The sequence below is a fragment of the Pseudorca crassidens genome, chromosome 4 (assembly GCF_039906515.1).
Source record: "Pseudorca crassidens isolate mPseCra1 chromosome 4, mPseCra1.hap1, whole genome shotgun sequence".
Taxonomy (NCBI): domain Eukaryota; kingdom Metazoa; phylum Chordata; class Mammalia; order Artiodactyla; family Delphinidae; genus Pseudorca; species Pseudorca crassidens.
In genome coordinates, this window is record NC_090299.1 from 111,654,291 (window position 1) to 111,715,480 (window position 61,190).

General features: G+C 37.7%; 1 long non-coding RNA gene across 1 annotated transcript; it reads left to right on the forward strand.

Annotated features, from left to right (window-relative positions):
* The first annotated feature begins 27,313 nt into the window (after window positions 1–27,313).
* On the forward strand, window positions 27,314–60,456 carry LOC137223219 (uncharacterized). The gene is made up of 2 exons (XR_010942756.1): window positions 27,314–27,492; window positions 60,109–60,456. It is a non-coding gene; the product is annotated as an uncharacterized lncRNA (long non-coding RNA).
* The last annotated feature ends 734 nt before the right edge of the window (window positions 60,457–61,190 follow it).

Genomic DNA, 61,190 nt, shown 5'->3' on the forward strand with positions numbered 1-61,190 from the left:
TCCGACTCTTGTTGTTTCCTGGGCGAGTCGAAACTCCTAGGAGACCGCGCAGGTCTAACATTTGGGGGCTCGTCCGGGATTCCACTCGCCCCGGACCACAAGAACATCGGGAGTTGGAGGTACCAGGTAAGCTCGAGCTTGATTGTCTGTTTGTCCCTTGTTCTTTGTGGGCCATTATCGGAGGAAAGCCGTAAGAATCGGCTTATTATGGAATCTGTATCGGACCTCTGGCTAGGCAGACGTGCTAATAGCCGGCGTCCATGAGCCCTAGGGGACGCCCTAGTGGCTCATCTGGAAGGAGAGGCAAACTCTGTCTCCCCTTCACTCGGTTTCGGCAGTTCCCTTGGTGATAACTGCCATCTGAAGAAGTTTCGGTTTTGAAGCGAGCTCGCGGTGGCCCATACGTATATGTGTTTCGTGGAGTTTTAACTGTTTCTGTATTGTGGTCTATTCTTCTTCTCTGATGGACGACAATGGGACAAACTATGACGACTCCTCTTTCCCTTACCCTAAGCTATTGGACCGAAGTTCGGGCCAGAGCCCATAATTTTTCGGTAGAGGTAAAGAAAGGAAAGTGGCAGACTTTGTGTGCCTCTGAATGGCCAACATTTCAGATAGGATGGCCCCCCGAAGGATCCTTTTTATTAGACAAGATTAAGCTGCTGAAGTCTAAGATATTTAATATAGATCCCCACGGACATCCAGACCAAGTACCATATGTCTTGGTCTGGGAAGATTTAATTCTCTCCCCACCTCCATGGGTCCGGCCCTTTGTTTCCTCAACAGGTACGTCCGCGCATACATCAGCAGCGTCGGAGATATTAGCCTTAAAGAAAAACCCCAACACGGAGAAGCTACCCGACGCCCCGGATCTACCGAAGGCGATTTATCCTGACCCGCAGTCCGATTTGCTGCTTTTGGATTCCCCACCCCCTTATCCTCCGGCCCCGAATCCCCTACCACCTAGAGGACCCCCAGCTCCACTGCCCTCGGCACCAAGGGAACCATCCATGATGGAAGAAGAAAGGGGTCCCTCAGTGGGCACTAGGAGCCAGAGGGCTATCTCCCCGGACTCCACTGCCCTACCTCTTAGAGAATATGGCCCCCCCGATGGCCAAGGGAATAGACCTCTCCAATATTGGCCCTTTTCCTCTGCAGATCTTTATAATTGGAAAATGCATAACCCAACTTTTTCCGAAAATCCACAGGCCCTTACCGCTTTAATAGAATCTCTTGTTTTCTCCCACCAGCCCACATGGGATGATTGTCAGCAGCTGCTCCAGACTCTCCTAACGACTGAGGAGAGGCAACGGGTTCTTTTAGAAGCCAGAAAAAATGTATTAGGCGCCAATGGGCAACCTACCCAGCTGCCTAACGAGATTGATGCTGGTTTCCCACTCGTCAGGCCAAACTGGGATTTCAATGCCCCGGAAGGTAGGGAGCGCCTGAAAATGTATCGCCAGGCTCTGGTGGCGGGTCTCCATGGAGCGGCCAGACGGCCCACTAATTTGGCTAAGGTAAGGGAAGTAACTCAGGGGCCCCAGGAATCGCCAACTGTGTTCCTGGAACGTTTAATGGAAGCCTTTAGACGCTTTACCCCTTATGATCCAACTTCGGAGGGACAGGGCTACTATAGCAATGGCTTTCATAGATCAAGCGGCCCCTGATATTAAGAAGAAATTACAGAGGCTAGATGGCTTGCAGGGATTTTCGCTTCAGGAGTTAGTAAAAGAGGCAGATAAAGTATATAACAAAAGAGAAACAGAGGAAGAGAAGGAAGAAAGAAAGCAGAAAGAGCAGGAAGCCCATGAAATAAGACGGGATAAGAGACAGGAGAGGAATTTAAGTAAGATACTGGCCACTGTGGTTGGAGGAAGAAATACAGGGGATAGAAATAGGCAGGAAGGGCGAACGGCAGACAGAAGGCGGCCATTAGACAAGGACCAATGTGCCTACTGTAAAGAAAAAGGACATTGGGCGAGAGAATGCCCTAAGAAAAAGAATGGAGGAAGGCCAACCAAAAACAAAATCTTAACATTGAAAGAAGACTAGGAAAGTCAGGGCTCGAACCCTCTCCCCGAGCCCCGGGTAACTCTTAAAGTGGAGGGGGAACCTGTTCAATTTTTGGTAGATACCGGAGCCCAGCACTCCATCCTTCTCCACTCAAAAGGTCCTATCTCAGCTAAAAGGTCATGGGTACAAGGAGCCACTGGGAATAAACAATATTCATGGACCACACAAAGGACAGTAGATCTTGGGATTGGACGAGTAACCCATTCATTTTTGATTATTCCGGAATGCCCCTATCCTTTGCTGGGAAGAGATTTACTCTCCAAAGTAGGGGCTCAAATCCACTTTCAGCCAGAAGGTCCCACCATAACTGATAATAAGGGAAGGTTACTTCAAATATTGACTATGAAATTAGAAGATGAATATAAATTATACGAGCAGCCTTCATCCTCACGAGTTAATGTTACTGATTGGGTAACTCGGTTCCCTCAAGCCTGGGCAGAAACTGCCGGAATGGGGATGGCCAAAAATCGGCCCCCGGTGCTAGTGGAACTCAAGGCAACTGCCACCCCAATAACGGTCCGTCAATACCCCATGAGTAGAGAAGCCAAAGACGGTATCCGTCCCCATATACAGAGGCTACTAGACCTGGGCATCTTAATAAGATGTCAATCAGCATGGAACACCCCTCTCCTGCCGGTAAAGAAACCAGGAACAAATGATTATCGGCCGGTGCAGGATCTACGAGAGGTAAACAAACGGGTGGCAGACTTCCACCCCACAGTTCCAAACCCTTACAACCTCCTGAGCACTCTTCCACCTCAACATATGTGGTATACTGTTTTGGACCTTAAAGATGCTTTTTTCTGTTTAAGACTCTCTCCCCTGAGCCAACCCTACTTTGCCTTCGAATGGAAAGATCCAACATCGGGAATGTCTGGTCAGCTGACATGGACACGGCTACCTCAGGGATTTAAGAACTCCCCGACCATCTTTGATGAAGCCCTCCATCAGGATTTGGCATTATATAGAGAATCAAATCCCCAGGTAACATTACTCCAATACGTTGATGATATTTTATTAGCTGCTGAGACCCAAGAAGATTGTATCAAGGGTACTGAAAAACTGTTAACGGAACTTGGAACCCTGGGATATAGAGCCTCAGCCAAGAAAGCACAAATATGCCAACAACAGGTCAGTTACCTGGAGTATCTATTAAAAGGGGGGCAAAGATGGCTCACGGAGAGCAGAAAGGATACGGTGGCCCAAATTCCGGCTCCCAAAAACGCCAGGCAGGTTAGAGAATTTGGGGGGATGGCCGGATTCTGTAGACTATGGATTCCAGGGTTTGCTGAGCTGGCAGCCCCATTGTACCCCCTAACCAAAAACAGCACTCCTTTCGTTTGGGGCGATAAGGAACAACGGGCTTTTGACCAAATCAAACGAGCTTTACTTTCAGCTCCAGCCCTAGGACTGCCAGATGTAACCAAACCTTTTCATTTATATGTGGCCGAAAATAAGGGCATTGCAAAAGGAGTATTGACTCAGAAATTGGGTCCCTGGAATCGCCCAGTTGCTTATTTGTCAAAAAAATTGGACCCTGTGGCATCAGGATGGCCCACCTGTTTAAAGATAATCGCTGCAGTGGCTGTTCTAGTCAAAGATGCTGACAAACTAACTTTAGGACAAAATCTAACGATAACAGCTCCTCATGCCCTGGAAAATGTAGTCCGTCAACCACCGGATAGGTGGCTAACTAATGCCAGGATGACTCATTACCAAACCCTGTTGCTAAACTCAGATCGCATCAAGTTTGCTCCAGCCACAGGACTCAATCCAGCCACCTTGCTACCTGATCCTGACTTGGAAGGCTCCACCATCATACATGATTGTCAGGAAGTACTAGCCGCAGCACACGGCAGTAGGCCAGATCTGATGGACCTGCCCCTCCCTGATGCTGATTTCACCTGGTTCACGGATGGGAGCAGTTTCCTGGAGGAAGGTAAGCGTCGAACTGGGGCAGCCATAGTAGACGGAAAACAAGTCATATGGGCAGCGGCGCTACCACAAGGGACCTCAGCCCAACGAGCTGAATTAATTGCCCTGACGAGGGCATTAGAGATGGCAGAGAATAAAAAAGTAAACATCTACACAGACAGTAGATATGCGTTTGCTACCGCTCATATCCACGGTGCCATTTACCAACAGAGAGGGCTACTAACTTCAGGTGGCAAAGAAATTAAAAACAAAGACGAAATCGTGGCTTTGTTGACTGCACTCATGCTTCCTACTAAAGTCAGTATCATCCACTGCCCTGGACATCAAAAAGGAAATACCCCAATAATTAGGGGAAATAATATGGCTGACCAAGTGGCCCGAGAAATAGCATCGGGAGAAGTCATTTTAGGACTGTCAGATAAAGTTCCTGAAAAACCAGGCCGCGAAGAAGAAATCATCCCGGCCACAACAAAAGGAACTTTGTCCCCTCAGCAAGCAGAATCCATGTTACAACAGATGCACAGATGGACACATCTGGGGACTAAAAAGATGGTAGCCTTGTTACAAAAAGCCGGGTACGAAACCCCTGGAATGACAAAATTAGCTGAACAAATTGTGCAGGAATGCGTCCCATGTCAACAGGTAAATGCTCACAAAGGGAAACTTGAAACTGGAAGGAGACTCAGGGGGGACCGCCCAGGAACTTACTGGGAAGTGGACTTTACCGAAGTGCGTCCTGGAAGGTACGGTAATAAATACCTTTTAGTTTTTGTAGACACTTTTTCAGGATGGATAGAGGCTTTCCCAACAAAGAAAGAAACAGCTGCTGTAGTAGCCAAGAAGATTTTAGAAGAAATTTTTCCTCGATTTGGAGCATCAAAGGTAATAGGGTCTGATAATGGTCCAGCCTTCGTCGCCCAGGTAAGTCAGGATGTGGCCAGATATTTGGGGACTGATTGGAAATTACATTGTGCCTATAGACCCCAAAGTTTAGGTCAGGTAGAAAGAATGAATAGGACTCTAAAAGAGACCCTAACTAAATTGTCCTTGGAGACTGGCGGTACCGATTGGACGGTGCTCCTTCCTTTGGCCCTATTCCGGGTTAGAAATACACCTTCCCGATACCATCTTACTCCTTTTGAAATATTATATGGTGCCCCGCCTCCCCTCCTCACTTTAGGAAAAGAAATAAAACCTGATTGTCAAAATAACACTGACTTATATGCTAGGCTACTGAGACTCCAATTGGTCCAGAAAGAAATATGGTCCCAACTCGCCAAGGCCTACCAACCGGGAACACCGGGAGAAACATCCTTTCCAAGTCGGAGACTCCGTATACGTCCGTCGGCATCGAACCCAGACGTTGGAACCTCGATGGAAAGGACCATACACCGTCCTCCTCACCACCCCAACGGCCATAAGAGTGGACGGCATCGCTGCCTGGATCCATGCTTCACATGTGAAGGCTGCACCAGCGACGGCATCATCAGGATGGCGGGCCCAAAGAACCGACAACCCGCTCAAACTCAAGCTTCTACGAACCTAAGACTTATAATTTTGGTTTTACTGCCTTTACTGACTGTAAGTGATTTTAGCCCTCACCTCCCCCAACGTTTAACTTGGCAGGTAATTTCTCAGACTGGAGATGTAACCTGGTCCATTAGTCATACTGCACCCCCCTGGACCTGGTGGCCAGATCTTTTTCCTGATGTTTGTAAATTGGCTATAGGAGCACCTTATTGGGATACAGAAGATTCTCATGATATGAACACTGCCCCTTCCAAAGTTTCGGAAACTGATTGGTTTGGGCCGTGTTGCAAAAATGCAGGCAAAAGAATGATGCTTGGTATCCTCACTTTCTACGTATGCCCCGGGTTCCACCGCCCTTGATCTCTGAATTATAAATGTGGTGGAACTGAAAACTTTTATTGCAAAAGCTGGGGATGTGAAACTACCGGGGATACTAATTGGAAACCCACCTCAACTTGGGATTTTATTACTGTAACGGCTAATTATTCTCATAATGAGGATACCGGACACCGGAGTAAATGTTCAGGATGGTGTCATCCCCTTAAAATTTCCTTTAGTAATCCCGGAAAAAGAGATAAAAAATGGATAAATGGTCATTCTTGGGGCGTTAGATTTTACATGAGGGGATATGATTTAGGAATATTAATGACCCTTAAGCTAAAGATTGAGACTCCTTCTCCTATATCAATAGGCCCAAATCCCATACTTGGCCCCCCTTTGCTTCCCCCGGCCCCTTCAACTACGTCAACAAAGAATGAGGCTAATGAAACCTCTGGATCCAAAGAACCCACAGTTAAGCCTGGGACTCCTCAGGATAGGATGCTTTCTTTGGTGCAGGCAGCCTTTACGGTCCTTAATGCTACAAACCCGGAGGCTACAAAATCATGTTGGCTCTGTTATGCTGCCCCTCCCCCTTATTATGATGCTATAGGATATAGCTCCAACTATACTAATTCTAACTCCTCAGACCAATGTCGATGGAAGCAAGAAGGGAACAGTAAATTAACCCTGTCCTCGGTTTTTGGAAATGGTACTTGTATAGGAACACCTCCCCAGTCCCATAGACACCTTTGTCATGATTTTAGCCTCCCTTCAGGCTCAGGATATCTTGTACCTCCTCAAGATGGATGGTGGACATGTAACACGGGGCTCACCCCTTATGTCTCTTTAGAGGTTCTTAATACTTCAGCTGACTTTTGTGTGTTAGTGCAATTAGTCCCTAGACTTATCTACCATTCAGACTCATCCTTTTTAGATGAATATGTAGGAAAAACAAAAAACAAAAGAGAACCTGTAACCCTCACATTGGCTGTCCTTCTAGGACTAGGAATATCTGCCGGGATAGGAACAGGAACCACAGCCCTCATACAACAACCCCAGTATTATGCAAGTTTAAGACAGGCTGTAGACATCGACCTTCGAGCATTAGAAAGTTCCATAACTCAACTAAAGGAATCACTCACCTCACTTTCAGAAATGGTGTTGCAGCCTAGATTTGCTGTTTCTTAAGGAAGGGGGATTATGCGCCGCTCTAAAAGAAGAATGTTGCTTTTATATTGATCATTCAGGAACCATTACCAAAACCATGGATAAACTAAGGGAACGCTTAGATAAAAGGCAAAGGGAGAGAGAGAACGAAAAAGGATGGTTTCATAAAAGGCAAAGGGAGAGAGAGAACGAAAAAGGATGGTTTCAATCATGGTTTGATAAGTCCCCCTGGTTTACCACCTTAATCTCTACTCTGTTGGGACCTCTTATTGTTTTATTGTTGATTTTAACTTTTGGACCATGTGTTCTAAATCGCTTGATAGCATTTATTAGAGAACGTATCAGTACTGTACAAGTTCTAATGTTAAGACAACAGTACCAAAGTTTACGAACAGAAGGTTGAGATTCCATGATTGGAATCAATAGTCACAAGAAAAAGGGGGAAATGTGGGACTCGAGGGACATTGTTCCAGCTAATGATTAAGAACTCTCCAGACAATAGGGGCTTCTTAGACAATGGGTGAATTTCCAGGATGTCCGGCCCCCTTCCGAGAAGGAGGGGAGATAACAAAATGTAAAAAAGGTGTCTGTCAAAGACCAATCAGACAGCTGGGGAGAAGGAGGGAGATAACAAAATGTAAAAAAGGTGTCTGTCAAAGACCAATCAGGCAGCTGGGGACAAGTTCCCTCTCTGGTCCGAGCCTAAGCCAGGACCAATCAGCAGGAGAACACAACCAAATCTATAATTTACATACGGGGAAGTGGGAACCTATAAAACTGACATATTCGCGCCCAAAAGGGTTCCTTCTTCGACCTCCTGCGTGAGGACCAAGGAACCCCGGTGCACCGGCCTTCAATAAACCTCTTGCGTTTTGCATCGACTTCCGACTCTTGTTGTTTCCTGGGCGAGTCGAAACTCCTAGGAGACCGCGCAGGTCTAACAAACCCTGCCTGCGTGAACCTTATAGTCTATTGGGTTGTGGGGAGACAGACAATATAAAAGTGTAAAGTAAATGTTTACTTTCTGGTAATTATAAATAAAAATTTTTAGAAAAAGGAGACAGAGACTGGTAATTAGGGATAAGGAAGGGAAACACTATTTAAATGTCGTCAAAGAGTGACTCTCTAAAAGACATTTGAGACCTGAACAAAGTGAGAGACCAAACTATATATAGGTCTATGAAGGAAGATAATTCCATTCAGAAAGAATATTTAAGGCAAAGTTCCCCAAATAAGAACAAGCTGGGTATATTGACAGAACAGCAAGAAGCCCATGGACAGCAAGTGCATGCTTTCTAATTATTGAGAAAGAAACTCTAAATTGCATGAAATAATATTTGTGAAATCATAATCTAAAACTTGCTGCACACATTTATTAGTTCAACATAAGCTTTTATGAATGATTTCTATGCTGGATCTTGAAATATTTTAAAGATATCTGGCATTGCCTTTGTTTTCATGAAGCCTATAGCCTAGTTTTATGTTTTCCTCGTCATTAGTCTCTACAGTTCATTTGTACTCGATTTAGATCTAACCAAATCTATTAGCATAACATGGAATGGAGCTTCATGGTATCTCATAGAAAAGAAAGCAAGCTGCAGACTGGAGCGCAATGCCCTTCTGAGGTCAAATCATTATACTGAGAGGTCCATCAGGAGGTCTAAGAAATAATCATTTTTTTTTCAAGTCTCAAGTTTTTAATACAAGTCTCCAAGTCAGTTTTGAATATTTTACAGTAAAGAAAAATATTATCAGGTAAATATGATTTAGTAGGCAATATAAAAATCATGGCTGAACGAGAACTTAAATAAATGATAGTCTTCCCTGGTTGCTATACCTTTATGTTTAGTTTTATAGAGTATTTAAAATATTTTTATGTTCTTTGTGTATAGTTGAGAACTGAATGAAAAAGATTTAGAGAAAAAGAGAAATCAAGATATTTGCAAAGGCATACCCAAAAAGAAAAATTTCGTATTATTGCTAGCATAATTTGATAATAATTATATGATACCCATTTTATATGATAATTTAATACCTTTTCTACTTAAGATAAAGCTGGTGCAACCAAAAATACAGGAGGGTAGTAAACACATACTTAAGGCCAGAAATCTTGGCAGTTATAAAGGCTTAAAGAAACAATCTTGTAGAGAGTGACAGATCTATAACGGAAGATCCAAGAATCCTTAATAGAGGTGATCATTCATTCAACAAACATTTATTGAGTAAACCAGACAGTAGATGAAAACCTAATATATGTATAGCCCTCTATATAACACATCTAAATGTATCATTTTGTCTAATACTTCTTACAGTCCTGTGAAGTGTGTATTCTTAAGAGGAATACAGAATTCAAAGGGGTTAATGTAAATGAGCTAGCTCATAGTAGAAATGCTGGACTGGAAACCCAGGTTTTTTGACAGCGTATTTCTTGATCTTTCCAGTATACCATGGTAACCTTCTTATTCATCTGTACAAGGTTGATATAAGAGCATTCTTCTTCCTATAACTTTAATTTTCTTTAAGAGTTTTTTTTTTAACACAAAGGAAATGAAAATGCTGAGTATCTTATAAAATGCCATTAGAACCAAGTGAGAAGTTGTATGCATATGGGGAGGGAGAGAATGAGATTGAAGAGAAAAGAGGAGGGGGAGAACTATCTTGAATGAAGAAGTTGCACAGTAATAGTAAGTAAGAGTGAAAGAGAGGATGAGAAAACTGGTAACAAGGCAGCAAAAGATGAGGGCACACTCCAGGGAAACTTCCTTTGTTGCATATTTTTCAAGTAGCTTTGGTTCTTACTATATTAGTTTCTAAAGAAAAGCAGGATGATCACAAACATTTCTTAATGTATACGTAATATCCATTTCTCCTAAATTTTGTAACGTCATCTTCAATCCATTCTCATAGCTTCAGTTAATACATCTAAGTTGCTAACTCCCTAATTTTTATTTACAGACCCGACTGCTCTCAACAGAATACTATATTTCCAGATGACCACTGAAAAAAATCAACTTGGATGATGCCACAAATACCTTAAATTCAACCTGTCTGGAACCAAATTTACAATCTCTGGGAAAACATCTTATTGTTTTTCTCTCTGCCTCCTTCTATATCCTTCATCTTTCTAAGACTAAGAGAGCTATCTTTCTATCCAAGAATAGCAAATTCAGCCTGTGCAACTCATCGTCTCCCTCATCTCTATACCCAGTCATTAATACCTGCCCTTATTCTTCATTAATAGTCCATGAATCTAACCTCATTGCCTTGGTAATTTCATCATTCATTCCTGAATTACCAGAAGAGCTTCCTGCTTTTTCCTTTTGTGTTTTGCCTTTCCATTCCAGTCTGTGTACTATCAGTAGAGGCCATTGTCTAAAACACAAATTTAATCCTGTAGTTTTCCAGGAAAAAAAATCATATGGGATGCCCCACTACCTGCAAGATCAAGCCCCAAATCTTTAGCATAGCTTTCAATGCTCTCAGTGAATTACATTCAACCTTTCCTGCCATCCTCACTCCCTTACACTCTTAGCCAAACCAAATTTACTTTTTTTGCTCAGTTTTTTTCTTTCCAAAGCATTTATCAAGGCCTGGAATTGTCTTATGTTTATGTTTGTTGGACTCCTCCCCACTAGAAGGTAAACTTTCTAAGGTCAAGAACTCTGTTTACTTTGTTTACTGCAGAGTCTTCCATGCCTAGAACAGTGTCTTATGCATAATAGGTGCCCGGTAGATATTTGTTGATTGACTGACTCACCCAGAAGTTTCCAGACAATTGCCTTTGAAGCCCAAATCCATGTTCTCTATTATATATTAATTACTATGCATAATAAATTGACAATCACTTCCTTACTTTCCATCTCAACTTTCACTCTAAATAGTAAAGTTTAAAAACTGATATAATGGGGAAACGTACAGGTCTGGGTATCAAGGAGACTCGAGTTTGAATTCTAGCTCTATGCTGACTCATTTACCTTATTTAGAAAATGAGGATATATTTCCTTCTTTACATAGTTATTTTAGATCACGTGTGATACATGATTTATACTGTAAAAACCCCCTCCCTTTTTTCTTCCCTCCCTCCCACCCTTTCTTCCTTCTACCTCCTCTTATCTTTTTGGTATAGAACCTGTTTTTCAAGATGAACCTTGGGTGTGAAGAAGAGGAAGAAAGGGGGACATTTCCACATCTTATTTTTAAACTATCTCCTTACAGCTGAAAAATCAAATGTCTGGTTTGGAAAGGGATCTGGTCTCCTCTAAGATGTCAATTTTCTCTATAATTTCCAAGCCAAGTGGCTGTCCAGCCGATGCTTAAACAGCTCTAGCAAGAAAAATTCTACTTTCTGTTACTATCTAGCCACCAAAAACATTATAAAGTACATATCACAACCATATAAAATTGTAACATCAGCCAATATTAAAGATAGTTTGCATAGTACAATAAGTTAATTAAATCATCTTGGTGAGTCTATTTGAATGGAAACTTCAACATCAAGTTTCCTGAAATTTCTTTATCAAGGCCTCTAAAGTTGTACTTTTATTGATATTTTAAAAATAAATTTCTATAACATCAAACCTATAAAAGTTCATCACAGACCAAATACCTCTCTAACCTTTTAAGCTCTCACAGTAAAAACTGTCTTTTTTATTTATCTAAGTTTGAGAAATATACAAATGTAATCATAACCCCCAAGGCAAAATTTTATGGCAGTTTTCAGAACTCTTCACTGTAAAAACTACTCAAAGCTACAAACATAAAAAGTTTCCAATAAAATTTGTTTTAGATACTGGCAATAAAACATTCTTTGCTTGCCTCTTAGCTCCAAATTTTGGAACCACAGCTGTCCAAATGCCAAAGATGTATTCCACATCCCCTAGCCACATATTCCCCAAACTTTTAATCTCCTCCAATTGAAAAACAATAACTATTATTATTTATTAAGTATCATTAATATTTCATATTTAAGGAATGTGTGTTGAGAATTTAAAAAATAGGTCATATTAAAGAAATCACAAAGAGCATTACATAAATTACTAAGGCACCTTAAGTAACTACATTTTACTTTAAAAATAATGTCCTCATGTTTTCACCTAAAAATCTTTCTGATTTTTAACCTGGAACTTGTTTCATAATGAAAATTTAATTAATAAGGGAGAAACATGTGCCTATAAGCACAGAAGTGATTCGTATTGGAAAGTCTTCGGAGAGCACGTGTATGTTCTATTAAGGGCATTTGGAAAGCTGATTTCCATTCCACTTCTGGTCCTCCCAGTGCCACAGGGAGATGCTACCAATGGCTTCAGTGCTCAGGAAGCACATGGAAGCATTCTACCTCTGGACTCTAACAATTTTACCAAAGTGTTCCTTTCACTCCTCAGACCTTGAAATCAGTTCATTCCATCCATTGCTCTGATCTCTGTTCCTCTGAGGCACCACACAAAATACAAACCAGGCTCCTTCCTTTGACATAAGCATATTGTTCACCGTGTGGATGGCAGTCAGTGGTCTATTGTCAAGGCCCTGTGCTCAGCCAGTCCCTTACGTGCTCCTTTCTCTGCCTTAGGGAGGGAGTGTAGGTGGAAACATATGCAAAGGCTCAGGCACTAGACCGACCTATGTTTGAACCTCAGCAACGCCACTTTTTATCTCTATTAGCCCGGCAAGTTAAGAAACTTCCTCATCCGTAAAACTGGGCCAAATTTCCCTCCTTTGGCTCCTTCCTGACTCATGGTCCCTGCAAACTCTTTCAATTTTATACTCAGTTTCTCTCAAAGTAAACTCCTCATTCTAATTCAGATCCTGGAGAAATAAACCCTGAGACAAGAATTGTGTACAAGGTACCAACTGTGGTACTGGGAGAGACCTGTCAGAGATTCCGGGAAGCAGGGCAGGGAGAGGGAAGAAGTCAGGAAAGGGTCCCTTTTCTTTTCAGGCACAGATTTGGCCTCACCTGGTCCCTCAGAGGAGCTCTGCAGCTTAAATTACACCTGCAAATTTGGTCCCCTCGGAGGGTTGACAGATAAAAGATGACACCCAATTAAATTTGGATTTCAAATAAACAACGAATTCTTTTTAGTATGTCTCAAATATTACATGGAACAAACTTATACTAAAAAAAATATATTTGTTGTTTACCTGAAGTTCAAGTTTAATTGGCCATCCTGGATTTTTATTAGTTAATCTGGAAACTCTATGAAGGTCAGTTTGCAGGGCTTTCATCCTAAGGGCTGTGGGGATGGCGGCATGGGGATGGGGATATAGGCAGCGGGTCCCACAGAACCCATAGAAGGGATCAAAGGGGATCTGGGTGGGATCCCAGCATGGTGTCTGCTAGCATCCTGTACTGTCTTATGTTGTTCACACGATGCTCCTTCACTTCCTTCCATTATGGAAACTTGGCCCATGGGTAAAGAACCCACACTTACAGGTCTCACAACTGAGCCTGCTTTTTCTCTGTCTACAACAAAACTAGCTTTCTACAGTTCTTCACTGTGGCTTCTAGATCATACAGCCATTGCTCTGACACCACAGGGATAAATCCCTCTTTGAGCTCTGGCTCTCCTGCTATTGCCTTACCCCTTGTGATTTTGCCTACCTCCAAGTGACCCTTAACAAATTCCCTGATAACCGTGGCATCTTGGTCACAGGTTTCCTCCAGCCCCAAATGCTACTGCTATTTTGGTCATTGCTTTTTCAATCAAGTAGTCTCAAAGTTCTGTTATCCCTTCTCTATTTTCACAGCACATTTTCTTGATGCTTCCTGGCCTAATTGTTACTGGGATTTCCTTCACCTCTGAAAACTTAATTATCCCACTTTGAAAATACTCTCATTCATCCAGTTTTCAGTCCATTACTCCTATTTCATTAGGCCTTAGACTTAATGAAGAACTTTCCTCATTCATTAACCCCACCTGAATTTACTTTCTTCTCTCATCAGCTACACACTTCAGCCTTTTATCAGTATTTATAAACATTCTTGACAGCCTCATCCTCTTTTTATTCTGCTGTACTCACTCTAAGATCCCTCAACCCATATCACTGCATAAACCTCCCTTCTCCATTCTTCTGAAATTTTATTAAAAAGATTACCATGATGTCATATATATTGGGATAGCAAAACTTTCACTTATAATTATAGGAGCAAAGTTAAATCATACTGAAATTAACTACATTATATATTGCTGCATTCCCAGTGGAGAGTGTTGTTAAGTGCAAAAACTCTCTGGTACATTGCAGTTTTCCTTTAGGGATCATTAGGTATTTAATATGAAGAATATTAGCTTGAGTAGGATAGATGCTTGAATCTATGTATTTAGTAATTTCTCACACTACCGTATAAATTGGAAGCACTATTCTTTTAAGTGCTGAATCCATGTTAATATTTATACATTGAAAATAGACACAAGGAAAAGACATCATTAATTATTTTCCTTTAAAAGGTTTAAGATTAATGCTTATTTCCAATAATCTTTTATTAAGTTTACTTATTCTGTAATCAAAAAGAACAAAAGAGGCTGAAAGAAGATGAAACAAAATAGCAATTATCATATGCACAGACATATACTTAACATAAACACAAAAGTGAAGATGAAACAAAGAACAATTATCATACACACATACACATAAAAACAGAAAAGAAATATTTGCAAAGTTGAGGGTTTTTTCTTGGAATGAAATAAAAGTAACTTCAGGAGCAATTTAAAAACCCTAAACCATTTTTTATACAAGCAGCTCATGCAGCTCAATAACAAAAAAACAAACAACCCAATCCAAAAATGGGCAGAAGACCTAAATAGACATTTCTCCAAAGAAGACATACAGATGACCAACAAACACATGAAAAGATGCTCAATATCACTAATTATCAGAGAAGTGCAAATCAAAACTCCAACGAGGTATCACCTCACACTGGTCAGAATGGCCATCATCAAAAAATCTAGAAACAATAAATGCTGGAGAGGGTGTGGAGAAAAGGGAACCCGCACGCACTGTTGGTGGGAGTGTAAATTGATACAGCCACTATGGAGAACAGTATGGAGGTTCCTTAAAAAGCTAAAAATAGAACTACCATAAGATCTAACAATCCCACTACTGGGCACATACCCTGAGAAAACCATAATTCAAAAAGAGACATGCACCACACTGTTCATTGCAGCTCTATTTACAATAGCCAGGACATGGAAGCAACCTAAGTGTCCATCAACAGAGGAATGGATAAAGAAGATGTGGTACATATATACAATGGCATATTACTCAAGAATGAAATTGGGTCATTTGTAGAGACGTGGATGGACCTAGAGAGTGTCATACAGAGTGAAGTAAGTCAGAAAAAGAAAAACACAAATGTATATTAACGCATATATGTGGAATCTAGAAAAATGGCATAGATGATCTTATATGCAAAGCAGAAAGAGAGACACAGCCGTAGAGAACAAATCTATGGATACCAAGGTGGAAAGGGGGGATGGGAGGAAATGGGAGATGGGGATTGACGTATGTACACTATTGATGCTATGCATAAAGTAGACAACTAAGAGAACATACTGTAATAGCACAGGGAACTCTACTTAATGCACTGTGGTGACCTAAATGGGAAGGGAATCCAAAAAAGAGGGGATATATGTATATGTATGGCTGATTCATTTTGCTGTACCATAGAAACTAACACAAAAATGTAAAGCCACAATGCTCCAATAAAAATAATTTTAAAAAGAAAACAGTAATCAGATCTGATGATTAGTAAAAGATTGCCACATAATAGCTTTCTAAAACATTTTGTTAATATAAAAATTATAAATATAACTATCAAAATAAAACCCCAAACCATTTTCAACAATGTACAATTAAATATGAGTGGATGCTCATTTCAAAACAAGTTGTTTACAGCAGCTTCTTAATTCATTGTGCTGTCACCATCTTTCAAAGCCAACACAACCAAAAGCTGGAAACTACACCAAGAATTCCTCTTCCACCAAAGAGTGAAATAGAAGCAATTGTGAATGATATTTTACACCTTTCTTTCCTTCCTTGTCTTATTTCACCATCTAAGCCATTTAGTATTCATGAAGGTGTGTGAACATTAATTTTCATTTTTATATACTTGTTTCAGACATACTTAAACTGAAAGAGCTTGATTACTACACAAAGTATAAGGTGATAAATCATAATGCTTCTCCATTTAGCAGAACTGGATTTTACCAATCTCTTGCCTTAAATTTTATTTGCTGGACTAAATTATCCTCAAATAGTTTCCACATACAGTTAGATTCTTTCAGCATGGGTCCCTAGACCTAGTGTAAGTTGTTGTGTGCAGGGAAATATTCTGATATGATTAGGAAGTTTATTATTTCAAAGAGCTGGAAGAAGAGGGCCTAAGGAATGAGTTCTAAATGAATAATAACTAGTTGGATTCTCTTCCGATTTAAAACTGAAACTAAAATTCCAGGTGGATTTGGAGGACCTTCAAGATGACGGAGGAGTAAGACATGGAGATCACCTTCCTCCCAACAAATACACCAAAAATACATCTACAGGGCTTCCCTGGTGGCGCAGTGGTTGAGAGTCCACCTGCTGATGCAGAGAGCACGGGTTCGTGCCCCGGTCCAGGAAGATCCCACATGCCACGGAGCGGCTGGGCCCGTGAGCCATGGCCACTGAGCCTGCGCGTCCAGAGCCTGTGCTCCGCAGCGGGAGAGGCCACAACAGTGAGAGGCCCGTGTTCCGCAAAGAAAACCCAAAAAGAAACAAACAAAAAAAATCTACATGTGGAACAACTCCTACAGAACACCTACTAAATGCTGGCAGGAGACCTCAGACTTCCCAAAAGGCAAGAAACTCCCCACGTACCTGGGTAGGGGAAAAGAAAAAAGAACAAAAAGATCCAAAAGAATAGGGACAGGACCTGCACCAGTGGGACGGAGCTATGAAGGAGGAAAGGTTTCCACACACTAGGAAGCCCCTTCACTGGTGGAGACTGCGGGTGGCAGAGGGGGGATGCTTCAGAGCCACGGAGGAAAGCACAGTAACAGGGGTGCAGAGGGCAAAGCGGAGAGATTCCCGCACAGAGGATCGGTGCCGACCAGCACTCACCAGCCTGAGACACTTGTCTGCTCACCTGCTGGGATGGGTGGGGGCTGAGAGCTGAGGCTCTGGCTTCGGAGGTCGGGTCCCAGGGAGAGGACTGGGGTTGGCTGCATGAACACAGCCTGAAGAGGGATAGTGCATCACAGCTAGCCGATAGGGAGTCTGGGAAAAAGTCTGGAGCTGCTGAAGAGGCAAGAGACCATTGTTTCGGGGTGTGCGAGGAGAGGGAATTCGGAGCACCGCCTAAATGACTCCACAGAGAGGCGAGAGCCGCGGCTATCAGCGCAGACCCCAGAGACGGGCATGAGATGCTAAGACTGCTGCTGCAGCCACCAAGAAGCCTGTGTGCAAGCACAGGTCACTATCCACACCTCCCCTCCCAGGAGCCTGTGCAGCCCGCCACTGCCAGTGTCCCGGGATCCAGGGACAACTTCCCCGGGAGAACGCACGACGTGCCTCAGGCTGGTGCAACGTCACGCCGGCTTCTGCCACCGCAAGCTCGCCCCACAACCGTACCCCTCCCTCTCCCCAGCCTCAGTGAGCCAGAGCCCCCAAATCAGCAGCTTCTTTAACCCCCTCCTGTCTGGGGGAAGAACAGACACCAGAGGGCAACCTACACACAGAGGTGGGGCCAAATCCAAAGCTGAACCCCAGGAGCTGTGCGAACAAAGAAAAGAAAGGGAAATCTCTCCCAGCAGCCTCAGGAGCAGCAGATTAAATCTCCACAATCAACTTGATGTATCCTGCATCTGTGGAATACCTGAATAGACAACAAATTATCCCAAAATTGAGGCAGTGGACTTTGGGAGCAACAGTAGACTTGGGGTTTGCTTTCTGCATCTAATTTGTTCCTGGTTTTATATTTATCTTAGTTTAGTAGTTAGTACTTATTATCATTGGTAGATTTGTTTATTTGGTTGATCTCTTCTTTTTTTCTTAATATATATATATATTTTTTCCTTTTTCTCTTTTTGTGAGTGTATATGTGTATGCTTTTTTGTGTGATTTTGTCTGTATAGCTTTGCTTTTACCATTTGTACTAGGGTTCTGTCTGTCCTTTTTTTTAAGTATAGTTTTAGCACTTATTATCATTGGTGGATTTGTTTAATAGTTTGGTTGCTTTCTTTTTATTACTTTTTAATTTTTATATTAATAACTTTTTAATTTTTATTTTAATAACTTTTTAATTTAATTTAATTTTTTTCTTTCTTTTTTTTCTGCCTTTTCTTCTGAGCTGTGTGACTGACAGGGTCTTGGTGTTCAGGCTGAGTGGCAGGCCTGAGCTTCTGAGGTGGGAGAGCCGAATTCAGGACATTGGTCTACAACAGAGGTCCCAGACCCACGTAAAATCAAACGGTGAGAGCTCTCCCAGAGATCTCTGTCTCAATACTAAGACCCAGTTACACTCAACAACCAGCAAGTTCCAGTGCTGGACACCCCATGCCAAACAACTAGGAAGACAAGGACACAACCCCACCCACTAGAAGAGAAGCTGCCTAAAATCATACTAAGTTCAAAGACAGCCCAAAGCACACCTCCAGATGTGGCCCTGCCCACCAAAAGGACAAAATCCAGCCTCATCCAGCAGAACACAGTCACCTCCAGCAGGAAGCCTACACAACCCACTGAACCAAACTTACCCACTGGGAGCAGGCACAAAAAAAACGGGAACTACAAACCTGTAGCCTGCAAAAAAGGAGACCTCAAACACAGTAAGTTAAGCAAAATGAGAAGATAGAGAAATACACAGAAGATGAAGGAGCAAGGTAAAAACTCAACAGACCAAACAACTAAAGAGGAAATAGGTAGTCTACCTGAAAAGAATTCAGAGTAATGATAGTAAAGATGATCCCAAATCTTGGAAATAGAATGGAGAAAATACAAGAAACGTTTAACAAGGACATAGAAGAACTAAAGAGCAAACAAACAAAGATGAACAACACAATAAATGAAATTAAAAATTCTTTAGAAGGAATCAATAGCAGAATAACTGAGGCAGAAGAATGGATAAGTGACCTGGAAGATAAAAGATTGGAAATAAATACCACAAGAGCAGAAAAAAGAAAAAAGAATGAAAAGAATTGAGGACAGTCCCAGAGACCTCTGTGACAACATTAAAAACACCAACAATCGAATTATAGGGGTCCCAGAAAAAGAAGAGAAAAAGAAAGGGTTTGAGAAAATATTTGAAGAGATTATAGCTGAAAACTTCCTTAACATGGGAAAGGAAATAGTCAATCAAGTCCAGGAGGTGCAGAGAGTCCCATACAGGGTAAATCCAAAGAGAAACATGCCAAGACACATGTTAATCAAACTTTCAAAAATTAAATACAAAGAAAAAATATTAAAAGCAGCAAGGGAAAAACAACAAATAACATACAAGGGAACCCCTATAAGGTTAACATCTGATCTTTCAGTAGAAGCTCTGCAAGCCAGAAGGGTATGGCAGGACATATTTAAAGTGATGAAAGGGAAAAACCTACAACCAAGATTACTCTACCAAGCAAGGATCTCACTCAGATTTGACAGAGAAATTAAAACCTTTACAGAAAAGCAAAAGCTTAGAGAATTCAGCACCACCAAATCAGCTTTACAACAAATGCTAAAGGAACTTCTCTAGACAGGATACACAAGAGAAGGAAAAGATCTACAATAACAAACTCAAAACAATTAAGAAAATGGTAATAGGAACATACATATTGATAATTACCTTAAATGTAAATGGATTTACTGCTCCAACCAAAAGACATAGACTGGCTGAATGGATACAAAAATAAGACCTATATATATGCAATCTACAAGAGACCCACTTCAAACCTAGGGACACATACAGACTGAAAGTGAGGGAATGGAAAAAGATATTCCATGCAAATGGAAATCAAAAGAAACCTGGAGTAGAAATTTTCATATCAGACAAAATAGACTTTAAAACATAGACTATTACAAGAGACAAAGAAGAACACTACATAATGATCAAGGGATCAATCCAAGAAGAAGATATAACAATTGTAAAAATTTATGCACCCAACATAGGAGCAACACAATACATAAGGCAAATACTAACAGCCATAAAAGGGGAAATTGACAGAAACACAATCATAGTAGGGGACTTCAACACCCCACTTTCACCAATGGACATATCATCCAAAATGAAAATAAGTAAGGAAACACAAGCTTTAAATGATACATTAAACAAGATAGACTTCATTGATATTTATAGGACATTCAATCTTATAAGAGAATAAAACAACAGAATACACTTTTTTCTCAAGTGCTCATAGAACATTTACCAGGATAGATCATATCTTGGGTCACAAGTCAAGCTTTGGTAAATTTAAGAAAATTGTAATCGTATCAAGTAACTTTTCTGACCACAACACTATGAGACTAGATATCAATTACAGGACAAAAACTGTAAAAAATACACACACATGGAGGCTAAACAATACACTACCATATAACCAAGAGATCACTGGAGAAATCAAAGAGGAAATCAAAAAATACCTAGAAACAAATGACAATGAAAACACAATGACTCAAATCCTATGGGATGCAGCAAAAGCAGTTCTAAGTGGGAAGTTTATAGCAATACAATCCTACCTTAAGAAACAAGAAAAATCTCAAATAAACAACCTATTCTTACACCTAAAGCAATTAGAGAAAGAATAACAAAAAAGACCCCCAAAGTTAGCAGAAGGAAAAAAATCATAAAGATCAGATCAGAAATAAATGAAAAAGAAATGAAGGAAATGATAACTAAGATCAGTAAAACTAAAAGCTGCTTCTTTTAGAAGATAAACAAAATTGATAAACCATTAGCCAGACTCATCAGGAAAACAAGGGAGAAGACACAAATAAATAGGATTAGAAATGAAAAAGGAGAAGTAACAACTGACACTGCAGAAATACAAAGGATCATGAGAGATTACTACAAGCAACTATGTGCCAATAAAATGAACAACCCGGAAGAAATGGACAAATTCTTAGAAAAACATAACTTTCTGAGACTGAACCAGGAAGAAATAGAAAATATAAATAGACCAACCACAAGCACTGAAATTGAAACTGTGATTAAATATCTTCCAACAAACAAAAGCTCAGGACCAGATGGCTTCACAGGCGAATTCTATCAAACATTTAGAGAAGAGTTAACATCTATCCTTCTCAAGCTCTTCCAAAATATAGCAGAAGGAGGAATATCCCCAAACTCATTCTACAACACCACCCTTGTGGCCTTGACATTACCATGATACCAAAACCAGACAAAGATGTCACAAAAATAGAAAACTACAGGCCAATATCACTGATGAACATAGATGCAAAAATCCTCAACAAAATACTAGCAAACAGAATCCAACAGCACATGGAAAGAATCATACACCATGATCAAGTGGGGTTTATCCCAGGAATGCAAGGAATCTTCAATATACACAAATCAATCAATGTGATAACAAACTGAAGGATAGAAACCATATGATCATCTCAATAGATGCAGAAAAAGCTTTCAACAAAATTCAACACCCATTTATGATAAAAACCCCCCAGAAAGTAGGCATAGAGGGAACCTATCTCAACATAATAAAGGCCATATAAGACAAACCCACAGCCAACATCATTCTCAATGGTGGAAAACTGAAAGCATTTCCACTAAGATCAGGAACAAGACAAGGTTGCCCACTCTCACCACTCTTATTCAACATAGTTTTGGAAGTTTTAGCCACAGCAATCATAGAAGAAAAAGAAATAAAAGGAATCCAAATCGGAAAAGAAGAAGTAAAACTGTCACTGTTTGCAGATGGCATGCTACCATACATAGAGAATGCTGAAGATGCTACCAGAAAGCTACTAGAGCTAATCGATGAATTTGGTAAAGTAGCAGAATAGAAAATTAATGCACAGAGATCTCTTGCATTCCTATACACTAATGATGAAAATTCTGAAAGGGAAATTAAGGAAACACTCCCATTTACCATTGCAATAAAAAAAATGAAATACCTAGGAATAAACCTACCTAAGGAGATAAAAGAACTGTATGCAGGAAACTATAAGACACTGATGAAAGAAATTAACAATGATACAAACAGATGGAGAGCTATACCATGTTCTTGGATTGGAAGAATCAACATTGTGAAAATGACTATACTCCCCAAAGCAATCTACAGATTCAATGCAATCCCTATCAAACTACCAATGTCATTTTTCACAGAACTAGAACAAAAAATTTCACAATTTGTATGGAAACCCAAAAGAACCCGAATAGTCAAAGCAATTTGCGAAAGAGAAATGGAGCTGGAGGAATCAGGCTCCCTGATTTCAGACTATCCTACAAAGCTACAGTCATCAAGACATTATGGTACTGGCATAAAAACAGAAATATAGATCAATGGAAAAGGATAGAAAGCCCAGAGATAAACCCACACACATATGGTCACCTTATCTTTGACAAAGGAAGCAAGAATATACAATAGAGAAAAGACAGCCTCTTCAATAAATGGTGCTGGGAAAACTGGACAGCTACAAGTAAAAGAATGAAATTAGAACACTCCCTAACACCATACACAAAAATAAACTCAAAATGGATTAAAGACCTCAATGTAAGGCCAGACACTATAAAACTCTTCAAGGAAAACATAGGCAGAACACTCTATGACGTAAATCTCAGCAAGATCCTTTTTGACCCACCTCTTAGAGAAATGGAAATAAAACCAAAAATAAACAAATGGGACTTAATGAAACTTAAAAGCTTTTGCCCAGAAAAGGAAACCATAAAGAAGATGAAAGAACAACCCACAGAATGGGAGAAAATATTTGCAAATGAAGCAACTGACAAAGAATTAATCTCCAAAATATACAAGCAGCTCATGCAGCTCAATATCAAAAAAACAAACAACCCAGTCCAAAAATGGGCAGAAGATCTAAATAGACATTTCTCCAAAGAAGACATACAGATTGTCAACAAACACACGAAAGGATACTCAACATCACTAATCATTAGAGAAATGCAAATCTACAATGCAAATCTAGAATACAAACTACGATGAGGTATCACCTCACACCCGTCAGAATGGCCATCATCAAACCATCTACAAACAATAAATGCTGGAGAGGGTGTGGAGAAAAAGGAACTCTCTTGCACTCTTGGTGGGAATGTAAATTGATACAGCCACTATGGAGAACAGTATGGAGGTTCCTTAAAAAAGTAAAAATAGAGCTACCATATGATCCAGCAGTCCCACTACTGGGCATATACCCTGAGAAAACCATAACTCAAAAAGGGTCATGTACCAGAATGTTCATTGCAGCACTATTTACAATAGCCAGGACATGGAAGCCACCTAAGTGTCCATTGACAGAAGAATGGATAAAGAAGATGTGGCACATATATACAATGGAATATTACTCAGCCATAAAAAGAAACGAAATTGAGTTACTTGTAGTGAGGTGGATGGACCTAGAGTCTGTCATACAGAGTGAAGTAAGTCAGAAAGAGAAAAACAAATAATGTATGCTAAGAGATATATATGGAATCTTAAAAAAAAAATTTCGGAAGAACATAGGGGCAGGACAGAAATAAAGACATAGATGTGGAGCGTGGACATGAGGATGCAGCGTGGGAGGGGTGGGCTGGGAGGAGGTGAAAGAGTGGCATGGACATATATACACTACCACATGTAGAATGGATGGCTGGTGGGAAGCAACCACATAGCAAAGATAGATCAGCTTGGTGTTTGTGATCACCTAGAGGGGTGGGTTGGATGGGGTGGGAGGGAGACGCAAGAGGGAGGGGATATGTGGTTATATGTATAGGTATGGCTGATTCACTTTATTATACAGCAGAAGCTAACACACCATTGTAGAAAATTACTCCAATAAAGATGTTGAAAAACCAAAACAAATTTCAGGTGATCCAAGAACTCATTGAGAACTGGCACTTACAATGACTCAGAGAAAGATTATCTTCCACAAATGATCTTTTAGGAATTTAAGTAGTATCTTAATGCCAGAGGCTATAGAGGGATCTAACTGCCCTCTCTGCTTTATGTATATCAGGCCTAATAGGCATAAAGTTCTGCTGATTAAAAAGTGTTTTTAAATGTATCTTTTCAGTTAATACTAATAAAATATTATCTAAAAATCTCTACTTGGTTTAGGGTGTTGCTGGGACAGTTGAACCTTTACCATTTAAGTGTTTCATTCATCCACTTGTTCATTCATTTAACAAATAGAGATTGGATATCTACCATGTGCCAGGCACTCTACTGAGTACTAAAAAGAATGGAACTAAAAAGAATGGAACAAACTCGCATATGATGAGTATGATGATCTAGCCAACATGTACTCTATATGAGCAGGGATCTTTTCATATCTAAGAGTCAGGGAAGACTTCTTTGACCAAGTGAACTTTGACCCAGTTTGTGTGTTCAGGAGGGAGTGAGGAAGGACAGAGGGAATACGAAAGACATGGTAGCACCTTTTTCTTGAAAGGATTAGCTCTATATTTATCTTTCATTTTTACCATTTCAAATAACTACTTTCATAATGGTTCAAAATAAACTGAGATATTTTTAAAAACCACGAGGGCAAGGTAAGATTTGGCATTCTCTATGCTCTTTTTTGCTATTCGAAAGTCTCCTTCATAGGGGCTTGACTTGGATACAGATGGCATGTAGTAGTGACTTAATGAGATAAATGCTCCTCTCCATTAGGATCTGTGATTGTGTCTTTCTAATAGTATTTACCAAATAAAATCAATTCCTTATCTATTAGTGTTCCTTAAGCTAATAACATTTTATATTCCTGATATCCAATGTTAGAATTTATGATCTGGGATATGGTAACGCTCTCAGTCTAGTCGGTACTTTTACTTTTTATGGTTTATCTTAAAGAGGACTACTGTATAATTACTTTTGTGCTTTCCCATTTGTTTTCTCTTGTAAAAGAAAAAAGACTGAGAATATTAACAAGCCAGCTGTTACCACTTCTTTGATATTTCCCTGTGGTCTGCTCCATTAGAGGGGGCTAAGTTCTTAATATCAGTTGGATTTATTAATCATTGACAAACAGTGCTCTATGAGTATTAGATAATGGGTTCATTTTGTGCATTTATTTTACCATGGCAATTTGGATGTTCTCTTGTCATAAACAAGTTCATTTAAAAAATACCTAAAAGCATAATCCAGATTTCCAAGACTTCCACCAAATTAAACAAAGCAATACTTTATTTACATGACTAAAGCAAATATGATTTCCAGTTTTTATTCAAGAATTTATTTCAGATGGTCTTAGATTCATTCTCTATACCTAACACCATGTGGAAAAGAATAAAAAAGGCCACTGCATCCATGACATGAACGGACACTTTATTCAATTATTCATTTACTCAGGGTCTACTTTATACCAGGTTTTGTGTTAGGCTTTGTGGAAATGAAAACAATGATATCAATGGGGAAAATTTCACTCTAGAGACTCCTAAATAGTTGATCCTTTCAAATAAAGTTCAAGGCTATTTGGTATGGCATTTGCTATTTTATAGGAGACAAAGACAAGCTCTAGCAAATTATGCCATAGACAGCCAACAAATGCCTAATTCCAGTCTCCTTAGTGGTAGCCCAACTCTGGGATAGATCAATTTACGTCTTTACACCCCCATCACAAGAGATATACACGGGGAAACCAAGAGACATAGATGTAGATGTTTAACCCTAAGGCAGAGACATGATTAGAATAATTTACTTGGCCAAGAGTATTTTAAAAAGAAAAAAGATCTCTGCTCTGTGAACTCATCTAGAGATTATTTCTCAGATGAACCCTCTACTGTCAGGTGTGATGACACCTGTTGCATGGGCTTAAGATCAGAAATTTAGGGGAGCTCCTCCTCTCCCATGAGGCAATCTTCATGAAGTATGTGACAGCTGGACACACAGACAGAGCTAAAGATACTGAGGGAATTTAAGCCTAGTGCGCTTTCATCTACCTAATTTATCTGGGACAGGGTCAAATTTTATTCATACTTCTCACTGAGGCAGAAGCATAAATGACATGTGAACTGCTTCACAATTTGCTTAGCTGATGATTGTTTCCCAGAACTGACTCCTAAAAGCCCAGTCAGTCCCAAGAACATCCTAAAGAAGTTGACCACTTCCTTGATTGGAAGATTTACAAAGCAGTAGATTTCCCTCCATCTCCCTGTACGTATAGGTCCATGGAGTACAACAAACTGAAATGATCCTCCTTCCCTGGAACCAATATAGAGGCAACGTGAAGTACAGGCAAATCCCTTGAGTCCTAAATGGCCTTCAACAGACATGTCCTAATGAAGCAAAGTTTAAAATCAGTAATAAATTAATGAGAATGTGCCTCTTAGTGACAATCATCCATCCATTCCCTCTTAGAGCACCTTTTAATTATTTTTACTAATGACAGAGTTTGGGGGTCACTGATTTCAGAAAAGAAGAAAACTTTTCTGCTTTCAAGGCAGTAATGTGCGGTCTCTATGTTCTGCATATTTGGAATAATCACTATTTATTACTTGTGGTTGTTTCTCTTTTAAATGCTGGGTGATGACATTGCTTCAGTGGGCTGAAAAGACACTTTCTAAATTTGTCTTTTTTCCTTCAGACAGAGACTGTCATTTGGGGCTGTTCATCATTTATAGATAGTAATGACTAGAGCAATATGCCCTACACACCTTCTCGGTCTTCACAGGGCACCTCAGTAATCTCTAAGGAATCATAGAAGTATGGAAAAAAATGCCTGTTTTCCCCACTCCCCATCTTTCTGTTCATTGGGCTTATGCCCAGTTTATGCAGAGGATCATTCAGTCTCGCTGGTGATCTTCACAGCTGCTGGCTAATGCAGGCCCCTTAAACATCTCTCCAAACCTCTAAAATTTGCTTAGGAATTTGTCAGAGTGACACCTGTTGGTAGCAATTTCATTTCTCGAAGAATCATGGAGTGAATGCACTACCCACTTTTCCTCCCTCCCTTTCCTTCCTTTCCATGGTACATTCCAAATAGGGTGACTTTCTGGGGTTACCTCTCATAGAATATAACTTACAAGTTGGGAAAGTATACTTAATAAAATGTGTCTCAAAACAAATGAAGAACAATCAACATGAGTCAATTATTAGTCATCATTTTTACAGCAACCAAGCTGTAATTGGGAAATAGAGAGTGTGGTCATCCCACTGGACAGCCACAGAGCATAGAGCAGAAGCAACTGGTCCAGAGGTCTCGGTGTGGCCATCCATGGCAAGCGCGTGTCTGCTGCTGTCCTGTGCCTTCACATCAGCCACCAAATCCATCTGATCTCTCTGCTGGCCTCAAACTTCCAGATTCAGAAACAGTGGAGAGTGCAGGAAAGCAATCAAAGAAAAATAGGTGTGTGTGTTTATTTACCTATTTATTTATTTTTGGCTGCCTTGGGTCTTCGTTGCTGCACGTGGGCTTTCTCTTGTTGCGGCGCGCGGAAGCTACTCTTCATTGCGGTGTGCGGGCTTCTCATTGCAGGGGCTTCTCTTGTTATGGAGCACGGGCTCTAAGCACGCGAGCTTCAGTAGTTGTGGCTCACGGGCTCTAGAGCACGGGCTCAGTAGTTGTGGTGCACGGGCTTAGTTGCTTCACGGATTGTGGGATCTTCCTGGACCAGGGTTTGAACCCGTGTCCCCTGCATTGGCAGGTGGATTCTTAACCACTGTACCACTGGGGAAGTCTCAATAGGTGTATTTTGATAGCAACTCATGAGAAACGTTGGCTTCATCACTTTGCTAATTATTGTTCTAACTGGCATGCTCCCTCCTGCTTAATAAAGTAAGAAGACATCACAGGCCATGCTAGAAAATTTAGGATTAGTGAAATAAGAATAACAATAGATTTATGTTTTTAAGGATTTTGTTGAGCTTTACATTTTCAAAACTTCTCCCAATAGCGCTTTTTCCCCCCTTCAAGACTGCTGATATCGATCTGTCACTCAAGAGAAAATAATATTGTCAGGGTTTGTGAAAACAGTCTTGAGTGCAAAGAGATCGTAGGATTAATATTTTTAAATGAATTACAGTGGTCTGTATGCACCACTTTCTTTAACGATTATTCTTGGCAGAGTGAAATATCAAACCCAGTCCAATGTGAAAATTCCGCAACAGAATGGAAGTTAGAATTCAATACAAGCAGCAAACTTGTGACAGTACGTTATTCGTTCAGAGATTTTCATAACTAAAGTGCATCAGTTGTCAGCAGATTTAGTGCACACTTCTTAGTGCTTATTATTATAAGACTAGCAAGGCTCAGCCCCATCTTCTTATTTCACGAATTCTCTTCTTCAGTCTAAAACTGAAAACCTAACCATCTAAGTTCCCCAGAGGGCTTTGCAAGAAACGAACTCTTACTTGATTTAGCATCACTTTTGCAATGTTTCTAAATAAGCTAATGCAGCCCCCTTTGAGGAGAAACCCTTCTAGGGGTAAAAGAGAATGCAGTCAAGCACATCCAATCTCACCGGTATCACTGACTGTGAAGGAAGTTCAGCAAAATTTCTTTCAACTGGTTAAACTCTGAAAGGTCATCCACACAGACAGCAAGACCAAGTTCCTCTCCCCCAGGACTAGAACATCTTATTGACACCAGTTACCAGGCTCTGAGACCATGCGGCTGGTGAAAGATGCCTTCATTTATTTATGTATCCATATGTTTTAAAGAAGACTTTTTTCCCATTAAAAAAAAATTTATTATTTAATTTTCCAGAAACCCTAGAGGTCTTGAGAAGAAAGACACAAATTTAAGGCTCTGTGGTTTGGATGTTAAATTGGTAACAACCATTAGAAGGGCTGCCTGAGTTAATGATGTAGGAGTTACCTGCCCTGTAGATTTGTGAGTTAGATTTTGTTGCCGTTTCATCATCGTTTGTGCTACTCAGAGAAACAAATAACTCCCCCATTTTTACTTTATGTTTTGTTTTAATGCAACGTTTATCTCTTGGCATAGGTAGAAAATAATACTTTTATTGGTGCGACCCAGAATGCAGGGGCAAAAAGATGAGAAGACATAGCTCATACATGACTTTGCTGATTCAAGTTTCTGTGATTAAGATATAGTTGAGAACATACTTTCATCCCATTCCTTGTATGATGTCTCTATGCCCTCAGAAGAGAACTGGCATTGCTTCCCCTAATTTAAATCCCACTGATCTATTGCTCTTTTATATTAACAGTCGTTGCTAATCTGCCTCTTCCAGCACAAGCAGCTTCAGCTCCAAATCTCAAGGTCTAAAGACCATAGTCATTTATCTATTGAGCCCCAGGAGGACTTAGGGTAGCTCAGCCCATTAAGCAAGCTGAGTCTTAAGCAAGGGCTGCTGAAAGTTGACCTGAGACTGCCAAAATCCTCTTTGTGGAGTTTTGTTATGAGTCATAAAACTCACTTCTTCCATGGCAAATCCAACAGTATTTGTTAATTGTGTCTCTGCTCCGTGCCATAAGCTTTACCTCATCAGAGCATCTGCTTGGGCTTCATTCCATTGCTAATGATCATTTTCTACTTTCCAGTCACTAATTTTTAAGAAGCACCAGTGTGATATAGTGAAAAAATGCCCTTAAAAAGGTATCATGAGACTTGATTTCTATTCCCATTTCTGTCAATAACTATCCAAGTAATATTGAGAAAGTCCTTTGACCTCTCTGAATTTCAGTTTCCTCATCTGCAAAACAGAATTGGGGGTTCTGGGTGGGGAGGATGTACTAAATGACACGAAGGTCCCCCTGGCTGTAAAATCCCAGTTATATTTACATATAAAGAAAGGACTTTATTTCTACTATTTTAATATAACTTTTGGTGAAATGACAATTTTGCATGACTTTTAAAAAATTTATTATATATTCAGTTACCAAATCTTGGGATGACTCTTTAAAATTGGAGGAAACATAAAACAATGTTAACAAAACTAAATAAAAAAACCTCTGAGTTTCACAGCATATTTTATGGTTCACAGCATACTCATCATACTCTATGATTCTCTAAGGGTGCAAAAAATAATTTAAATCTTTATTAGTTACTTTTGAAAAATCTGGATTTCCTAGAACTTAGTGTTTAGTTTTGTGTGGTTTCATTTTGTTTGTTTTGCAACACCATACTTGAAAAATGGTCTTTCTTTTCTAAATATGGAAATTAAAACACAAGTTTGGAACCTGTGGTCTCTTCTCAGTCATCTTTCTTGTGATCTCTTTGCAGGATTTGACATTGTCCACTTCCCTCTTAAACTCACTCTTCTCATTGTGCTTCTATGACCCTGTATTTCTGGGTTTTCTCTCCCTCTATGACTCTTCCTTGACTTTTCACTGGATCCTCTTCCTCTGCTCAACTTATACAGGAGAGTTTTCCCCAGGTTCCATTCTCAGTCCTCCCACTTTAATCTCTCTGTATGTGTTCCATTAGTAATCTCCTTTACTACTACATGCACATAATTTTCAAGGTTATTTCTCTGTTAAAAAATCTTAAGTGACTCTCCATTACATCTATCCTTCAAGTTCACATTACTTAACAAGGCACAGGTGGCCCCAGCCTACCTTGGCAGAATCAGTTCCAACTTTCTCTGCCACAAACACCTTCTTCTCTAGGCTTGCTTGACTAAGCACCATGCCATGAGCCCTGAGGGACATTCAAATTTCTCTTCCTTTGGCTACATTATTTACCCCTCTTGGGATGTCTTTATCTTCCTCCCCCCTTTTATATCTTAGAATATTCTATTCATTTTTAAAGGCCCAGCTCAAAGCCACTTTTCCTTCTGTAGCCTTACTGACCCAACAGGCAACATGAATTGTTCCAAGCTCTCCCCTCCCACCACTTCTGTGTATTCCTATAGGTCATTTCCATGCTTTTCTTTGGTAGGTATTGCATTATTTTAATTGTGTATCTGGTTAATTCAATAATCTGTGTATTCCTATAGGGCATTTCCATGCTTTTCTGTGGTAGGTATTGCATTATTTTAATTGTATATCTGGTTAATTCAATAATCTGTATTTTGCAGAGAAAAACAGAGAGCAACTTTATCACTATCCATTTAAGCTGATTTTGTTTAATAGTTCTTCCTTGACTCTGGATCAAATCTTAGGTGGATCTTATTATTTTTCTCATATTTTTTCATGTGTGGAAAAGCTTGAAGTTATTTAATTTAAAAAAACCCTTTAATCTGTTATCCAATTTAAAGATTCTCTTTTCCTCTAGTTTAGGCATGACTCAGACTCAGAAAATCCCCTTGAAGTAGCAGGGGATTTTGGTCAGATTCTTCCTCTTCCACGTACTGTCTCCTCCCCAACTCACTAGGTGCCATTTCAAGCCCAGCCAGATCAAGCAAAGGAGGTAGGATTACATGAAAAGAGTAAAATCTTAGCTGCCTTTCAAGCTTTAGGATGGCATTATCTCTTTGAGTCCGGCAAATGATAAATAATGGGTTCTTTCGCTTATAGAAAATTTTTATCTTTAAATGAAAACCATTTAACTGTGGCTGCCATAACAAAATTTCCTAGTTTGCTGGCAAAGAACTGAAATTTGTTTTCTCACATTTACAGAGGCTAGAATTCTAAGACCAAGGTGCCAGCATGGTTGGTTTCTGGTGACAGCTCACTTCCTAGCTTGTAAGTGGCTTCCTTCTTTTTGTGTCTTCACATTGCAGAGAGAGAGAGAGAGAGAGAGAGACCACTTTCTAGTGTCTCTCTTATAATGTCTCTATTATAAGGGCACCAATCTTGTCATGAGGGCCCCACCTTTAGGACCCCATCTAAACCTACCTCATCTACCAAAGCCTCACCTCCAGGTAGAGTTAGAGCTGCAATAGATGAATTTTAGGGGGACACAATTCAGTCCATAGCACTACTGTTGCTGTTAACCTTTCACTAAGGATTTCCTGGTGTCGGAAATGTTCTTTCCAGCTGAATGCTCATGATAGCCCTTCAACCCCTGGCTTTCAGCAGTCCATTCCACACAGACAGTCTGTTGAAGATACCTTGCCCCTCCAGACAGGGTTCAATTTCAAATCCTATCCTTCAAGGGCTGACTAACCCCACTGGGAAATACACACTATCCTTCCATCAGTGGAAGCCCAACTTCCTTTTTCTGTAATATTCTCTACTCCACTCTCAGGTTATTAGCCTTCAGACATCTTCAGATGAAAGTCAGGCAGCAGCTTCTGTATTCTTCATCCCCTCCCACCCCACACTGAGTACTCTGAGGAGGTTTCTGAAACTACTTGACTTGGAGGCTGGGGAAGGAACCCCCTTTTCAAGAGTACTTTGGTGACTTTTTTTTTTTTAACTCCCAATCTTTAGTAACATAGTCTTGAGGCAAAGCACCAAGGTAAAGCATGCTTGGCTTTTTCAAGCAACTGAAACCAAAATTTTGTGGTTGGAACATAATTAGTAGAGCGGGAAGTGGCAGACAATGAAATCAGACATGTAAGCGAGACTGAGATCCTATAGATTATGGGAGCTGATAGTGAAGAGCTGGTTTTTATTCTAAGTGCAATGGATAACCATTGGAGGTCTTTAAGCAGGGAAGTGATATGAGCAACATACTGAGATTTACATTTTAAAGATGTACCTCTAGCTGGTATATAGAGAATTTATTATAAGGGGGAAAGAGTGGAAGCGAGGACATCGAATATCAGGCTCCCAAGTAATCCAGGTGAGAGATGTAAGTGATTTGGCTTAGAATGATAGCAGAAAGAAGAAATAAAGACAATAGATAGGAAGTATGGTTTGGAAGAATAATTGAGAGCATGTGCTAAAGGTCTGAATGTGGAAGATGAGGGGACAGAGATTAAGAATGACTTCTAATTTGGGGGGTGGATAAGGGTGATATTAACTGACATGGAAAATATTGAACTAAGAATAAGTTTTGGTTTTGCTTTTGTTCTCTGATCTGTGTTTAAGAACAGCAGGGATTACAGAATTCTATTTAGGTTATATTAAATCTAAGATATTTATTAATTCAAGTGGAGATGTCAAAAGGCACATCAACAAATATTTAAATTTGGAACTCAGTGGTCATGGCTAGAGATAGAAGTTTAGTTGCCATGGGCATATACGTGGATTTAAAGCCCAGTGACTGAATGGAAACACCTAGTGAGAGAATGTAGAAGGAGAAGAGGGACCCAGGACCTAGCTCTGGGTAATTGACATTGAGAGGAGGAAGAGTCAGCAAAGAGACCCAGAAGAATCAGAATACATCTTATTCAATAATTTCTCAATATTTAAATATATGAGTAGTGAAATAGAACGCTGTTCTTCAATCATTTCTCACCTCAGCACTAGTGAGAATCTAAAGCAGCAAGACCTAAGAGGATATTGTCTAATTTGTAGTTCAATAGGTAATTATTTGAAAATCTTGTTAAAAGTTTGGAGAAATTTTTCATAATGCTGATATTATGGAATTGGACTCATATGTATACTTAACCACAGTAGGTCATTATTATATACAGACGTTCGTATGCAGAGGTTAGCAGCATAGGCTTTTAGCACAGACCTTCACTTTTTTTTTTTTGAGTAGGTTGCTTCTGTGAGCCCCAGTGTTTTCATCTGTGAAATGGAGATAATAATAATAGGACCTATCTCACAGGACTAATCTAAGGGTTAAATTATTTAGTAGATGTAAATACTTAGAACAAAGCCTGGAACATAATAGCACTGAAATAAATATCAGCTATGAGCATCATACGTAGTTGTTATCTTCTGGGAGCTTGAGCTGTCTATAGTATCTCCAGATTAACATAAAAATGAGTGAGAGTTTTCTAGATTCAGGAATGAATTAAGAGTTAATTTTTTTATGTCCTGGAGAGAACTAGTTGTGAACCAGGTAGAAAACAGGTTTGTCCTACAATTCTGGCACTTACCAGAATTATAGTTTTGGAAAAGTCATTTAAATCATGGGGCCCCAGTTGTCCAATTTAAAGAGTGGAGAAATGGAAGGACTGAAAATTCTTAATGATTTTCTATAAATTTTAAGATTTCTTTCTCATTTCACATGATTTTCCTTCTTTTGAGTATACACATGGATGGAATTCACTGTAAAATGGGTTAACATCTTCCCTTAAAGTCTGTGCATAATTAGTTTTTAAGGAGCTTGAGATCATAGGGAATAACAGTGGGGTTTTGGGGGGTTTTTTTTTTTTTTGGTTATTTTTGTAGATTACAGATACCAAAGCTCCAACATAACTGTGACTGTAAATCTGTCCAAATGTCATGCTGAGAAGCTAATGCAAGCTATTTAGGAAAATTCTTACTTCTGTTGAGTCTGAGATAATTTATTTTGTCTATCACTCATTTGTAACGTGTCTTTTAAGAAAATATATAGTGATTTCAATACATTTAGTTTAAAATTGATAAGTTTAAAACTATCTATTTGAAACTGCACATTCAGGGAGTATTTTTTTTTTGGATCTTAAGTTTGAATATAAATTTTTATTAGGTTGAAGACATACACAAAGTGTAATTTAATGTGCAAATATCATGAGAACAGAACATTGTAACTATTACTACTCTTTTTTCCTTTTCAAATATGTCAAAGATAAACTTCATATAGGAAAATAGTTTTAGGAGATTTGACAATGCTGCTTGGTTATGATCAGACATTGGGCACTCAGTCACCCAGCCTTCTGAAGACCTTGCTTCTGACTAACTACAGGCGGCAAAACTGTTTCCCTCCTTCTTATTAGTGATGGGATCTTCTACCTAGAGATTTCAGAACAAAAGGTAAGAAAGACAGTTAATTATAGCCCAGGCCTCACATGAAGAGTTAATGAATTTTAATGCACATCAATTAATAATTAATTGGGTTTTTACCTGACTATAGCTAGAAGTATTGGGTGATGAGAAGAAAAGAGACCCCGTTTTAATTGAAATACAACAGTCATTCTGCTATGGCTTTGTGTCCCTGGTTCTCCTTGTCTTTAAGTCAAAATCAGAAATAAAAAATCTGAAGCTTCTAAAGAGGTACACATGACCTTTCACATAACGCAAATACAAAATCCTTTATAACTCTATATGGAGCAATGCTGTTTCAAAGCATTTTTACATGATGTGTAGGCAAGATAGATATTATATTTTAGTATGTAAAATAAAAAGGAAAAAAGAAAGTCAATAAAGAAAAGAGGGTGGGAGAGAAGGTAGAAGAGCTCAGAAGGTTTAAAAGTCTTGGTTTCATTTCACGGCTAATGAAATTGAAACAGACACAAGACTCTGAGTCTTATGAATCTAACTTCAGTTCCCTCTCACCACAACATAAAACACCATCCAACTTCAGTACACCCTCAAAGAAGAACAATCAAGCTAGAGTAATCACACTTATGTGGTTTCAGCTTAAGGATAGACAAGTATATTAATGGTAAGAATATGGAATACAGCAATAGGCACGCATATATGTAGCCAACGGTTTCTCACCAAAGGTATCAACAGAATTCAATGAGAAAAGGAACACTTTTCAACCAATGCTTTTAGAAACAAGTACATAAATATTTAGGGAAAAGAAAATTGAACCTTCACTCCTACATTGTACCACACACAAAAATTAATTTGAAATGGATCATAGACTTAAACATCTAAAATCATGAAGCTCCTACAAGAAAATAATAAGAGAATGTTTTTGTTATTGGAATAGGCTATATTTTTTTCTAAAGGACATAAGAAACAAGAACCATAAAAACTGATAAATTGAATTTCATATAAATGAAAATCTTCTCTTCGTCAATAATTAAAAAATAAAAAGGCAAGCCATAGCCAGGGAGAAAATATTTGCAATACATCTATATGACAAAGGCTTGTATCCAAAATATGTAATGAGCACTTATAAATCAATAATAGACCAAAAAACCAATTAACCAATTAAGTTTTAAACCAAGTAAAAAAACTTGCACATAAAGTTCTTTCAACTACACTGTAGATATACAGATGGCTGATAACCATATAAAAAGCTGCTCAATATCATTAGCCATCAAAAATTCAACTAAAATACACAATGAGATACCACTTCACCCCCATTAAAATAGATATACTAAAAACATAGATAAACTTCGTTTCATCTCAGAGATATAGAGAGCAGTAAAGAACATTGATCTCACCATTACCAAAAAAAAAAAACAAAAAACAAAAAACTCAAACTTCAAATTAATGACTTTTTCTTGAATCTATCAGAAAACTTTAACTTCAGGGCAGAAATTTCATGGATAAAAAGGAGCCCAGAATTTGTATAGTTGAGTCAAATGCCACCAGATGCCATATAAGGCTGTAAAAAGAGTCAGTTAATATGTTTAAATGAACTACTAAAGGCCAAATATCTATTGATAGGAAGGTATAAAGGCATTTGTGGCTGCAATTATAAGGGAGTCTGTGCCCTCTAACGTAATTTTTTCTCCATGAACCACACCAGGTGCTCAGAGAAAATTGTGTAGATTCCTGAGAATAGTTACCTCATGACACTTGTGGGGGGGGGGAGGGGGGCGGGGAATTGCAGCCACTGTCAAAACTTCACCCAAACCCATCTCCCCTACCTCCCCTAGAGGGAGATGGTCTGCAGGGAGAATAGTCACAAAACTCTTGCTTAGGGCACTGTTGGGAACCCATTAAAGCTAGAGAAAAGAAACAGAGAAAAAGTTAAGTTCTACCTCTGTGGAAGGGGCAGGAATGTGTGCTAAGCAAAATTATATGTACTCTAACTGGAGCAAGAGCAAAAAACACTTGTGAAAGCCACCCCACACTGAGATGCATGTTCACCCTGCCTAAGAATGAGGCTTAATCAGAACAGCAGAGAGCATTTCCTCCTCCTCCATCTTCCATCACCTTGCCAGCAAGCATTGGTAATTTTAACAAAGGGATGTAGCTAGAGAGCTGTTTTCTCTCTGGGGAGAATGTATTGAGTAAAAACGTTCTGGAAAGCTCATCCACACCCTATAACTAGGGGATTTGAAGCCTGTGCAACAAACTGCAAACCCAGCCCAAATCCTGAGTATATTAACACAATCCTCCACACTAAAATCCTAGCATAAGACTAGGCACACACATATCCAAGTATAAAAGAGTACTTATCTCATTATCTACTCTTGTATACAATATGTCCAGCTTCTAACAAAAATTTACAAAGCATGTGGAAATGCAAAAAAAAAAAAGAAAAGAAAAAAGTTTGAAAAGACTTTTTTCATCAGAACCAGGGTCAAATATGACATTAATGTTGGAAATATCAGACAAAGAATTTAAAATAACTATAATTAACATGTTAATGGCTCTTAATGAAAAGGTATATCACATGTAAGATCAGATAGATATTTTCATGGGAGAAATAAAAACTACAAAAATCAAATGGAAATGCTAGAAATATAAAACAAAAACAGAGATGAAGACTGCCTTCAATGGACTCATCAGTACACTTTATGCAAACAAGGAAAAGATCAGTGAACTCACAGATAAGTCAATAAAAATTACCCAATCTGAAACACAAAGAGGAAAAAGTGAAAACCGAGGGAGTGTCCATGAGTTGTGGGACTATATCAAACAGTCTAACATACATGTATAATTAGAATTCTAGAAGAAGAGAGCAAACAGTGTCAAAGTATTACTTGAAAAAATAGTGGCTGAGAATTCTCCAAAGTTAGTGACAAGACACTAAACCACAGATTTAAGAATCTCAGAAAAGCATTTGGTTTAGGAGGGGGAAGGGAACACCTATACATATCATATTCAAATTGCTAAAAACCAAAGACGAAAAGAAAATCTTGCAGAGAAAGAAGACACATTACCTACAGAGAAATAATGTTAAGAATTACAGTAGACTTCTCATCAGAAACCATGCAAGAAAAGATACAATAGAGTGATATCTTTCAAGTACTGGAAGAAACAGAAAGACTGTCAATTTAGAATTCCATACCAGTAAAATATAATCCAAAAATTAAGGAGAAATAAATATTTTCTGAAACAAGCAAAAAGTTAGTGAATTTTTAAAAATTAGTGAATTTATTGCCAACAGGCCATCTTGAAAATAAATACTCAAGAAAGTTATTCAGGCAGAAAGAATGTAAGAAATTTAGATTTACACAAAATATGAAGAGCATTGAAACAGGAATAAATTAAGTAAATTAAATTTATGTTTTTCTTAACTTTTACTGCTCTAGAGATAACTGGAGCAAAAGATAACAGTGTTGTTCATAGCACATGTAAAAGCTAAAATATATGACACAGTACAACAAAGGATGAGGGGAAGGAATTAGGAATACACTGTTATAAGGTCCTTACTACATGTGAGGGGGTATAATATTGTTGGAACATAAACTCAGTCTTCATCAAGATAGGCAATACTCTGTGCTATTAAACAAACTTTACCATATGTAAAAGAAAATAATTCACACAAAACATGTTCTAAGACCATAATGGATTTCAACTAGAAGTCAGTAACTGGAAGATATCTAGAAAATTCTCCAATATTTGAAAAGTAAGCAACACACTTCTGAAAAGACTGAAAACACAAAATATTGACAAGGGTGTGGAGCAAATGAATCCCTTTTATATAATGATGGTGAGTGTATAAACTGACCCAAACTTGGAGAACTGTTTGTCAGTTTGTTAAACATATGCTTTTCATATGACCTGGCCTTTCAACTCCTAATATTTACCTAAAGGAAATCAAAACATAGGTCCACATAAAACTTGTAAAAGTATTTTTATTGCAGCTTCATTAATAATTGTTCCAAAATGGAAACAATCCAAAAGTGTGCCAGAAGGAAGGAAGATAAATAAATTGCTGCATATAATGCAATGTAGTACTATTAAGTAATAAAAAAAGAATGACCTACTGATACATGCAACTAGAGAGATAAATCTCAAAAATCTCTCAAAAAAATAGCATAAGTAAACACATACTGGGTAGTTCCATTTATCTGAAGTTCAAGAACATACTAAACTCTTGTTGATAGAAACAAAAGAGTGTCTGTGGGTGAGAGAGATTGATGCAATGGAGGATGAGGAAACTTTCTGGGTTATAGCAGTGTTCTTTGATTGGGGTGTTAGTTATATATTTGTGTGAATTTGTCAAACTCATTAAAGTACTGGCTGCGAATCTAACTCTATATAAACTTTACCTAAAATAATAAAAGAATGTTTAAAATTTCTTTAGCAGATAGTATTACAATATTAGTCAAATTTTAAAACCAAGAGACAATAAATTAATAATATGTACAAAAACACCTTAAAAGAAACTAAAATTAATCATCAGCTTATTTTACCCTTAAATAAATAAAATTTCCAAAGCAATAGAATTTAAAGTTTCTTAATACTTAAATTAGTTTAAAATCATAATGGAGACCTGGTAAAAGTTTAGATTTTAGAATGTTTAAGCAATGGACAAAAATATAAGTTAGCATCTTGTATATTTCAATTATCCATCTTCTTCATTCAATGCTATAATTACCATCTTTTACCATAATTAATCAAGATTTACTTAAGTGTAAATAACAGATACCCAAAAGTATGGCTTACACAAACTTACTTTTCAATTTCTATTAATTTTCAAAGAATATTCTTGGAGGAAGATATATATATCTTCAGAATCTGTTTAAAAATCGAATGTTTATTTATGGCTGACAAAATTTATTCTTATAGCAGATTTTGTCCCTTCATAGCATTGTTTTTTAATGGGGCACTGTGTGATGGATATTAATTGTCATTTAAAAATTTGTTTTACTTTTGGTTTTTCATTTGATTACAAGAAATTTGTTAACTTTCTTTTTGTGATACTTGATAGGGCACTGTCTCGTGTATTAAAAACGGATGATTTCCCAAAGTGCAGTATGTCTTTACTTCTTGGCTAGCTTCCCATGTGGAAAAATAAGTGTTCATAATTATCTGAAGAAGAGTGTTTGCATATTACTCCTTAAGCATATAATTATCTCATATTTTGGGAAGCATTTTATGTGTAGGCCTACAGCATACTGTATGTTTTCTTTAAAAGGCAAAGTAGCTAAAAATGAACGTGTGGAAAATGTGACAGTCATACCATGCTAGCTGTATTTGTTACTGTGCCACTATATGATTTAAAAGCCACTAATGCAAAAGGAAAGTGCATGGTACTTGCTGTGTGTTTCTAATTGGCACAATTTGCTAATACAGTCCTTGACGCCAGAATTCTGTTGTTCACATATCTGATTTAATATAATTAAATGGCAGGCACTTTTTCCTTGCAATTTTGGAACATCAGAACAAACAGAAAGAAAGGCCATGCACGTGAATACTAATTAATAGCAGTTCTTGCTAAATATAAATTGCCTTCCTCAAAGGCAACTATGATAAAGACACTTAAAAACAAATGCACGAAAAATCTATTTTCTAGAATAGAATTTTATCAAGATTTTCTCTGATTCTCTCCTTCAGCCTCCAAATATACAGCAGCTTGAGCTTTGGAACTGTGATTAAGTAAAACCTTTTCTCATCCCTCACCTAATTCCACTCACAAGAATCAATATCCATGCTGGCTTTTAATGAACGGGAAGCTACTCAAGAGAGTAGTGAAATTTGAGCTCTAAGCTGAGATAAGCCCACCCCTCTCCATACACAGTGTTGTCTTTCCCCCTCTTTTCCTTCTCCCCACCCAACTGCCTGGCCCCAAACCCTTGATGACAAGGATTTTTCTTGATGACAAGACTCCTCAGTGCAACCCTAAATTCACTCATTCATCCATTCATCCATCCACCAAAGATTTATTGAGCATCTACTAGGTGTCAAAGACATGTTAAGTACTAGGAATAAAATATTAACCAAGATATTCCATACCTTCAGGAAGTTTATAGTTTAGTGAGGAGAAGTGAATCAACTATAACAATATAGAATGAAAAGTACCATACTGGGGTGCTATGAGAAAGCTTCAGGATGTCTAGAGAAACCTTCCTTTAAGAGATGAAGTTTGTGATGAGCCTTAAAGGGTGAGAAGTTACTGAAATGTAGTAGGAAAGGAGAGCATTTCAGGCAGAGAACTAACTACAAATGAGAAAGGTGCTGCTCACCCCAATGTATAGAACATTGTTATATAATACATTAGTAAATGGATGTAAAAAATTAGCTGGATATAAAAAATTAACAGTCATGGGAAGCAATAATATTCCCTCCTTCTCCTGAAACATCTAGGAAATTTCTATCTAAATACTTGCATAAGTCCATCTATAACCTGTGCCTTGAGAATTGGCCTCTTCCTTGCAGAATTATTTACCACATTGTTTGCATCTTTCTTGTCAGAAGATTTGGTATGTTTTCTTTTGTCATACATTGAGAAATATACTCTTATTTGACTTGGCAATCTGCAAGCCCAGAGCTATATTTAAATATAAATCATTGGGCCTGTTGTAATTTTTTTCATCAACCACATTTTGTTGAAGAATATGTTTTTTGACCTCTCTAACTTTATTTCCAACCATCCTGTTATGCTGTGTGTCACCACAGATCATTTTTTTACAAGTATATATACATTGAAAATACTTATTTCTATAGTAAATTCTTAGAAGATAGTCTCACTTGGGCCTTGATACAATGTTGCTGAGAATTAAATTACTTAATATACTTGAAATAAAATGCACATTCTCCTAATCACTCATTCTTCATTTTCAAAAATCACAGAGATGGCTTGTAAGAAACAATGTAACATTCATAAAACACATAAGTCATTATTCTTTACTTATCAAAAAAGCCAGCAATACTTTCACTGATAGCCTTTATTTTAAAATCAGCATTACTGCATTCATGACAAAGCTTGCATAAGGAAAGGTTTAAAAAACATAGTTTGCTAAAAAACACTCTGTATTTCTACAACAAAATTTGTTTCCATCCACATATTTATATTAATAATGCATGTCATGAATGAGTTGTCTATAAGTGTTAGGCTACATTCCATGATATATTTGCATTTCCAAAATAAAAAGAAATATTCAATATGGATTTTAAAATGTATCCCAGTCCTGATAATTCTTTTCTCCCCCACTTTTTATTATTCAAAATATAATTTTAACTAGTTTAAAACCTGGAGAAGTTAAAGAAGCATCCTTAAAATGAAGAATCAGTCTGTGCCATATCTTTTTGAGAATAAAATGTTCTAGGAGATCATAATGGAACAAAATGCTCACTGGAAGACAGCAATTATAGGACAAACAGTACCTTCATCAGAGTGCTTGCTGCCACAAATAAATTGAAGGTCCAAATGGCATACATAATCCAAAATTAAAGTTTTTTCAAAATCATAGTCTAAGAGAAGGAAGAATGATATTTATCTTGAAAGAATAGATGTGATATTTCATTATAAAACTGAGAAAAAATACAGCTAGAATTGTGTTAAATAAGCAGCATAGGACTTAAAGCCCTTTTATATTTGATTCAGTTTTCATCACATACCACTCGTCATTCACCTTCCTCCTTCTTCCCTTCTTCATTTTTTCCATCCTTTTCTTTCCTTTCTTTCTTTCTTCCTGCCCTTATCCTATATATGTTGGACTTACAAATGCATAGATAATACAAGAATAATAATTCAATAGTCAAAGTCATTATGACTTCATATTTTGTACTGATTCTCAGTGTGCCTGCTTTCTATTTTTTCCTCATTAGATAAGGGTCAGACCCTTTCAGGTTTCATAAATTTCTAACCACCAGAAGCTTTTAAGTTCTAAGACTTAAAAGGCAGATGCAAATCAATTCTACTTGATACCAGAAACAAATACAGACATAAGACTTTCAAAAAAGAAGTTAGAACAGTGTAATTTCTTCCTTATTCATTTTATTCTCATTAATTCTAACAAGAAGACATTATTTGCAATGATTTGCAAATATTTTATCAGATCCTCATTAGTAGTGAAGTGAGAAATATTTAACTTTATTCCATAGCATTTGTCTTATTTACATCTTTTCTGATTAATTTTCAAAGTTGCAGTTTGAAATAGATTTATTTTATTTTGTTATGTTGATATGTAATTTTCTTTATCCTGATATCATAAAAAAAAACACTGGAAAATATGTTCAGCTGAAATAGGTGCCTATGATCTTTCCAGTGGTTGAAGAAAAAACTTATATGCAGACTTTCCCGTGCAATCTCTAAAATATATTTATCAGCAGTTTTACTGATCAACAGCCAAAGGTTTATAAACCCACATGTTATTAGTTTTTAAGCACCAGAGGATAGAACAGTGATAATATGAAAAAGAAAGAACTCATTAGTTTTTAATAGAGCATTGGACGTCACAGATTTTGCATCCAACTATTTACCCAGGGTTTCTCACCATGCTCTACGAAACTGCTGCTCAATAAATAATAAAAGATTAGGACTTCCCTGGTGGCGCAGTGGTTGAGAGTCCGCCTGCCGATGCAGGGGACATGGGTTCATGCCCCGGTCCGGGAAGATCCCATATGCCACGGAGCGGCTGGGCCTGTGAGCCATGGCCGCTGGGCCTGCGCGTCTGGAGCCTGTAAAAAAACATTAAAACCTTAAACCTGGAAAACTTGGAAAAAAATATTAGAAAATTTTTTTTGAGATTATAAAAATCCTCAAATGATTTACTTGAAGAGACACCTTCATTGCTTCCATGTGCAAGGACTAATGATGGCCAGGGCCTGGGATAGGTGAGGAGCGCTTCTTGGGAAACATAGTCAGAGGTACGTGATAAAGCAGGCCCTCCGCATGACTCTCTCACTGTCACCCGCATATCTTTTTACCATTTGCTACAAGAAAATGATAGTCTATATACGTATTTATCTACTTGGACTGTTATGACCGTGATTTTCTTTTTCCAGGACAGGCCTTTTTGTTCTAAGCAACTCAGCTTCTAGGCAGGGTGACTGCAATGAGTTTTCATGTCTAGAGCATAGACAAAATAAAAGAAGATTCTAATTAAAGGATCTGCTCTTAGGCTATTGACATCTGCAGAGACAAGATTTCACAGTCACTTTGGCTCTGTCTATACCCGCTCTGGCGTTCTACACAGACTCTTTTAATTAGGATGTCATGTCTTTAATAATTTGACATTCATTTCTTCCCTCTCCTTCTAAAGGTAATGGATCTTTGATAGTTGCTCAGATGCTTATTGAAATGAGATTGGATGTGCCTTTCCTACTGAATCAAACCTGAAGGTATATTTACCTTTGTCCCAACCAGGAGATGAAGATGAGGGCTGAGTTTCAATTTTGTCCCTTTTATCCACTGAAACAGCAAAAAGTAAATACGTCTGAAGAATGATTGTCTGGAAAATCTATGAAACCAGCAGGCTGCATGTCTTCTTTATAAAGCCAAGTTGTTCACTAAATATTTCATCCATTTGCATTTGACCTTACAAACAAGTATAAAGAAATGAGAAGCAGTAGGCAGAGAGATGGAAAACCCTCTCTCTCCCAGGACTTGGCACAGTTCCTCATTTATCATTGGACTGCACAGTGGAATGTTATTTCTCAATGCCTTGAATTGTTTGAAACTATTAATGAATATGGTGTCCCCACAAGAGTTAAAAGTCTTGTTTCCAGGACTTATCTCGCAGTGGTACAGTAGGGTGTAAGTACTACTCTAGACTCAGACATCTCTGCCTTTACGAACCACATCTCTAGCTGTGACTAGCCCTGTAATCTTAATCTCTCTGAGCCTCAGTTTTCTCCTTTGCAAGTAGGGTAATTTCAAGATTTAGCTCATAAACTGTGATAAAAATAAAAAAAATAAAGCCCTTAATGCCTGGCACGCGGTGAGCATGCAAAAATTTCTATAAGATTTTCACTGGTTATTGATCTTATAAAATTTATTCTCTAATCACCAATAATGTTAATCACATATCTGTTATGGCAAAGATACCGAAGAATGTAATACAGTAGGAAATAAAAACTAGTAAATAAGTTTTTAGGATCTTCCTAAGGACAGCAAAAGATAGCAGCAGTAGAAAATTAGGGAAAAGAAAACAAATGTCTATCAACTGCTATTGGGAAGAAAAGATAAAATTAGGGAGGGGAGAGAAGAAGGAGTTAGGGAGAGAAGAAATAAGCATTTATCAACAGGAATTATTTTCAAAATAATGTGTTTCTAAAGTAGAAAAAATTTGTACATCTTTCAATTCAATATTTTGAGAGGGATGATTGGGTTAGAAGGTTAGTGTTGTATAAAAATGTTTATTCTTTTTAACAACAAGGTCATTGACATATTCAAACTCTTAAAATGATACATGGTTTACTGCCTATGGGGAATTCATAGAAATATTTTGACAAAAAATATGGAAGAAAGTTAAATTCTAATTTTTGGTGCCATTAAAATTGTCTATGATGAGTGTTCACCGCTCAGGCTTTTCCATCCATAGATCTGGCTAATAACAGCCATGTGCTCCAGAGGTTTAGATACTTCATTAGAGAGAATCTGAAAACCTTCCCTTTTCCCTGTGGCTTATGTTGTATTTCAAGGGGAACTGTGTCACCATCTTTTTGCCTTCATCTTTGGAGAGCTATACAATGTATTGCCCACTTTAGAGAATTTTTCCAAAACTCTCAAAGCTGTTCTTCGGGCAATAGGATGCAATGTTTTTGTTGTTGTTGTTGTTTTATTTTACTTTTTTGAACATTCACTCTGCTTCTTCTCAAGATTAAATATTCTACGTTTATCTGCATTGATTTCTGGCATTTGCCGTCTTTTAGCCCAGGTACGTAAGTGATCCAACTTCTGCTTCTGACTGCATAGTTCTTTTTTACTGTTCTTCTGACTTTATTGCAATATCAGGTATCACTGCTGTGGCATTTTTCCTTTGGGCCACAGTATAAAATCAATCCAATGTATATAGCACAAATCTCTCTGGGGTTGGGTCTTCTCTGATAATTGCTGCATGTTTTTAAAAGATAAGCTTGAGTACTTTATGTTGAGTATTTACATCTCTGAAGATAAGGAATAACCTCTTTAGAAGATAATTATCCCCGAATTTTAATTCTAATATTAAAAGTAGCCCTTTCCAGAATCTTGTAAAACCAATCAGTAGAAGCCTTCTGTCTCCTCAACCTATAAAACAGGATCAAACAGTTGTGTCTTTTACTTGTGCAAATGCAGATCCCTTAAAAGGCATAAGCCTTCTTTTACCTTAGTGTGTATTTTGAAAAATCAATATCTAGCTGATATTAGTAGCTCTAATCAACTGGGGATTTTAATCAGAAGGTCTAGAAATTTTGGAGAAGAAAGAATTTTAGGGAAGAGCCAATTTTATAGAGTACTGAATTCTCTGGTCATAGGGTAAGAGGAGAACCTAAAGGAAAATTGTGAGGAATAGAGGTGGCAGAATTCTGACTAATTTTTGACAGAGGTTCTAATTGTGTCTTAATGAATAAGAGACATTGTTGCAGAGATAACATGCCATATAGATTTTGATGTGCCTATTTATTTCCTTTATACATTTTACAATTGAGCTGCTTGATTTATTTCTTATTAATTAGTAAAATCTCTTTGTGTACTAGGAGTAGCCCATTATCGTATGTGTTGGAGACGTTTTAAATTATATTATCTACCTTTTGATTCTGCTGCTGATGTATTTTCTCTAAAAACATTGAAAATATTCTCTGTAATCAAACCTCTCAGTCTTTTCCAATACATCTGTGTTATCTTGTGTTCTTCCCTGCTCCATATCTATGCATAGATATAAATATATTAGATAAGTAGATAGATAGATAGATAGATAGATAGATAGATAGATAGATAGATGGAGATAGACATGGATAGATAGGTAAGAAGAGAGAGGGAGAGTTCTGGTCCTGGTATAATAAAGGGATAGAGATATGAGTGGGGTAGGAATAGGAGTAATGATAGCATTAGGGTTAGGAGTAGATATAGAAATAGAGGTAGGTAGAGGTAAGTAGTCCTTAGGAAATTTATTCATGTAATTTTAGTTTATGGCCAGAACCATTCATTTATCCACTTATTCCTGTGCCACTGTCATATTGCTCTGTTTGCAGCTTTATAATGTCTTATTAACTGATAGGGGAAGTTCTTCCCTTATATTCTTTTACAAAATTTCTTGGCAATTCTTACACTCTTATTGTTCCATATATATTTTGTAATAATGTTTTAAAATTTCATTCTTTTTTTATCTTTATTGGAGTATAACTGCTTTACAATGTTGCATTAGTTTCTGCTGTACAGAAAAGTAAATCAGCTATATGTATACATATATCCTCATATGCCCTCCCTCTTGAGCCTCCCTCCCACTCTCCCTATCCCACCCCTCTAGGTAATCAGAAATCATTGAGCTGATCTCCCTGTGCTATGCAGCAGCTTCCCACTAGCCATCCGTTTTACATTTGGCATTGTATATATATCAATGCTACTCTCTCACTTTGTTTTATTTTGCAGCACTATTTACAATAGCCAGGACATGGAAGCAACCTACATGTCCATCAACAGATGAATGGATAAAGAAGATGTGGCACATATATACAAAAGAATATTACTCAGCCATAAAAAGGAAAAAAAATGAGTTATTTGTAATGAGGTGACTGGACCTAGGGTTTGTCATACAGAGTGAAATAAGTCAGAAAGAGAAAAACAAATACCGTATGCTAATGCACATATATGGAATCTAAAAAAAGGTACTGATAGGTGGTAGGGCAGGAATAAAGACACAGACATAGAGAACAGACTTGAAATTATTTTGATCAGCTAAAATGAGCTGCTTTGGAATTCTGATTGCAGTTTTATTGTGTGTATATAGATTGGGATTGTTTTACATCCTTGTAATATTGTCTTTCCAACCAGAAACATGGTATGTCTTTCTGAATTTTAAACATTCTTAGTTTCAAATTCCATCTCTTACTTGTTATTTAATATTAGGCTTGTTAGTTTTGTTCCCTTAACATCAATTTTTTCAGCTAAATTTGGCCTAAAAATAACTTCTTACAGGATTATTAAGAACTCTACAAAGAAAACATCTGATTTCATTTTAGAAGATAAATTTAACGCTTAGCACAACAGGCCTGTACATTCCATTCAATCTTAGCCCCACTTCTAGCAAAAGAAGGGAAGTGAAGGAATGGATATAGAAAGAGCATAATTTTAGATATTTATGAGCCACTTTCTACCCCAATAATAGTATTCATTAATACTCTATTAATATGGTATTCACAAATTTTACTACTTGCATCAACCTTTAAAATATGTCACTATATTTTTTCACTGCTTCTTACAAAGAACCTCTAACCTCTGTAGAAAATGAAGCAGTGACTGTGATGTTGAAAAATGTTCGGTTAGTCTCAATACACAATATAACTTGAAGGAATGGGGCCTCCAAGTTCTTAAAACAAAACATACAAATGACCACAGCAACAAAACCCTCTTCTTGGCCCTTTAATGCAATAGGCTGGATCATGTCTTCGTTCCAGGGTTTGGATTTCCTCTTAACTCATACTTAAAAGTTCTTTACTTCCTTTATCCTCCCCCTTAAGGTGAGCTTGTGGTCTTCAGTTTCTCCTTTGGGTCTGGCCACAGTAACTTACACACTTCAAGCATCCAGCTTATGCCAACCTGGAGAGCACCTTGTAACCAGACTTGTCCTGTCCTCCAGAGACTAATCTACTGTCTCATCCTGTGAGCTAAACTCCCTCAACCAGAACTCCTCACTACAGTCCCATTGTCAGGAGAGCTTTGTTACGGGGGAGATTGTCATCATCACTATGAGTTAGTAAATAATATCAGCAAAGAAGACTTATTTCATGCTCATTAAATATCCAGCACTGTACCAGATATTACCCATATTTAATGAAATATTTAAAGAAAGAGTTTACTAAATTATTCCCATTGAGAGCAAAAAATGTTAAGAAAGGTTAAATCTGGCCTAAGCTCATTAAACTAGTTAAGTATTAAACTCAAGAGTGTTAGTTTGTGTTGCTGCATTTCAGTTATTAGGAATCTACTCATTAATTTAGGTAAGAATATTTAATAAGACTTTAGCATACTGTAAACTGAGAGGAGAGGGTGTAATCAAATGTCCACTTCTCGAATTTAGTTTTGTCTCTGCTGTTTCCTTATGCTATACCTCCTTCTCAAGAAATACCACACATATTAACAAGGTCACTGTCTCCATTATTTGCAAGTTAATTGATAGGCGGGGTAAAGATTTAAAGTTACAAAAAAGGATTTGTTTATGATCTTTGAAGAGCATGTATTTTGTGGAGTAGAGTTACTTTATAAAACTTTCACTTGGGATACTTTAATAATTGCTGGAATTTATCTTCATTTGCTATTTAAGCAGCTCACTATTGCATTTTTGCTATGTTTCTCATATATTTAATCTCTAGTTTATACACGTAGATCTGATACTGCCTCTTTAAATATATGGCTACACTTCACTTAGAAGTGTTTATCTGTTTATGGGGGTGTTTATCTGCCAGTCAGTCAGCTAACATTTATTGAGGACCCATAGAGTATGTGCGTGTTTGTGAACACAAAGCTTGTAGATTATTTCATTTTGAAAAGTGGCACTTGTAAATCCTGGCCGACTAACTCTACAATGAGGATAATACTGTTTCCCAAGACCTAGTCTGTGTAAACACTATTGTAACCGAGTCTTTTGGCCTCCAATACATTAATCACATGCACTTGGTATGACGCCTGTGAGAGTGACCTAATGCATGGTTTAATTTTTGTTTTTAATACTCCTAACGTTTAGGCTGTAACAGGATCACTCCCCAGGCTAGATTTGGGTTGTGAGCTCATGAATTTCTCGCTGTAGACATTCTTACACTCTGGATATCAGAATGAGAATGAGATCTAGCCTAGAAACATCTATCTGTGATTCTTTAGAGCTGTGTCATTGGAATAATTATTTTGCCTCACCAGACTTCAGTCTCCTTCTGACAGAAATGTTAATAGTAATCATTACATTCATATTAACAATGAACAGCAGATATTTGTTAAATATTTACTATGTTCCATTCTTTTTTATTTTTCCTAAATTTTAGCCACACTGTGCGGCATGTGGGATCTTAGTTCCCCAACCAGGGATTGAACCCATTCCCCCTGCAGTGGAAGAACGGTGTCTTAACTACTGGACCACCAGAGAAGTCCCCTGTGTTCCATTCTTTGCTAAGAGTTGTTTTTTTTTTTTTTTGTGGTACGCGGACCTCTCACTGTTGTGGCCTCTCCCGTTGTGGAGCACAGGCTCCAGACGCGCAGGCTCAGCGGCCATGGCTCACGGGCCTAGCTGCTCTGTGGCATGTGGAATCTTCCCGGACCAGGGCACGAACCCGTGTCCCCTGCATCGGCAGGCGGACTCTCAACCACTGCGCCACCAGGGAAGCCCTGCTAAAAGTTTTAGATAAACTATTTTTAAAGATATTTTATAATAAACCTCATTTACAACACCACCATCATCTCCATACTTCATCCTACCCACACTGAACTTAAAACATTTCAGTGGCTTCTCATTGCTTTAGGATAAAAACTAAAATCCTTTACACAGCCTACATGTTTCTATACTTGTCACAGTTTTCCACTCCTGCTTCCTTTCACTCTCTGTGCATCAGCCACAGCAAGCTTGCTTGCTTGATTGTTTGCTTGCTTTTTTCATCAATTTCTTGAGTACACCCATGTTTACCTTCCTCCCATTGAAGATACACTGAGGAATATTTTCAACGTATACAACAAAAGCTCCATATAGGGCTTCCCTGGTGGCGCAGTGGTTGAGAGTCCGCCTGCCGATACAGGTTCGTGCCCCGGTCCGGGAAGATCCCACATGCCGCGGAGCGGCTGGGCCTGTGAGCCGTGGCGGCTGAGCCTGCGCATCCGGATCCTGTTTTCCGCGACGGGAGAGGCCACCATACGGCAAAAAAAAAAAAAAAAAAAGCTCCATATAATTAGCCAGAGCAGCTCCTTAAATCACTTGGGAAAAGAATATTATCTAAGTAGGAAAAAATAGGCAAATCACTACAAAGAGGCAATTCATAAACTAGGAAACACAAATGGAAATAAATATTATTTCTCGGTTTCACTAGTTTTTAAGGAACTGCAAATTGAAACAATGAGATAGTATATTTGCTTTTGGGGTTCCTAGTATTGACAGAGATAGGCAAGGAAAGAGATTTCTAATATCTTTCTCATCTACTTTTTTTTTTTTTTTTTTTTGTGGTACATGGGCCTCTCACTGCTGTGGCCTCTCCCGTTGCGGAGCACAGGCTCTGGATCCGCAGGCTCAGCGGCCACGGCTCACAGGCCCAGCTGCTCCGCGGCATGTGGGACCCTCCCGGACCAGGGCACGAACCCGTGTCCCCTACATCAGCAGGCGGACTCTCAACCACTGCGCCACCAGGGAAGCCCTCTCATCTACTTTTATACATATATACTAAGATCCTAGCAGTGTTCTTGCAGCATTATATATGTATTATGGGGAAGATCTACACCATTCATGTAAGTGTAATATATATATAAACACAAGAAAGAATCAGTGAATTACAGAATATGAATGTATTGTTTCAAAGTATACTTGACATCACAGAGATACCTATAAAATCAGTACAACTACAGTATTTCACATTTATTATACTGGTGAAATATATAAAACCATATTTGCAATAAAGGTAGAAACCAGCAAGTGTCACAACAGTGTTTGGACCCAAACACTTGAGATATTCTGCAATCTAAAGAAAAGTATCAGATTGAATGTCATGCATTTATCACTTAGCAACAAGAGTCCATGAGGCAGCTGATGAGTTGATATGCCACCTGCAACTTCTTGTCAAAAGTCCAAGTATGTACAGCTTGTAAATAGCATCACTCAAACTAGAATTGTAGAAATTTTTACCTGTAAACGGTAAGGAAAAGAAACATACAACTATTATACTAAGCCAAGATTAACTCTGACCAATCATTTTTATACTTTTACTTTGAAATAATTATAGATTCACAAGAAGTAAGAAAACTAGTGGAGAGGTCCTGTGTATCATTTACCCAGGTCCCCCCAATGATTACATCTTATGTAACAATAGAAAAATATCCAGACCAGAAAATTGATATTGATACAATGTATCTGTGCCATTTTATTACACATGCCATTTAAGACATGTGGATTATGTGTATAGATTCTTACAACTACCACCACGTTCATGATACAGAACTATTCCATCACCACAACAATCTCCTTCAGGCTACCCTCTATAGTCACACCCTCTCCCTCTTCTCACTCATATCTAACCCCTCCTAACCTCTAATCTTTTCTCCATCTCTACAACTTTGTCATTTTGATTTATTCAATCACTTTTATCTTCAGTTTCTTGAACATTTGTAAATGTGAATTTTTTAAGTAATAACACTTTCCAAAATATTTCAGAAATAAGCATCACAGCTCTCAAACCTTGACAAAGTGACAATGTTAGATGAATTTGCATGCAGTTTAACTAATTTTGGTAATTCTAAACCAATGAGCTCACTCAAAATATCAGATGAAAATGCTGACAGTGGCAACTACAGTACTAACTAGATGTACATCTTATTCAGTAAGCAAACCTTTTTATCAACTGATAAAACTTTTATCATGAATGGATTCTATTATACCTCATCTACTCATCTATTTCCTCCAAAGACTAACCATTCGTACAAACAAATAAAACATGAATTTAGCAACTACTATGTACCTAGTGCTGTATTAATACTGTATGAAGAAACATAGAGCCTTGAGGAAGCTGAAACACAGATGAAGGTATTTTTAAATATTCCATTGTTATATCTTATTTTTCTAAACTCATTTACTGAGCACAAAGTAACTACTGCATAATTGTTGTTATATAACTCTTCGTTGTAAATATTACAATGCCATAGTTTTTGAATGACTGATACAATCAAAGGATGCCATGAATACAGCAGAAATCTCCATTTGCCTCTGTTCATTAACTAAAGCTTAGATTATTGGTGTCCTGTTTTGGACCAGAGTTCTATTCCAATTATCATTGGATTTGTAGTTCAATTAAACCTTGATAGGCTGATCCAAGGATTCAATCAATCATCCAGCACAGAGCGCTAAACTCATTTTTGCACATTCAGTATCAGATAATCCAGATTTTCTCCATGTTAATAGATATTTGGGCATGGAGAGAAAACTGCATCAATCTGTGTTGGCTATATTAGTACAAAGTAACCAGAGCCAGGGTTCATTTCCCGTGTAGATTTTGTGTATAAGGAAGTAAATAACTATGAAACAGATAGGCTACTCAGAGTAGAGACAATATGTTGCTTTTGTAAGTGAAAAATTACACATAATAGTGACCATGACATATATGTGTTTGTTTTATTCTATGAGTACATTTATGAGTTAACATATATTGTAGGGAAGTTATTGGAAATAGAATACTCAGTAAAGAAAATGGTATTATAAGATATTGAGGGGTGTTTTGTTGTTGTTTCTTTTGTATTTATTTCTTTGTTTTTGTTTCTTTTAAGATAATCTCTACAAGATCGTGGTTGAAAATATGTTATTTAGTTTGATAGACAAGCATTTGATATCCAGCTCTAATATTTATCATACTTGTGACCTTGAACAAGTATTCCCATTTGTAAAATGTAACACTATTATCTCTGTCTTAGAGTGGTCATAAGAGTTCATTAGATTTTCATTATGAATACTTAGCACAATACTGGGCATAGTGTAAGAGTTCAATAAACGTTGGTGGCTCTTATTTTAATTATTATTATGTTTATCACAAACAAATATTTTGAGGAAAGCTTTAAAATTTATCAGTATGTAATCTCCATTAATATTCACAGTTCTCTCTTTAGAATTTCCATAATATTAATAATATCAATGACTAACTTAGTTTATCCATAATTAATGATAATGGCCAAATAAAGGCATTTCACACCGCTCTTCTCAAAGCCAACTAAAAACAATAAAGAGAATGAAAAACAGAGGGGAAAACTCCATCTGCAGTAGAACTAGGAAAGCACAGAGAAGCCATGTACTATGATGGAAGGCTGCCAAACCCGGTAGAATTTATAGCAAACTAACAAAAGTTTCTGAGAGGACATCAACACCTACCAATCTTTTCATTATGCAGTCTCCTTATAATCAATCATCCAGGCCTGAAGTGCTCAAACAATGACTCTGCAATAAGAATGCAAAGAGTGAAAAAATGTGAGAGCTTCATCATCGCCCTTTTCATCCTAGAGAATCGGAGAGAAAAGGTAGAATGAGGAATCAAGGAAACAAGGCAGCCCGAACAGAAGCAGATTGTCAGAGTAGAAGGAGAGGCTAAGGGGCAGCAGCCAGCTTTGACTGCTAAACGCTTGAAGATAAATAAATGCAGTTACATATTGAATTCATACCTTGAAGTTCTAATTCCCAATTGACTACATTTGGAGATGGGATCTTTAAGGAGGTAATTAAAGTTAAGTGAGATTATAAGGGTGGGGCCCTAGGACTGGTGTCCTTATAAAAAGAGAGACACAAAGGATGTGCCTCACAGACAAAAGGCACATAGTGAGAAGACAAACATCTGTCAGCCTAGGAGAGAGGTCTTGGAGAAATCAAACCTGCCTACACTTTGATGGATTTCCAGCCTCCAGAATTGTGAGATATGTACCACTACCCACTCTGTGGTATTTTGTTACACTCCCAATAGCCAAATTTGGAGCAATATGAACAAAAGATAATGATAGTATTTAACTATAACCTATAGAATAAAATAAATGTACTTGAGTCTATATCGGTATAAATAAGTAATTGAGTAAATAAATAAAGGAAGTAGCAGCTCTTTTTACAGAGGAGTTCCAATTAATAAATGTAGAAAGACAGGGAAATACAGAATTATCATTAGGTAAACACCCTAGTTACAATGGTTGCCAGCAAGATCCACCAGTGGATGAAAAAGGAAGTGGATGAAAGTTTGAGGAGAAATAGAATATTTGCAGAGCCTCAAATAACTCTCCCAAGATATTTATCAATTGCCAAAGGAAAATAGTAAATTTACACTGGAAAAACCTAACAAACACCATGTTAGCCTTGTGATTGAGGTTTACACTACTAGTTATAATGCATATAAAAATCATTTTCCCCTTGATATAATGCAGTGAAAAGGGCACATCACTTCTGTAGTTTTCTTGCCAAAATGCATAACCTCATTCTAATCATGAGAAAACATCAGATGTTACAAAATAACTGACCATGAGTATGAAAATTATCAAGTATGAAAAGATATGGAAAGACTCGGGAACTGTCACAGCTTGGAGAAGACAAAGGACACAACAACTATATGTAATGTGGGATCTTAACTGGTTTGTGGAACTGAAAAGGGATATAAGGGGGAAACTGAAATTTGAATAAGTCTTTAGTTCAGCTAATAGGAGCATATTAATGTTAATTTCCTGGTTTGATCATTGTACTATGGTTTTGAAAATTATAAACATTATGGGAATCTGAGTGAAGGGTATGTGTGAACTCTCTGTTCTATATATTTGCAACTTTTCTGTAAGTTTAAAGTTATTTCAAAATAAAATGGTTTTATTATAGAAGAATAAGTTGATACATTTCTAGACATTTATCTTTGAAGGCCAATAAAGAAAACAGTCACTTCCTTAACAACTAATTTCTCACAATTTTACTGTAAAAACATGCTATTATTTCCAATGTGTGTATATATATATATATATATATATGCTCTAAGTTTAAAGGTACTAACCAAAAGCAATGTTAAAAATTTCATCTCATTTTTCTAAAAATCAAAGAAGGTTGAATCTCAGGTACAATATACTTATTTCATGCTTTTTCCTATCAAAGAGAAGACTTGCTATGAAAATTGAAAAAAAAAGTAATTGTGTTATGTCACTTTAGAACAAAGTAGTAATTAATTATCTTTAAAAAGAGCAAAATTCTTGCTCAGAAATAAAAGAAAAATTAATCTAACAAAACTTTTTGGAAAATTTATCCTACACGTAGACTCATAAATGCATGTAAACTTATATCAATCAGGATTTTTCCAATGGAATACTCTGTACCTAATGAAAGGAATGAAGTAGGTCTGTACATTTTCATAGGGAAATATGAATCCACTGTACGATAAAAAATAAGGCAGCATAGTGTGTATGTTACATTCCAATCTGTACTTAAAAATATGGATAATTTATATCTGTATAAGTAGGTATATATGTTTTTAGATGAGAATTTTCTCAAAGACTCCCCAAGAAAATTTTGATAGTGGCTACTTCTGGAGACTAGGGCTAGGAGATGGAGTGAGGAAGAGATACTTTTAATTTTATATACTTTTATATTATTTCAGTAAGTCCTTGTTATTTCACAATAGGAATATCAAATGAAAAATTATTTTCGTAAATGGAAATAAAGTTGTTCAGTGTGTACCATGGAATATAAATTGAACCAATTGAAGTACACCTCAGAAAAATATTTAGCATAAGGGGAAAATTTTCTTTAAACCATCAAAATTGTCCAAAGATAGGATTTACTGTCTCAAGTCATTATGTCAATCCTGTTAAGAGAGGTGTTTAGACACAGACTCACAAGACAATCACTTGGAAGAAATCTTATGCAGAGAATCCAGAAACTGGAAGAGTAGTTGGACTGGATAATTTTGAGATCCCTTACATGCCTCAACTTTTATCAATTAGTATTTCTTAAAGTACACAAAATGGTGCCGTGCTCCGATAGTAAAGTACATTTACAAAGTGATGAGACTTCACTATCCTCTCAGGACTGTTATAGATTACTGAATGATAGAAAAACTTATAATTATTACTTGAATATTTAAATGATTAAATATTCTAAATAGGGATATTCAGATGTCATGAACATTTTGTTTCCCACAGGAGGGAGACAGAACTACTTTAAAGTGAACAGCGAGTCACATTTATTTGACCCAGTGATTTCAATTGTCTTTTCCTAACAAATGAGTAAAATTTAGATGCATCCCTCAAATTCAGATACAGGACTTAGTGGAAGGACAAGTAGGAGATTCAGGCTTTTGAAATGAAAGAAACCACCTTCTATTTCCCTGAAAAGCAGAGAGCACATGAAATAAGTGTGGTCACGATGGCTTAATGTGATTAGCTTGAGGTCCTAGTTTAAAACAAAAGGTGTTGGAATCAAATTTCAGTGAAGCTTAGAAGAAAGCTGAAATCTGGTTGGCAAATATTATTCATTCATTCATCTATTCAATAACTATTTATTGAGCACCTACTATATTACAAGCCTTTTCTACACACAGGGAAATAGTGAAAAACACAAATACCTGCTGTCATGTAGTTTACATTCTAGTGGAAGGAGAATGTTTTTGTAGGAAAAAAACAAATAAAATAACTTTATATAGGGCTTCCCTGGTGGCGCAGTGGTTGAGAGTCCGCCTGCCAATGCAGGGGACATGGGTTCGTGCCCTGGTCCGGGAGGATCCCACATTGTCGCGGAGCGGCTGGGCCCGTGAGCCATGGCCGCTGAGCCTGTGCATCCGGAGCCTGTGCTCCACAATGGGAGAGGCCACAACAGTGAGAGGCCCACGTACCGCAAAAAAAAAAAAAAAAAAAAAAAAACTTTATATAATTTTAAGTGCTCTGAAGAAAATAAAACAGGGCATTGGGTTAAACAGTGATGGTCAGGAAAGGCCTCTTGAAGGGGTGACTTTTGAATTGAGAGTCATATTAAAATATGGAGAATGAGTATTCCAAGGAGAGGAATCAGCTAATGATAAAGGTCCTAAAAACTAGTCAAAAGGATCTAACTTAGCATGCTCTAAAAAATAAGAAGCCACTGTAACTAGAATTTAGGTAGAAGAAAGCAAGGTAAGAAAAAGAAGAAATTAAAATCCCTGTGTCCAATTCACATCTGTGACTTGATTTCAATTAGATTTGAATAAAAATATTGTATTGTTACTTAATCTTTCCTATGAATCTTTATGCTCTTTGAAAAGTATAAAGCTGAAGTTACTATGGGTATTCTATTATGCTGTGGGGATTTTTTTTATCTGTTAGTCACTGAGAAAGATGGTTTTGAATAATTGCAACACGTCTCCATTCAGGTATGAAGAAAGCTATATGTATGATTGGAAAGTCATTAAAAAAACCTGTTATAGGATCTGGGAAACTTTGATGGAACTGAGAGATCTATTGGCAAGATGAACTGCCAAGAGAGTAGAGTGGGTTCTGCTTTGACTACAGTTCTCTTCTTGAAGGAGTGTTTTCTTATAAGTTGAAATTTATAAGAAATGTATGTGCCAACAACGCTCTGGATGCATCCATCTGAAAGCTGAATACTTGAAAGATAGCCTAGGAGTAGTATAAATGGGACTGTAGCATTTGCCAACTTAGATCTCACCATTGAATCAACGGAGAGAAAAATTATTGAACGGTATAAATGCCACCTTCACTTTTTAGATACAAGCAAAGAAATGTGTGCCTGCTTGCTTAGAAGAGTTTTGCTGGACAGATGTATGCTCAGATCCAGCCTATTTATTAGAGAACAGTCTCAGCTCTCATTTTCAGTTTTAATCACTGGGTCAATTTTAAAAGGGCAGTTCTCATTATATAAACATTTGGAAGTTATAAAGCTGAAAGGTTAGGGTGTAGACAAGACAAAGATAACATACCACCAGCTGGCATACACTTCCATGAGAAAAACTTTTCTCCCAGTAAGCTCAACCCTCATATACGAATGTCCTAGGACATAGGAATTATTGTTTACCAGTTTTCTGTTTCTCCAGCAAAATGATTTTACTTGTATGTGGAGAGTTACATATATCTCTCTACCCAAGGATTATGAAAGGTGGAATTCTGCAATAAAACTTTATAAGAATTTCACAATTTGATTCTATCAGACATCTTTATGTAGAATAATAATCATAATTCCACTGTTTATTTAGCAACAATTATGTAGCAATTGTTCTTTCTGAGTTATCTCATTTAATTCCTACCACATCTCTGTGAGGTGAGTATTTTCATCACCAACGTACAGAAAGAGAAATTAAGAGTTACGGAAATTAAGCAATTTTCTCATAACTGTACAACAGGTTTGTGTTAGATCTAACACTTTAACCCAGGCCTGTGTAACTTCAAAACAATATTAACCTCTGTACTACACTATCTCCTTTAGTAAATACTGCTTGAGCTGAGGGTTTTATTCAAGATGCAGTAAAATTTGTACTCCAGGATTCAAGAAATCCTAAAACACCTGTGATGCTCAAAGGAAGCATCTCAAATCTTTGACATCACTTTATCTTTATTACTTTTATCTGAAGGGTGCAATATAAACTGAGAACTTCAAAAAGTACTGGCTGGACTCAGTTAAATATAGCAGAATAAAGCTTTTTTTTAATTTCTTTTTTTTTTCTTAAAATTCATGAAAAATAATAAATAGTTAAAATATAGAAAATGTGAAACTCAAAGCACACTTGCAAAATCCTTCAGAATCTGGACCAAAATGCAGAAGAAAGATGAATTTGACCAATTTTTTAAATACTTTTCCTAAATTAAGAAGCATTATCTCAAGTGATCTATACAAATATCTCTTGTTGAGAGAGAAGAGAACTAGGGGCATGTGTGTATCACATGAGAAAATGGATAAGACCCTGTTAGAGATGTTGTGTGCAACCAGGGAATGTGAAGGGAGGTGTAGCAAAAGGAGAAAATGTGTTGATCAGGTATTTGTACGAACATCATGGTAGCCCAGGGAGCCACTAGGAGGTAAAATAGGATCAAGGAGAAAAAGTACAAACTGGTTGTCTGGTAGCAACACAGAGAGCTGTGACCCAAAGACTTCCTCAATAAGCCTCTTAAACAATAACAACAACAATAACAGCAACAGGAAAGTTGTCCCTAGGGCAAGGAAATGACAAATCTATTGAGTATATTTGCAACAGTAATCCTATGAAGAAGCTGACTGGCTTATTTCACTACCTCCATTTCTCCCCACATGATTCTTTAACAGATAATAAGCTTCATTCAAAATAATAATAAAAGAAGCTATCAAGTTTAATTAAATCCCATTTGTTTGTTTTTACTTATGTTTCCTTTGCCTAGGAGACAGATCCAAGAAAATATTGCTACGATTTATATCAAAGAGTATTCTGCACAGCAAAGGAAATCATCATCAAAATGAAAAGACAACCTACTGGGGCTTCCCTGGTGGCGCAGTGGTTGAGAGTCCGCCTGCCGATGCAGGGGACATGGGTTTGTGCCCTCGTCCGGGAAGATCCCACATGCCGCGGAGCGGCTGGGCCCGTGAGCCATGGCCGCTGAGCCTGCGTGTCCGGAGCCTGTGCTCCACAACGGGAGAGGCCATGATGGTGAGAGGCCCGCGTACAGCAAAAAAAATACATAAATAAAAAATAAAAGACAACCTACTGAAGGGGAAAAAATATTTGCAAATGATACGACTGATAAGGGGTTAATAATCAAAGTATATAAATGGCTCATACAACTCAATATCAACAATCTGATTTTAAAAATGGGCAGACTGAACAGACATTCTTCCAAAGAAGACATACAGATGACCAACAGGCACAAGAAAAGTTGCTCATCATTGCTAATCATCAGAGAAATGCAAATCAAATCCACAGTGAGATATCACCCCACACCAGTCAGAATGTCTATCATCAAAAAGTCTACAAATAACAAAAGTTGACAAGAATGTGGAGAAAAGGGAACTCTACTACACCATTGGTGGGAATGTAAATTGGTGCAGGCACTATGGAAAACAGTATGGAGGGTCCTCATAAAACTAAAATTGGAACTACTATGTGATCCAGCAATTCCACTCCTGAAGAAAATGAAAACACTAATTCAAAAAGATAACTGCACCCTGATGTTCATAGCAGCATTATTTACAACAGCCTAGATATGGAAGCAACCTGAGTCCACCAACAGATGAATGGGTAAAGAATACGTGGTGAATATATTAGGTTGACCAAAAGGTTCGGTTTTTTCCATAAGATGGCTCTAGCAGCACTTAGTTGTCTAACTTCATTTGAAACAGTTTTGTTAGATTGTGACAGCTGTCATATCAGTGTGCATTTAAAAAAAGACATTAAAATTGGTGAATTTTTGTGTAGCCATTTTAATGTTGAAGATGGAAGAAAAAAGCAACATTTTTAGCATATTAT